Genomic DNA, 72089 nt, shown 5'->3' with positions numbered 1-72089 from the left:
TTAGCAAACAATGCTTATTATAAGCAGTGTTTGGCAAGTTACTTTAAAAAGTAATTAGTTACAGTTATAAGATAATCCCTTATTAGTCCCACAGTGGGGAAATTTGTAGTTACTTCTCCCAAAAAGTAACAAAGTTACAAATTATAAATGTACCTAGTTAATGTGGAAAGTAACTCAAAATACACGTGCATGTTCATGCACAGAAGCATGGAGTGCATGAAAGCATGCAACATTGAAAGCCGTGGAGAGGTACATAATGGGCATAATGTCACGATTACACTCGTTCCTTTAATTTTCTTGGAGGGAAAAGTAATGGCTATACTTCCATTGATTATTTGGGCTTGCCATTCCTGTGTGTCCGACTCTGCCTGCTTTTGAATTTAACAAAACCCGCCCAACTCTTCCTCTGATTGGCTTTCCGTGACATTTTACTCTACCTCAGCCAATCGTTATCATTAATGCGATTGTCTCGTGCCCACTAACCAAGGAAGTGTAGAGAGAGAGAGGTAGAGAGAGAGACTAGTTGGTCTGATGAAATAACTTCTTAAATTAAAGTAACACGCCACATTTTTTGGAAGTAACGGTAACAGTGTTATAACGATGGGAAGAGTAATCAATTAGATTACTCATTACTGAAAAAAGTAACTCTGTTAGTAACGCTGTTATTCCCATCACTGATTATAAGCCTTGTTGTGGGACAGAGCATATTGTGGGAAAGGGTCTTCATTGTTTTTTTAGTCACTTAAGAAGATGTTTATCTTTTCTTCGAAACCTCTAATAAAGAGCATATGGGCTTGACATCAGGGCTGCATGAAATTGGAAAAAAATAATATTGCAATATTTTGTCTTATATGGCGAAAAGAAAAATATTTTTTTATGTGATGATTAGGGTGATTTTGTAGCGAAGTGCATAGATCTGTTTGGAACCCCTCTCGTGCAAAGGCATCCAAAATAGTGTTTAGCTTTGGCTTTGCATGGCATTCAAATGTGGCTGTTCACTCGTTATACTGAGCTTTATGGTGGCCAATTATAGGGGAAAATTAATTTGTCATGTTGCCTTTTATTGTGGCAACAATTAAAAGGCACTCAAGAAATTAACTATTTTAGGTCAAACTAAGGATGGATACAATTGAAGGATGTCTGGTATATATTATTTGGGTTTTATTTTCCCTTGTTTCTAAAATGATTTTAATGTTTTTGAATGATTTGAATGATGAAAAAAAAAATCCTTGAAAACCTTACCAAAAAGGACCATTTGGGTTCCATCAGGAAAGGGTGGAACAGTCGCGTTTCCATTAGCTTCATGTTTAACTGTGGAATAGAATGATAGGATATTAAGCGCCATAATCAATCTCTCACACACACACACACACACACACACACACACACACACACACACACACACACACACACACACACACACACACACACACACTTTATACCTGCCTTTTTCCCGGCATGGATCGCACGTTTGCACTGACCGAGGTAATATATAATATATAATATACCGGCTTGATTTCGCACCCCAATTTACCCTCTTGAAATATACACATATTGGGGGGTTTCATTTGAATGTAAATGCAATTAGGTGGTTCCAGGGGCGGGACTTGGTAGAGGTGTTGCTGCGTTGTCTCTACAACAGAGACAACACAGAGATATCACCATGAGGAGTTCTAACTGGAGAGACGGTGAAATCCACGAGCTGCTGACCGTCATGGGAGAGAAGGTGATGCAGTTGCATTTAACAAAGAAAGATGGTGGGATCTACTAGAAAGACGCAGAGGAACTGTCCTTACAAGGCTTTTGTCGGGATAAAAATCAAGTGGTCAGCAAAATAAAGAATATGTTGGCGCTTTTGCACTTGTAAATAGTTAATCGTGTTTCGAGACTACACTCAGATGTATTCTTCTCATTCTTGCATGCGAGTGGATTGAATAAATATAAAATAAAACATTCAGAGTATGCAAATTATTCTAAAGAGGTCTCTGTGCGTAGCCCCGCCTGCCTTCGGTGTCATAGCGGTAGGACAGGGACACACAGGGTGTGCCAAGCTGCAACCGGTTTGGCCGGTTTGGCCGGTTTGGCCGGTTTGGCACCTCCGATAAATTATATCCGGGATGCACAGTTTGCATTAGTGGTTACATAATCCAATACATTTTTAAGACCTGTCACAATCGTATTTAAGACTTTAAGGACCTGCGGCAACCTGCTAGGACCAGTGGTCTAAACCCATCTAACCTAGGACCAGTGGTCTAAACCCTTCTAACCTAGGACCAGTGGTCTAAACCCTTCTAACCTAGGACCAGTGGTCTAAACCCATCCTAACCTAGGACCAGTGGTCTAAACCCTTCTAACCTAGGACCAGTGGTCTAAACCCATCCTAACCTAGGACCAGTGGTCTAAACCCTTCTAACCTAGGACCAGTGGTCTAAACCCTTCTAACCTAGGACCAGTGGTCTAAACCCTTCTAACCTAGGACCAGTGGTCTAAACCCTTCTAACCTAGGACCAGTGGTCTAAACCCATCCTAACCTGTGTAATTACGTAAGCAGCTTGCAGAGACAGATTCATCTTCAAAACTTTGCTTATATTTCTAACCCTATTAAAACAAGATTCTCAAGTAGTATTAGAGGAATATGACATTGTAGTCTAACTCAATAGCAAGTTTAACTTACTTCCATAAATAACGTAGCGTTTATACTGGCATACTAATATTGTTTGACATTTAAAGACAGCTTATTATGTCTGAAGTTCACTATATCCCTTCAATGAATATGGACAACTTTGAATGTTTATTTGATCCTTCCTTGGAGACTACACAAATATTGTATAATCGAATTATCAGTGGTCTACCATCACATCAATATGGAAATATTTTGCTGTGGAATTTAAGAAATAGCAGGTTGAACTATGCCTATACACCAAATAGTGCATCTATTCATGTTCAGTCTCACTTATACCTAAACTTAACCATCTCTAAGTTAATACATCAATTAACCATCTCTAACCTAGTACCTAAACTAACCATCTTTAACCTAACACCTAAACTAACCATCTCTAACTTAACACCTAAACTAACCATCTCTAACTTAACACCTAAACTAACCATCTCTAACCTAAAACCTAAACTAAACCTTTCAGTAACAGCATTCAGTGCACCATTGATCGTTTCGATTGGCTGTGAGCTGACCACTGAACGTTCCCATTGGCTGTGAGCTGACCGGCTACAGTTGGAGCAACGGTTTACGCGTGCGCAGTAATGAGGTTACGTTATGTATGTTATGTATGCGGGTCATAGCGCCTTTACTGCTGCGACGACTGAATCCAAAGGTCCCCGAATTTACTTTAGAGCGAATGAAAACATAGTATTATACGTATCGTTATTCAACGTAACCAGTATTTAAAAAAACGACAGTACAGCTGTAATAGTTACTTCTAAGTGCTAGAGGTAACAAGGAAGTCCTCTAAATATGTCAGAACCAGATCTTACCCGAAACTTTCATGCTCTCGCTCCGGCCGGGTAGGGCCGCCTCCGCCGTGGGCATCTGAGTCTTGGAGGACATGTCTCCCATGTGCAAGCGACGACGCCAAATCCAAGTTAATCGCAGCCAAGTAGTGCCAACCATCGATGGAGGAGGTCTTTCTGCGGACTGAAGACTACACGTTACGCCCCCCTCTACACGTCACGCCCCCTTATTAAACAGGTGGCTTACATCAAGCGATCTGATTGGTTCCCAACTGTTATATAATAATTGAGTAATAAATCACGACAGACTGTGGTATGTTGTCATTATACCACAGTTAAGGGGCGTTGTCCTTAACTGTGGTATAATGAGAACATTTCACTGACTGAAGTGATCTATTGCTTAATTATAAAACGGTTACAAGTATGGCGAAATGAAAGTTATAGACACACTAAATTTTGAAAAAAACAAGAAAGTCAAAAAAGCATATTTTTAAAGGTCCCATGACATTCCACCAGTCTATCAGCTTACCCAGTGGACTGTAGAAAATGTTGCTCATCTATCCGTCACAAGTCTAGCCCACCTGTGATGTCATAAGGGGCAGATTTCCAAAACGGCTTGTAACGGCTAATCACACCACACCTGGTGGCATGTCATGGGACCTTTAACGAATACAAAAAAGTAGTCCCTCCTGGCTGCCTGCAAAGTGCACGGTGGTTGCTATGCAACACACGGTAGCGTCCTTCAGAGAGAAGGCTAGAGACGGTAGCTTGGTTCGCCCGCAATTTAGCCTACTATCAAGTTCACTCACCGTGTGCCTATTGCTCTCGTTAGTGTCCTGGACCTCTCAATCGCCTTGCTCACTCCTGGAAAAACAACATTGCCACCCTCTCCATCAATCAACATATTTTTAGGCTTCAGTGAACTATTCTATTGCTTTTATAAATAGATAAACAACAGTTCAAGTTAGGCGTGGAGTGATATGGAACTCTGCAAACTGATTGGATGTCATAGCAGTTATGTATACGACCCTTATACAACAGTTAGGAACCAATCAGATTGCTTGATTTAACCCGCCACCCGTTTTATAAACTATGTTATTACACGGCTCTCCTCAATGCTGTCTCCTCAACGCTCCGTTCACTTGCATGGGCCTTCCTGACTTCCGGTGGTGAATTATTTTTCAATAATGACCGTTGCTAAGCATATAATAAACTTTCTCCTCCATGTCTCGTTTCATAATATCAGAGAATATCCCCGTCAGTTTGGCCGCGGTGCAATGAATGAATAAAGATCGTAGTTACTACTTTACAACCTTGTTGATGAGCAACGTTTAGAAAAACATGGACTTTTAATTCAGCCTTGGGTTAAATCGAAGCGTAGTGTGTACTGAATGCATGTTGATGATGATACACTCCTTATAGGGGATAACTACATTGGCACGACACCGGCTTCCTCCATCTTCTGCGCCAGCTTTTTAAATAAATCGCCGACCCGAAGTGAGTTGACAGCTGTCTGCTGAAAACCTATTTCTCCCACCGAAGCAGCCCCTCCACCGCCCGTCCGTATACGGCATTCCCCCAATTCCTTCTCCCCCATGGCCGAGATAACCCACACTACGAGTCCTTACTTGTTGTGGAAGTACCCGAGAGTCGGAGAACCGATGCGCTCTTTAAGATTCATAATATCAGAGAATATCCCCGTCAGTTCGGCCGCGGCGCAATGAATGAATAAAGATCGTAAAGACGTCGGAAGAAAAAAACGTTTATTTTGACAGATGTGCCCGAAGTTACTACTTTACAACCTTGTTGATGACCCACATTTAGGAAATCATGTACTTTTAATTCAGCCTTGGGTGAAATCGAAGCGTAGTGTCTGTGTGCTTCCACCTTTAATGAATGCATGCCATGCGCACTCCCGCGGCCAGGACACAATTCTTATAGGGGGTAACTACATTCACCGGCTTCCTCTATCTTCTGCGCCACTTTTCTAAATAAATTGCCGTTTCTCGTTTTCCGATGGCGACAACAACAAGTATACCGTCTCCTTCTACTTCCGGCTCACGGCCCCCGGAAAAGAGAACGCGAACTCCGAAATGATGCTGTCTACGTGCAGGTAGAGACCAGACTATGAACGACTTATCTAGGTGATCTTATCCGATCTAGCTTGTCCGTTCATGTGCCGATTTTTGTGCGAAGTAGATTGGATAAAGGTGTTTACATGCATTTTACAAGTCCTGTTGAGGTCTTATTCGTTTAGTTACCCGATTATGACTCTGCATGTATACGTACTGACACACACACACACACACACACACACACACACACACCAGACAGAGATCCACATGGCCACACAAACAGCGCTGCCGTTCATAGTGTTTTGTGAAGAATGGCAAAAACATTGGATTTTACCCCTTTTCTCTCCGATTTGGGGACTTAGTTCAGTAACAGTGATAAAATGGCATAGAATACTTTGTTTACGATCATATAAGACAAATTATCATGATTAAAAAAGTGGTTTTGGATTCTTTCTTTTTTTAGGTTTGGCTGGGCTCATATCAGGACAACGGCATCATGTGCGTCCTCCTTTCTCATTACTCCAGTCGAGCAGCGAGTTTCTGTTTACAGTGGTGTAGCCAGCTACAGGTGGAGTGTCAGGGATTTTTCTCAGGTAGTCCCCTAGAACTACCTTGAATGGTCGACTTTATCAAATTCTTTAGCGTAGTCGAGGTAGATGGTATCGAGGTAGATGGTGTCGACTTCTTCTCCGTTGTTGAGGCACTGAAAGATGTGGTCGATCAGTTGGGTGAGGCAGCTCCTCTGTTTCCTGAAGCCATGCTGACTCTCGTTGAGGAGTTAGTTGTCTTCTAGGTGGGACACCATGTGGTTTCTGATAACTCTCTCGAAGGTGTTGATAAGATGCAAGGTGATAGAAACCGGACGATAGTTGGCAGGGTCCGTCTTGTTACCCTTCTTGAAGAGAGGCATGATGTATTGACTCTTCAGGGACGATGGTATGGTCGGACTTTCCAGTGACTCTGTCCACATCAATTTGAGTGGGATTGCTAGCTGCTTCTTGCAGTTAACAAGGATCCTTGCAGGGATGTCTCCATCTGGAGTCGCACAGTAGGGGTCGAGCTCCTTGATAGCCTTTATGATGTCTTCCGTGAATTCAAAGTCTTTCAGCTCTACGTTGTCTTCTAGCCTGGGCATTTAGTTTCCTCTGTCTCTGCTTCAGGGTATACTTCTCCCTGGTTGACTTGCTGCGGCGTGTACCAGGGGATCTCACTTTTGGAGGTGCGTGGTGCAGTGACTTGAAGGACTGTAAGTCTGAACAGTTCGAGAAAGAGAATGCCTTCAGTGTCATCCTCACACAGCTGGTAAAGTTCATTCCAGTTGATGGCTGCCAACTCCTGATTCATGGCAGGAAAATCTGCTTCATGGCAATTTACAGCTCGGAAAGAAAAATTATCTGTTTCTTGATGGTTGTTGGTTGGGTTTCTTCTGCCAGGAGGTTGCAGCCCAGCACTATCTCCACTAGCTTGTGGTCTGATAGGGTGGTTGTGGTTATGTTGGTTTCGACCACATACTGGGGTTTGTTGGTGATGACAAGGTCCAGGATGTTGGGTGACCTTGTCACGATTTGCGTGAGAAAGTTAGTCCATGAATCTCATCAACATGTCTTCGTAATCGTCGTAGGCTGTAGAACCATGCTCTCAGTCGATTCTAGGGAAATTAAAATCGCCGGTGATGTGTTTGTCTATCTTCTGTTGCATTGCAGCAATCAGGTCTTTGAATCTGGCCACGCGAGAGTCCGGTGGGCGATAGACTGCAGCGATGAGCATGTGCTTTGATTCGATGTAGCACATTACGAGGTTGTTGAATTTATCCTCATAGTTGTGTGTATCAGTCACAACTATCCTGCTGTGGCAGTAGAGGAGGCATCCTCCACCAGTCCAGTCCAGTCCTATCAGACCTGTAGACGTGGTAGTTGTCAATGGAGACTTGGGCGTCTGTGATGTAGCTTTTCAACCAGGATTCGGTAATTGCTACAAAAGGAGGGGGGCATCCACTTCCGCTCATGATGTTGTGTTCAATGAAGGGTATCTTCCATCGGTTGGAGCTAGAGACTGCCAGCGAGACACTGTCCATTTAGTAGGAAGAGGCTTGATACAGCTGCTGCTGGTGGGGCATCATGTGGGACATCATACTCTGGGCCATCTGGTGGTGGGTCCATTGTTGCGTGTTGACGGGGTGAGCTGGTTGCTGCTAGGACAGCTGGTTGGTGGGCTGGTTGACAGGGTGAGCTTGTTGTTGCTGGTTGGTAGGCACCAGTTCTCTTAACATCTGGGGGATGCTGGCTCGTAGCTCTGCCATCTGGTCATCCATACGTGTATATATCCCGTCTTTCAGGCTCTCTATCATTCGCAATAAAAAAGACTCTTTTGCTGCGTTGAACTTGGTCTTTGGGGCTTGGCGGGTCTCAACTGTTGGATATGGGGTGTAGTTCGAAGTGATGCTGTTGAACCTTAACCTGCCCTAGGGTACATCAGGGTTTTTGTTCACAGTCACCGACTCTCTCCTGTAGCTGGACCTCCTTTCTCTTGGCAGGTGTGAGGGTTCTTCCCATTCTCTTCTAGAGAATCTGTGTTCTCTGCGTTCTTGCTGGGCAGGAGTCTCTCGTTGTACCTTTTCGGTGGAAGAAGGTACACTCCTCCTAAGTGCAGAGGTGATTCGATACCAAGTCTCTACAAAGACGGGCATGCCAGTACCAGCATTGCTGGCCTCTGTTGCAGCCCTCTCTAGAGTTGGGTCTGAAATTAAATTAAATTAAATTAAATTAAATTCAAACAACTTTATTGATCCCAAAGGGGCAATTCATTCGTAGCTTAAACCATCCACAGATAAGCACATAGACAACACTGTCATGCATATCAACAGCAGGAATAAGAATAAGATGTATGTCAGAAGAACATCAGATCAGCATCACGTGTAAGGGGCAGCAACAGGACAAGTGTTCAACACAGCAATAGCCTACATCGCAGCTCTAGTGACTGCTGTGTTTAGTAAGCTAATGGCTGAAGGAGTGAAGGACTTGGCATAGCGGTTAGTTTTCCTGGGAGGCGCATAGACACATACCTCTGTCCCGAGGGCATTAAACTAAAAGCATTCGCCAGCACATGATCAGGTTGGGCAATTCTTCTTCTTGCCTTCTGGGCCACCTGCTTCTCCCAGAGAGAGCCCAAGTCCCTCTGCCTCACTCCTATAATCTTGGAGCAGACTTGTCTTGTTCACAATTCCATTTAGGCTATTTTTGTCCTTCACAGACAGGCCATTGTATCAACAAACAAAGGAGTATGTCAAGAGGCTTTCGATGAATGATTGATAGAACCTGTATAGCAGGGTTCCTCAATTAGTTTTGCCAAAGGGCCAAATTTGGTCAAGCATGCCACGCCAAGGGCCGAGATATCGTTTTATTTTTAATTTATTTTATTTTATGTTTTATTTTTGAATTTAATTCGCCATTTTTATGTGCACATTTTGCTTTAATTATCATTACTATAATTATTAGTAGTAGTTGAAAATACCCTGTGTTAGGAGTCACACAATAATGCTCTCTTGAAACAAAATCTGTCCAAAACCTACCATTAATTTATTAAAATGCCCCTGGAACATCAGCAAACAAAAAGTCCAGCAAACAAACACGCACACAGTGCAGCAGCCCCAAACATAAAAACTTAAATAGCATCAGCACAGTGTGTCTTCAACAGGGCATTGGGCCTGGTGCCATCCATCCAGATCAGTGTGTGTTCACATCCACTCTCTTCCCCTCTCTATATGGCCGCTTTTCCACCGCCAGTACCAACTCGACTCGACTCGACTCGCCTCGACTCAACTCGGTTTGGTTGCGTTTCCATCTAAAAAAGTACCTCTTCAATGTGGGCGGGTCGTAGAAAAGAACCTCTCCACCATGGGCGGGTCGTCATTAGGTTTTAATCACGGGAGACGCGATTCCCGGGAAATCTGAATCTGATCAAGACTATTTCCTGATTCCCGGGAAAGGTTATGATGGGAAATAAAATAAAATAAAAAGCGCAATGACTGCACGTCTATTGTTGTCATACGGTAACGTTGATAGAGGCGAAACTCGAGCCCTAGGAAAGGAACGACACTGAAATGAAACAGCGAAACGCCGGTCCGTGGACTCCAGCCACGCCGGACACACACAACCACGCCCGACACACATAACGACGCGCAGCCTAACTCTAGCCCCGGGAAAGGAGTGACACACACGGCGAAACGCTGATCAGTGTCCCCCTCGGGAGCGGGTTCGTGGACTCCAACCACGCCGGACACAACTTAACTTGAGTGAATATTCCCATTTACAGCCGCTGGCCAATCAGTTACCAGCAGCCTGTTTACGTCACACAAAAGTACCTACTCCGCTGGCATGGAACCTCGACGGAGGTAGTACTAAAAAAAAGTACCCGGTACTAGGTACCAGGTACTTTTTTTGCCAATGGAAACGCAAATAAGGCGTGGCGAGTCGAGTCGAGTCGAGTCGAGTCGAGTAGGTACTGGCGGTGGAAAAGCGGCATATGTCTCTCCCTCCCTCTCTAAGAGACACAGGAAGATTTTAGTTAGTTAGCTTTAAAATGTGATACCACAATATGTGACATTAGTTTTAAACTTTTTAAATATGTGTAGCAAATAACATCAGTCTGTAAACAAAAAAAAAGTATTTTTTTTATTTTTTTTATTTTTTTACATGTGAATGCCACTGGGTCAGCGCGGGCCGGACATTTGGCTCCTGCGGGCCGAATCTGGCCCGCGGGCCGCTAATTGGGGTTCACTGCTGTATAGGATGGGGGTACAGACATGAAAGGAGTTGAGTTTCCTCAGTAAGTGGACTCTTTGTTGCCCACGTTTGACGATCGAGTCAGTGTTGGCGTCAAACTTAAGTTTTGAGTCGAACACAGTGCCCAGGTACTTATATGTGTCGACTATTTGTACCTCCTCATCATGGATAATGCTTGCCTTTGGTTTGCTACTACAGGTTCTAAAGTCAATGACTATCTCCTTTGTTTTTGTTACATTCAGGTCAAGGTAGTTATTATCACACCATTTCACAAAAAAGGTGACTAAAAAACGATCCTCCTGGGGGCTCCTGCAGCTGTCTGTATACATGATGAACAGCAGGGGGGAAAGGACACAGCCCTGCGGAGAGCCTGTACTTGAGATCACACTGGTGGATGTGTGTCCATTTACTGACACCTGCTGAACCCTGTCAGTAAGGAAATCTAAAAACAATCTAAGAAGCTGATCAGGTAACTTGAAATAAGCTGCAAGGTGTTCAATCAAAATGTGAGGCTGAATTTTGTTGAATGCTGAGGAAAAGTCAGCGAATAACAGTCTGGCGTGGGATTTGGATCTCTCGAGGTGTTTGTAGACACAATCTAAAACAAAAAGTTTTGCGTCCTCTACACCTTTGCCAGCTTGATAAGCAAACTGCAAGGGGTCTAGTTTGCCATCTATCATACTCAGGGTCGTGTCTTTAAGAATCCTTTAAAAAATCTTCATAACCAAGGATGTGAGCGAACAGGTCTCAACTCCTTGAGTTCCCTAGAGTTTTTCACTTTGGGGATAGGAATTATTGTAGAGGTTTTCCAGACTGTTGGTATCTGGCCTGAGTCAACACATCTTTGGAAGAGGTTAGAAAAAAACCCACTCAGCTCGTCTGCACAGTATCTTAGGGTGCGCCCACAGATTGTATCAGGGCCAGCAGCCTTTCTTATTTTGACCTTCCTAAGAAGAGTAGCCACACATTCCTGTGATATCACCATATCATTTTCAGATACAAGGGAGCCTCTCAGCCTGGAAATCAGTTCTTTCAAACCAAGAGAAGAAGCATTGAGCAGGTCTGAGTCCTCCACACCATTTACCCTGACGGCTTGTTTACACTCATTTCTATCTTGGTTAATGGAGGCCATAGTCTTGATCCCTTTCCAAGCTTGTCTAAGATCCCCGCCAGTGTACTGCCTTTCTATCTTTTCCTTGTACTTGATCTTAGCTTTTCTTATCTCATTGCGCACCTCTCTGGCAACAGCTTTTTTTTCAAGAGGACTACCACTGAAATGTGAGCGTTTCTTTTTATCAATGAAAGATTTAAGCTCTTTTGTAACCCAGGGCTTGTTATTAGGGTGGATAACAACCTTTGGGATGGGATACAAAGATCAACACAGAAGACAATATATTCAGAGACATAATTAATTTGTGTCATTGCAGGCATCATAAAAACATTCCCAACATGCTCCAAGCATGCTTGGAGGCAGCCAATACTGTCCTCAGTCCAACATTTGACTGTCCTCTCCTCACATTTGAGGCACTGAAAGGTGGGTTTATACATGGGCATAAGGTACACGCTGTTGTGATACGATGCTCCAAAGGGAGGCATAGGCAAGGATTTATAAGCACCACTGACTGAACCATAACACAGGTCAATCTTGGTACTATTTTGAGTCGTAGCGCAAGTCACATATTATTCATAAGTCCTTAAAGTCTTACTCAGTTCACAGTGATTAAAATCCCCAAGGATAAATTTGGGGGCATCAGGGCAAATTGTATCAAGTCTGTGTGTTACATCCGTAATCATCTGAGCCGCAGCGGATACATTTGCACGTAAAAAACAAACAACGTAAAAACAACTGTGGGAATTCACGGGGCAGGTAGTTGGGGCGGAGGCTAATTGACAGCAGCTCAATATCTGGAGTACAGATTTTCTCCCGCACAACTACTGTGTTACAGTACCTTTGGTTCACGTAGAAACACACACCACCTCCTCGTTGTTTCTTAGTAATCGTCGGTGATCAGTCCAGTCGAATTGGCAACCATATCCACTTAATGTCGGGTCCTCGTCCCGATCCGCGTCGCTGAGCCACGTTTCAGTAAGGGCAAGAAGACTTGGTTTCCTTTTCCTCGTGTTTGGAAGTGGCCCACACCTCCAATTCCTCCAACTTGTTGCGCATAGATTGCATGTTTGAGAGGAGAACGGATGGAAGTGCAGGAAGCTTTCGGCGGTCGCTTAGGCCCATACTCTTGATTCTTCTGTATATTCCTCCCCTTCTCCCTCTTTTCCAACGCTTTGAGGGATCCTTTTCATTCCCGGGTCTGCGTAGCTCCTTTGGAATGTTTGTTGAAAAAAAAACGTTTGTTGCGGGCTGTAAGGATAGGAGAAATTCCCGACTGAGGGTGATTCTCCTGAGGGTAATGCCGTGATGCTCTCCTACGCCATGGCAGTAGTAAAAGTGCAGAGTGCATAAAAGTGTGCATAAAAGTGCGAAATAATGCACAAGAGTCCCCATCGTGTGTGATCGTGATCTGTAGATATTGCCATACACGTTTCATTCATCAGTCATTCATCCAACGTAAAATGCACATTAAAAACGATAAAAACACTACTCGAGTCGCACGCTGTGGAGCGCCCCGGTGTTCCACACTGCAGAATCTGCGGCATCGAGGAGGGTGGTTTTTCTTGCATCTTTCACCGAGAGTCACCGTATCAGTGACTCTCCAGTAGGGCCGTGGGGACATTGCTGTCTTGTAGTCCTCATAGATGTTGTTCTTCTCTGTGTTGGGTTGCTTGTCTTTAGCTTTCCACACCTGGGACTGACTCGTTCTTTGTTGTCCTCTTCTTCCTTATCTCCTTCTTCCTCTTTTCCTAGGGCTTCGATCTTGACAGAGACAATGTTTAAAGGCTCATCTAATATGTTCCACCATTGATTAAACCTAATAAGATAGTTAATATAGTCATTTATTTGCTATTCCGCTGGCGGCAATGCGACAAGTGTTACCGCTCGGCACGCTTGCCGCTTGGCGCGCAGACTCACACACGCTCTGCACTCCTCCGCTTCAGACTCCGAGAGACTCTGCCGGACGAAGAGACGCGATGGACCGGAGATAGCAGACCGCCACCGGGACTTTACTTCAGCAGACCGAGGAACCCAAAGCTAAGAAGTGCTAGCTCGCTACCGCTAGCTAACGCGCTACCCCTTCAGCCGGTAACCCTTCCTTCTACGGGAAGGTACAGGTGTAAGCAGCTTGTTCCGAAGTTCCTCTTTGTTTGAACAAACTGTTTCTTTGTTAAGGTCACTTCAACTTCACTGGGGTTTGAATTCAATGGTAATATGCATCTTGCTCAAGGGTAACTATAGTTTGGTAGTCAAACCCAGCTCCCTGAGAGAGTTGTTGAACATGGTCAATTGTTGCGCACTGAACTGATTCAGCAGCCAGTTCCAGCGGACTTGAACCTTGTTCACCTAACGGAGCAGCTGCTGATCAGTAGCCAGGGGGCTGCTGATCAGTTACTGTTATAAATACTACTTTTCCTAACCCCAAATGACGAAAGAGTTGACTTGAACCCCATAGATTGACCCGCCTCTTTCCAGTCGCTGACCGCACTGCGGGTTCAATGGCTTTTTAATATCATAAAAATAATGAAAAAAAAAGGTTTTGCTGCCTCAGCAAATACAGATACAAATATAAATACTATATATCATAATTGTTCTCTCTTTTCACACCATCCTTTGTGGTGAATAAAACTAGCCAAATACCATCAATTAACCCAATCACATGTTATTGTTTAGCGGCCAAATCCCTTTGCCCTAACAAGCCTTAAACCATAATTTAACCCAATCAAGATATCTTCAACACAAGTTCAATTGATTATTTCAACGTTTGAAATAATAATTTTATCTGCAGACATATATTGGCCACATTGTCAAATAAATGATGAATTCAAGTATTGAATCATGGCTTTTATCTTAACATCATGACATCAATGTCGGGTGACTTCACATAAGCTGTACACAGAGCAGAGCTCTGACGCAACAGAAATGAGCCAAAGAGTGTATCATACAACATACAAAAGTATTCAACATACAAAAGTATGGAAATAGTTACATCATACAAATATCTGGGCACTAAATCGATGATCACCTTAAGTTTGATGTGAACACTGATTCTATTGTGAAGCGAGGGGGCAACAGAGAATTCATCTTCTCCGCAAACTAAATTTCTTTTCTGTCAGTCCCGTCATCCTCTGTCATTTTTATCAATCTTTTATTGAGTCTCCTGAGCTTTTCTTTTATCTGCTGGTTTCACAGCCTCACAGTAAAAGACAGAAACAGCCTGAACAGCCGTCGTTATGCTCTACCTGCTTGTAGAACTAACCGCCATTCCAAGTCGTTCATCCCCTCTACAAATCCCCTCTGACTACTAAATGCTCCGTAGTTGTGTATGTGTATTTGTTGTTTGTATGTTACTGTATGCAGGGACGTGCACAGGAGTTTTGAGGGGCAGGTGCTGAATTATTGACGGGGGGGGGCTTGGATCGCGGACGAGCGCTATTGTTGACGGGGGGAGAATCTTTTTTCCGTAGGATGGTAGGGGAAGGTACCGCCTTTTTCGCCGCTGATTGGTTAGAAGGGCTTGGCGGCAGGCTCTCCTCCGATTGGTTATTTGATTTAGTGGCTGTCGGCTAGTCCACCACCAACAGTAGTAAACAAACTCGATCCAACAGTGACAAGTGCGTTCCGTCAGAATTGATTTTCACATTTTCATAGCCTGTTTAGCTACACTCTAAAAAGTAATGTTTAGACTCAACAAAAAAAATCAACGCAACAGTTTCCATTAGTCTTTCTTAGTTGTGACAACTTAATTTGAAATTACATTGAACTAACAAACTATATTACTTTGGGCGAATTAGCTTTTCCTTTTCAGTCAGATTCTATTAAGTACTGCTTACTTAATAACAGTTAGCCTAAAGGCAAGTTTTTAAGTTGATAACTCATAAAAATTAAGTTACTCCAATTGGCTTTATCATATTATTATAAAGTACTTTTATTTGTTGTCTAGTTAATTACAATAATAATGCACACAACTTTTTAAGTAGCAACAATATAAAAAAATCTGTTGCTCCAATTAGATTTTCTTCAGGTTTTTTTTTCTTTTGGTAATGTATAGCTTTCAAGAAAGACAGTTCAACCACTGCTTTTGCAATTACCTTCTTTTTTTATTTTGAAATAAACTTGAGATTGCAAAAAACACTCAAATTTCAACTGCTCCTCAGTGACAAAAGCATTCCTTATGTGTTATGTATTCCTTAACCATCTTGAATACCATATCTATATATATTATGTATACATATATATATTATTGTGACCACCTCAAAATCGCTGCCTCCATAGATACATAACAGAAAAAGCCAAGAGACTGGCTGCAAGTGACTAAAAGAGTAAGTAGAGGCCTATAAACGTCACAACTAAATAATAAAATATAATATGGAAATATTTCAACACCTTTGTTTTGTTCACTGTTACGACAATATTGAACATATAGCATAACATTAACTAACATGACAGTGAAACATTGTCAATTTTCTTGTTGCTTCTTCAGTTGAATAAAAAACACTTTGCACAAGCATTGCAATAAGAAAAGTTTCCATGGATACATACTGTAACAGCAAAAGCCAAGTAGTAGCCATGGAACTTTGTGTTCCAAAGTGTTACAGCAAGAGACTGACTGCAAGTGACTAAAAGCTGCATAGTAACAACGAACAACAACAGTAACAAGTATAATCATCACAAGTAAGCCCACATCATTAATTTAAAAAACACACACACAAAAATATTCTCTTTGGGCTAAAATATGGACTTATTTCTTTAAACAAGACCTTTGTTTTGTCCACTGTCACAACAGGATTGAACAGCATAACTTTAACTAACCTGACAGAAACTTTTTTTGGTAGCTTCATCTGAAGAAAATGTGACAGTGATGGATCTGAGATTTTTAGAAAATAGTGTTTTTCAGACCTATGACTTTAGCACTGCATCTCAGCCCATCCAGGCCAAGGAACAACTTTTGAAAAACTTCAAAAGTGTATTTAAGTTTCTTGCAGTAGCTGATGTTGAGGGCATAAATTATGCCCATCAACAAGGCACAGGACCTTGGAATATCCTTCTCTATCAAACGCCCAGCGGTCAAAGGGGTGGCCTGCAGAATTTCTAATCCCTCGTTTCTCTGCCAACACAGAGATTCTGCTTCAGTCAGGCAATGAAAAGTTCAGTTGTTCTGGGATTCTTTTTGGTACCAATGATCTCATCTCACTGCTTCCAGACATTCTGGGAAATTTAGCTGAGACCATATTTGAGTACACAGCTTATCCATCAAGTGCCAATCTAAGTCAAGTAGCAGGGGCCTTGGTCAAAAAACATCCCTGCCTCAAGGAGCCCGGGTCCTTCAATGGATGTTATGGATGGATCCAACGGCTCAAATATAAAATGAACAACTTCAGGTCCAAACTTCGTGGGACTGGCTGCCCAGAAATTGTGGTTAACTCACTGAAGAGGAAAGCATCACATGAGCAGACTCCTGCGAAAAATGTTAAAAAGGCAAAAAAGGCTGAAGTAAATTACTTACCTCCTCACCCACAAGGTGAAACCAGTGAAAGTTTGGAGAAAGAGAGAGAGGAGCTATTGTCTGAAGTGATGAAAAAGGATAATGGTCAGGTGGTTGCTGGAAAAATGGCCAAGACATTCTCTCTTCGGAGGCAAGAAGTCATATATGAGGCACCTGCAATCAGGGACTTCATGCAGCGCTGGCCTGCATTGTTTGATGCAATACAGGTAAACAAAAAAAAGTTTGTTAAAAGTTCTGTTACATTCTGTTACATATTTACTCACTCACTCACTCACGTTCACAAAAATGTAATTCGGTCCTCATTAATACTATTGGATATGCTGTAGCTAATTATGTGCTTCATGTTATGCTCCACAGATAAATGATGAGTTCAAAAGAATAACCACAGTAAACCTGGAAGCGACTTTCATGGCCAAACTGGACCAGTGCACCCAGAAACTAATGGGTGTGGTTTCATCAAGAGGAGGAGCTTCAGGAGCAAGGATCAGGCAGATTAAGGACATGCTTCTTGAGGTATGGTAATTATTTCGAGTTTCTCTCTTTTTGAAATGCACTCTTGTAGATTATACTCATTTGAATACTATATCCTGACACCATCACCACCCTTTTTTCATATAGCACAACACAATTGAAATGCGGAGAGAAGTAGCCATCCGGTGCCTGGTTGTATACCTTGGAGAGAAAGAAGAGGATTTGTTCAAAGAGTTTTGGGTAAGTAATGTAATATTATGAAATAGAGATAAATCCTTATTGAGCATAGTCTAAACGCAGAGGCAGAAGATGGCTCCTGCGCTACACATTGCCAGTTCGATTTTTTTTTAAAGGGAAATTCTGGCATAATCTTAACCCAGGGTCAAACACACTGGGCTGGGACACTATTTGTATTATAGTACTAGTAATACTGAAGTATGGTGCTATCAGTGGCTTATTTGATCTCAGACTCACAGTCTAGGTTAAAATAAAGCTGGAATTTCCCTTTAAGTAAAATGTACTTCATACTACATCAGCATGGTAAATGACTGTTAAAGGGGAAATCCAGTGTAAAATGGTTCTGGGATATGTTAAGTATGATAACGAGTTCAAACGTTCAATGTAGAGCAAAAAAAACGCTATAGGAGGAACAAGTTGTTGAAACCAAAGAGAAAAATTTGTTTCCAAAGTCAGCATCTTTGAAATGTAGACAGAAATCCCAAGGAATCCCAAATGTAACTTGAACAATTGAATGAAGCTCTTCAACTGTTCCTGGGATTCCAGATGGTAATGTCAGTTTCTGAACATTATGGTCTGAAAGTATGAGTCTGAGATTGGCTGGTTGTGACATTTATGAACCTGCATCACACAAAATGTTTGTTAGTATAATAACAACATTCTTTAAACACTGCTTGGCCAAAACTAAAACTAAAAACCTAACTAAACCTAAAACTAAAACCTGTTCACACAAATGTACCACATAAACATTAACTGAGAGATCAACACTAATAACATAGTAACATACTACTTTTTTTTTCATTTGATACATCTTAATGTAAATTCAGACCTCATCATCAAAAGAAATTAGAGAACCCTGTAAATATGTCTGGCTTCTTTTGTTTCAGCTATGACTTCTGTTGTACCTTGACAAGTCAAGGATATACTAGCTATGGAACACATATGTATCGTTTCAGGGTTACAATGCTTTTTCCACCAAGCACATAAGGTGTTAATGGGAACATGTCAGACAGCTCTGTAGGCTCTAGCACTTTCACAGTGCTTGTTTTCTCAAGGATAAAGCTCCTGAGATGTTCAACCGACCAAGCTATCAAGCTTTTCACAATGAATAGAAGTGTGCCCTTCACAACAACTATTTGGATTAACTCTCCAAAATCTGTGAGACCACCTGTTGATCCATTAGCCAGAACCATTCCAACTGCATACTTTATGCCACTGTACACCACATTGTTGGCTATTTGGATATGCATCTCGGTTGGGAATTTATCTTGTAGTGCTTTCTGGATGTCTTCTCTTAGCACAGCAACATCTACGGTTGACAGTTGTGTGGCCTGCAACACAGGTCTCACAACACTGGGATCATGTTGGTTGTATGCAATCATCAGCTGATGCTTCATAGCCATTGATAGCAGAATGTTTCGAAAGCTATGATTGTGCCGGACAATACGCTTAAAAAGGCTATGTTTAGCCTCAAAACGCATAGTCCAGAGGAACACAAGTGGACCATAGGCCCTGATCAGCTGGGGGTAATGCTCCAGGTAGTGGTGTTTGGGGATAAGTTTTTCCTGGGGGAAAACCTGGAGAAGCCTATGTTTATGTTCAGAGATCTTACTGTCAAGGTAACATATGCTCTCTTCTGTGTGAACATGACTTACAACAAGTTCGACGATGTCTTTCAGCACCAGAAGTACTTCCCAAGCTGGTTCACCCTCAGGGATTTTTGATCCAATTGTGAGGGGTAGGAATCGCAACAATGACCAGTTCTCATGTGCGTTCCCTCCAACACTTTTCTTAGCTGCAAAATTTAGAGGGACCTGCTGTGGCGCATCTGTCTTATCTGACCATTTGTAGGGGAATGTTTTTATGCTTTTGTTGAGTTCTTCAAAAGTGATGTATTTACTCTTGATGAACACTTGAAGACACAAAGCCATTTCCCGAGGGACTATGCCCTCAAATAAATCGTGTAACACATCAGGTGGATAACCTGACAAAACACTGAAGTACTTCAGATTCTCTGTAAGTACACACTGCCTTTTTACTCCACAGACATGTGTCAGAGCAGGATTTTCCTGTACAGTTTGAACATGCATTTCATGTTGTTCTTTGGTTCTGACTTGAAATGCCCCTGTTCTCACTTCTTTCACCTGGAACTGTGAGCGTTCACCCAGACAGAATCTGCACACATGAGAACCGGAGAAGTTTTCAACAAACCCCCCAATACCATGGGCCCCAAGGTTATCTGCCACAACACTGAACACCGTTCCTTTGACATTTCTGCCTAATGCCGGGACATACAAACCCTCCTCTTCCAAGCTCACAAGATCCTTTAGCAATGGCTCCAGTACAGTACTATACCCAAATCTTTTCACATCGCCAGCCTTGCAGAGAATTGCTAGGAAGATGGAAGTCAGTGAAGATCTGAGCAGTGCAGGAACACTAGCCAACACCCAGTACACAGCAGTGACTTTGTGTTTTTTTCTCGACGTACCCAGGGGATTACAGATCTCAAAGTCATCTACATAGAGAATGATAGCAATGCTAGGATGTCCTGCAGAAAACAACTCATTTGTTTTATAATAATTGCCATCAGACATTGCCCTGTACTGAGAGTCACTGTTACTTTGAGCTTCACTATAATGGATGATAAAATCACGGATCTCTTTCTGGTTCAAAATCTGAAGCAATGATTTGAAAAGAGGAATGTACTGGAAGGTTCTGTTTTCCTCCTTACTGAGTACATACTCTACTGGTTTAACCACACCAAACTGTTCCTCAAAATATGCCCTTCTCTTGTATGCAGAAGAAAGTGGACCACTACGACTCAGAGTAGAGTTCAAGGGGTTTGCTTCACAAAGCTCTGTCACCATGTCTGACACAACAGCCTCATCAATATCACAATTGTGCTTCCCCAAACAGGATTGTAAAGTGTCTTTCATGATGGGACCTGATGCTGAATGGGAGATGAAGTGTAACTCTTCAATAACTTCATCAATACACCTGTTTGATACATGAAATATGCTCTCCAGTTTTAGAAACAACAATGCTAATCTTTTTTCAAGGATGTTTTGTAGCTCTTTGATATCATCATCACCATCATCAGTCTTAGAAATTTCAACATCTTGAACCTCCATATCACTGTGGCCATCTGCATTTGAAGAAGATGCATACTTCTTTAGCACGTCATCTTTAAAGTCTTGCAGTGTGTGAGGAGTGTGCTTTCTGCTTTTGTGGGAGGCAAATGTTCCATAAATATTGGTGCTAAAATTGCAGTTTTTAAACACACATACCACAGACTCTAATTTTTTCAAATGTCGACCAAGGTGCTCAAAGAGCTCTCTCTCTGTTGATATTGCACTAGTGCTACAACACTGGCAAGTGAAGGAGAGAGTTTCTGATCTGCTGAGCTTCATGAGAGTGCTGTCTTGACAGATGTGATCTAAGGCTACCCCATGTTTTAAATGAACAAAAACAGTCTTGGTGAATACATGGCAGACGTTCCCCACCGTGGCCATGACGTAACCTGTAGTGCCGTAGCAACCCAGTTTGTGTGGAGGTTTCAAATTTACACAGTTTGCACTCAAAACCCATCTTTGAAAACAATGAGAAATTTTACAAAATGTAAATCTGATTAGATTGTCCAAAGTCTTTTAAGATTACATCATTACAGTCACATGGCTATTACAAACACATGACTAAAATCGCTTTCTCCAGATTTTAAACAGGCAGACAAAATAAAATAAATTGTTTGCTTACCTCTTTGATTCCTCTCACAGGAACATCAAACCACACTTCGCCCTCAGTGGAAAAACACAGCTATATAACAAAAACAAAACAAAAAACGAATTGTGGTTGTGACAGTGGGGTACCATTAGACGGAAGGTTGAATTGTCTTTTTTTTATTATTATTATTTTTTCAAACAAAAATAGATTCGGGCTATTTCAATTTGATCCGGGGCTTTAGCCCCGAATAAAACAGCCTAGTGACGCCACTGCCCGTAATGCTGCCAGTCCGACATGTTCCCATTCCGACAGTCCTGTGCGCGTATGCAAATTGGCCATGTGCACCCAACAGAAGAAGGGCCCTATCTTGCGCCCGGCGCAATTGACTTTCTTGCTAGTTTGCACCCGGCGCAAAGCTGATCTTCCCCCGCAGCAACCAGGCACCACTACACTTGCATGTTAAATATTATGTCAAAGCTTATTCATACGTGTGAAACTGCATAGAAATAGCGTGTGGATTGTGGAAACATTTTTTTTCCATAGGGCTGCATGAATGAACATGAATGAAGTATAGTAGGCTATGCCATGCGTTCAAATAATAATAATAATAATAACAATAATACATTCGAGCAAAGTATATTCCAGGCTTCCAAAACAAAATCTAGTTTTAGGGTAAATGATTGGTTAAATGATTTGGGAAAGAACAGCTGATACAGCGCTAAGTTGTACTTTTAAATCAATGCATCTGCAAACACCGTACAGCAAACACATATGTTCTTGACCCAGACATCGTGTACAAGCCCATTACTTTTAGGATTGATGAGTATTTCATCGTGAGAAAACATAGTTTGACCGCGAGTGAGTATTTAATAGAATGAATGAATGCGGGTGATGCTTGGTGCGCGCGCCCATCTGTCTAAACACACGGAAATTAAACACGTAAGTGTATGAGAAGGAAATCGAGTCAGTCGACCTGCGATAAGCAGCTGATTCTGAACGAACACGTCTTCGAGATGGACGTGTTCTAACGCATTTTTAATCAATGAAATGTTAACACAACAGTATATATCTGACCATTGCAGTAGAGAAGTCGCCACTACGAAAGAATGCAATGTAGGCCTATCCAACTAGCGGGATCTAAACAAACTAAGCTCCAGCGAATCAGTGGCGACTGGTCATTAGGGGCAGGTGGGGCTCGGCCCCACCTACTCTCACAAGAAAAAAAAAAGAAAAAAAAAATTAAATTTAAATATAATAAATATATTATATAAAAAATAATATATATATATATATATAAAATAAAAAAATCTCCCCATAAAGTACTGTAAAATAATAAGTTCGGCGCTTTTAGTTCAGTTTTAGTCGACCCTAGCTTGCTTCTTCCGGCTGAGTTCATCCGGTGGGGCAAGAGGGGCTCTAGCCCCACCAGCCCAATGTAATGTGTATTGGGCTTGAAAATTTGAAATGCGCATGCTCAGAGTGTTTCTCTGTTGAAGTGGACGGAGATTATTTTACTTCCTGGTGGGGCTAGCCCCACCGGCACCGCCATGGACATATATGGTTCGTTCCACTACAGCGTAATGTGTGTGGCGCGCGTGATGAGTCATGACTCGAGTGACCTAGTCCTCACCTCACGTATTCAGAATTTTATTAAAAGGTTTTATTATATTGAGCTATTGACGTTTAATACGTAACAGTGCTTGTGTACATTTTTATTGGTTATTGAACTGTTAACCCGCGAACTTGGGTTCAATATGTGTACGAAAGACTCCCTTTGTTTACGTGACGTTGCCTAGCAACGCTGCGCATGTGCAGCCTTTATCCGCTTCGTTCTGAGTTGGAGAGTAGCACGTTTAAGTTCAAATAGTTAAAGTAGTTTGTTACTATACAAGTTAAGCGCCTGTAACATCAGTGTTAAATGCGTATGTGCCGGTTGGTGTGCGTACTTTATGAAAGTGTTTATCGGTTCGCAGACGTAATAAGCGACGTTGCGGTGGTCTACATGTAATGCGCACGTTCTATTGTTTACAATTAGCATGCTAAGCGGAGTTAGCTTTATTCACGTCTTATGTTGCCTTACTGTGTAATATGGATGAGATTAATGTTGCTTAGCGTAATGCCCCATCCACCGCTTGCTTTGCATGTCCCGCAAACCAACCAGTGGAAGTCAGGGGAGGGCGAAACAGTTTTGGAAAGCACCACGCTGCTGCGATGAGGTTGATTTGTTTATCGGCGTTACCATGGCGATCATGACGGTACTGAGCATAAAGTAAAAAGTAGATGAGACGATAGAGGGGTTAGAAAGGGGGTTAAAAGGATTTTTATTTCAGTTATCCTATTTTTGCACCGAAAATATTTGAAAACCATGAAAGTTTAAAAAGTAAAAAATAATGACCGCTACACAAGCAAAGTTTCACAGCGCCCCCTAGGTTCTATGAACGCCCCCGTTGAGAAACCCTGAGGTAGATCATCTGTTGGAGCACAGATTTGAGACCCTTAGTCTGGAGGAAAAATTAGAGGTAAAACGCCTTGGTCCCCACCATCCAAGGGATTTTGGCATTAGCCAAACCGCTGGCAAAAACATCCGTGCATTTAATGTGGAGTGAAAAAAAAAAAAAATATATATATATATATATATATATAAATATTAATTATTAAAAAAATAATAATAATAAAAAATATTAGCCTAGCCCCACCTGTTTTTTACATCTAGAAACGCCACTGCAGCGAATTACTACAATGCAGAAGTAGTGGAATAAAAATACAAATAAACACTCACTTTGGATGAAAACAAGGTTGTCGCGTTGGCAATCAATCGGAACCAGGGGTTCGCCTCTCTTTCCGCGGTTGGGGCGTCGCAGGCCTTTCGCGGGCCTTCGTCCCCAGGCCTACAGACGTCCGTAAGGGACTCGGTTGAAGTTAAGCGACACCCCGCCAGGCGCGGTCGTCGCCTTCTCCCCCCGTCTCCTCACTATGTCAGGCTACTGACAGTGGTATCGGCAATTAAAAAACGAATACGAGTATAAGTATTTTAATGAAGTATCCGCCAGCTAATTAGCATGTAGCTAGCGGCTGCATGCAATGAGCTAAATGTAAATAATCCTTTTCCCAACAGCTCTCTCTTGCTGGGCACACAGGCTGAATGAAAGTCACTGAAACAAATGTAAACCCAATACTTCAGTAGAACTATTAGAATTAAATTTTACTCACCATGAAATGTTTCTTTTATCAAGGTTGCCTCCGTCGTCTCTACTTAGAACTTGTCCAGGCACGTTGAGTGGGGGAGGGAACTTAAACTTGTAAAGTCAATGTTGAGAAAAATTAAGTTATCAAGCGAAGTTTTTTAAGTTAGAACAACTTGAATTTTGTTTTAAACCCACCAACAATGAAATTTGAGTATAAATTATATACAAAATTTGATGTAATTACCAACATTATTATTTGATCACAACTTAAAAAAATTATGTTTGCAACTTAGAAGGTTTATTTAAATTAACTAATTACAATTTTTAACTTGCGTCCATGTATTAAATCAAGTGGTGTTAAAAGGCCCTCTGAGTTACTTTTTAGAGTGATAGCTGTTTGGGGGACTTTTGTGATGAGAGAGAGAAGCAAGTGCTAGTGATGGTGGTGTACATAAGTAGATAAAACTAAAAACAGTTGCAATTCGATGAGCAGAGGTTAAACACCAGTGTTTAAAAACAGAAGCAGATACATATGTTAAACATTACTAGTAATTGTGTGTGTGTGTGTGTGTGTGTGTGTGTGATTGGTTATTAGATTTGGCGGTGGGCTAGTCTACTACCAACAGTAGTAAACAAACTCAATCCAACAGTGTTAAGTGCGTTCCGTCAGATTTGATTTTCACATTTTCATAGCCTGTTAAATTAGTCATATCTGTTTGGGGGAGATTATTTTTCACATTTTCATAGCCTGTTTAGATCGTGTTAAGATGAGTCCTAGCTGTTTGGTTGAATTTTGTGATGAGAGAGAAGCTAGTGATGGTGGTGGTTTTTGTTTTTTTAAATAAGTAGATAAAACTAAAAAGCAATTGCAATTTGATGAGCAGGGATTAAACACCAGTGTTTTAAAACAGAAGCAGATATTAACTGTAGGTTAAACATTATTGTGTGTGTGTGTGTGTGTGTGTGTGTGTGTGTGTGTGTGTGTGTGTGTGTGTGTGTGTGTGTGTGTGTGTGTGTGTGTGTGCAGCCATGACAGTTAAGTGGTGTCATATTTGTCCAAAGGAGGAGTTGGAGACCGTCATACCGGATCACCTTGAGGTTAGGATTAGGAGTAAGTCAACGATAGGGAGCAGCTCCAGTAGCTCCAGTAATAAATGGTTTTGCCACAGGTATCACAGGTATTCAATGGTTAAGGTTAGGCTTACAGTTAGGGTGCGTTGTTCGTTGTGTTGATAGGTTCTAATCTCTACCTTTATTAATGACCTGTACTTTTTTCTATTACAATGCAAATAAAGAGTCAATTTTAAGCTTGCCTTTTGAAATAATAATAATAATAATTATTAATAATAATTTACTAAGATTATATTAAATTTATTTAAACAGAAACTTCTGCTGCTCTTCTTCTGAGGGGCACTGCAATTTCCTTTGCAGATACACACCACTGGAGAGCGGTTTCACAGCCTCTTTCATCACTAGCACTTTGTGACATGAAGGCCATGCCACTAGTTTCTAGCTAAGACAGTATACACATTCATTTACTTATCCTTCCCTTCTGTTATTGTAGTGAGTGCACGCACTACAATCCAATTTCCCTTTAAGCTCATAACCTTACACAAATCCCCTGCAGGTAAATAGCAACAAATACAAACACACACAAATGGGACTGTTTATTTAATATTGGTTTATGGTTTATTGGGTCTTTTTGATACTTATCATGTTTCTTCACTCATTCCAGGTGGCAACCAGAGTGCGTGCTTAAGGCTGCTTTAAATAGAGGGAACCGCAGGTGGCTCAGATGTGCTGATGGTGGGAGATACCATCTGAGATTAGCTCATGGGTGACATATGTATGTATATGAGCGTGTATGTAAGTTTATGTGTTTATGTAGAATATATAGCTTGGACTTGGTAGATGTTGGGAGAGGTATTATGTTGTGCATTGAATAACAAATATTCAATAGTAATTTGGGTAAAACATGTGTTAATTGAATAACTGGGTAATGGTTTGGCTAAGGGGAGGGGCTATGCTTATAAAAGCCTGCCAACCACAGTGTAGGGGGGTCAGTTAGTTTTGAAGACAGTCAGAGTGGATGACTGTTTATTTTTTTTTATTTTACCTTTATTTTACCAGGCAAATTGCTTGAGATAAAAAAAATCTCTTTTACGAGCATGGCCTGGCCAAGAAAGCAGCAACAAGATAATATACACACAAAGAAGTGAGGACGAATATGAGAGAGAGAGAAAAGATGAATGACGTCCAGAGACTGTGTAGGGCTCTTGATCATGGAGAATCTTTTTTTTGAATAATCCTTTTGAATATTTATTTTACTTTCTTTTGGACATCCAGTTTTTTTTTTTTGTATCTTGTTACTCTTTTTTTTTTTTTTAATAAAAAGCACCTCAACTATTTTGCAACTTAAGCCATCTCGTAATCCTTTCTTTAAGTAAATGAACCCGACCCTTTGTAAAACACTTGCTTCTCTCTCTCATCACAAAAGTCCCCCAAACAGCTATGACTAGCTAAACAGGCTATGAAAATGTGAAAATCAATTCTGACGGAACGCATCACTGTTGGATCGAGTTTGTTTACTATTGTTGGTGGTAGACTAGCCGACAGCCACTAAATCAAATAACCAATCGGAGGAGAGCCTGCCGCCAAATCTAATAACCAATCGGAGGAGAGCACTTCTAACCAATCAGCGGCGAAAAAGGCGGTACCTTCCCCTACCATCCTACGGAAAAAAGATTCGCTGACGGGGGGGTTGGATCGCGGACGAGCGCTATTGCGGGCGCGATTGTTGAAGAACACTCTTTTGCACTTTTTAATACGAGGCAAAAAGGGCAGGGGCTCAAGCACCCCTGGGCCCTATGTGTGCACGTGCCTGACTGTATGCAGTGTTGGGGAGTAACGGAATACATGTACCGGCGTTATGTAGGCCTAGTCAGAATACTAATTATAAGTATCTGTAATCCGTTAAATTACAATTTAAATAGTTGGTATTTAGAATACAGTTACATTGTTTAAATCAATGGATTACATGTCGATACGTCTCTGTTTCACGAGTTAATTCACTCTTTTGCTTTCACACCAACAGCGTTTAATAGTGCGCACTAAACGAGTTTGGTCCCTTGGTTCGGTACGTTTGCGTTGGTGTGAATGCAACCACCTCACTTTGGTTCGCTCCATATCAGCCGGCCGAGACATCCCTGAAGAGGTGGTCTCGGTTTGTTTCCAAACGAACCCTGGTGCGGTTCGCTTGAGATGTGAAAGCAAACGCACCTCGGTCCGATCCAGTTCTAAAAAGCATACGCCTCTTTGGACGTATCAGGCACCTGCTCAGCCGCGCACATTATGGGAATTATTGTTGGATTAGCGGTAACAGCAAATTGTCGGACCGTCGGGTGAAAATGAGTCGTGGCTCAACATGGAGCAAAGAGGAGACGGAATGTCTATTATGTCTATCTATACATAAAACGTATGTGGGCACAATACAAATAAACATTGCATTTTGGTCTGGATCAAAGAGAGCGAATTAAGGACTTTCCTGGTGTGAATACGCCCAATACTTTCTCTCTCTCTCTCTCTCTCTCTCTCTCTCTCTCTCTCTCTCTCTCTCTCTCTCTCTCTCTCTCTCTCTCTCTCTCTCTCTCTCTCTCTCTCTCTCTCTCTCTCTCTCTCTCTCTCTCTCTCTCTCTCTCTCCTCCAACAACAACAACAAATACCAAAAAGTTGAGACATTCGATGAATGATGTTGAGACATTCGATGAAGTCACACGGTGAGGCATGTTTAAAGCATGGAGAGCGAATTAAGGACTTTCCTGGTGTGAATACGCCCAATTCTCTCTCTCTCTCTCTCTCTCTCTCTCTCTCTCTCTCTCTCTCTCTCTCTCTCTCTCTCAAAATTCGTCTGTTGGTCATATCTTTACCCTTATAGTTTAGTCTAATATAGTCTAATATCTTTGTTCCTCTACAGCAAATTATATAATCTAGTGCATTTTCAGGGAGACTTGGGCCTAACACATTCAGCCAGTTGGAACAGAAGAACATACCAGAATAGGCCTGTTCAGTAAGCAGGATTTGATGGCGCATTCCTACACTTATAAAATGCAATTCAATGTGGAAGTAATCCAAGTATTCAGAATACAATACTCAGATTGAGTGAGGTAACGGAATACGTTACATATTACATTTTTGGGCATGTATTCTGTTTTCTGTAACTGGATACATTTTAAAAGTATCCTTCCCAACACTGTTTGTACAACAAGCTGCTCAAACAAATTGCCCCTAGTGGGATTAATAAAATTGTATTGTATTGTGTTGTAAAGCTTTGCTATAATCAAACAGGCCTACCGGCTAATGTAGTGTTAATGATTCTTCAGTAAAGTAGACTTTTGACTGGAGCAAACGTTTACAAATTGTAAAATGAAGCAGTGCTACAGCATTCTACATAGAACTAGAACTATTCCTGCTGGTCCTGTGGATACTACATACTCATTAAATCCAGAGCAATGGCAATGCTCCCAGCTCTGCTTACTTTTGCTTATGCTGTTGTTACAAGGGCTTGGCACTAGAAGTGTCTGAGTCAACAAACTAACAAGTGTATAAAGTACCAACAAATAAAAGTCATTGCATATATATTCAAAGCCTTTATTGTACCCTAATGTCAAGTTATTTATGTTACCGTTTTGAAAGAGCTTATAGAGAGAATTAAGAGGGAAAGAGTACATCTTGCCATTCTTATATTTATTTTAACAGAGTTCAAAAGCACTTCCTCCTGTTTGAATAGATAATGTACAACCAAACAGTTCACAGCAAATCAGAAAATCAGATCTTCCAATTAAACTTATTCATAGAAACTATATTCAAGCAAAGCAGAAAAAACAAATTATGACTGTTTCCAAAAGCCAGCTTAATTGCAGAGTGTGTATGTTGTCACATTGCACAATACTGGTAGGCGTCAATTACAATCTGTTGAAACAAAATTGTATAACAAATACAAAAACACACACACACACACACACACACACACACACACACACACACACACACACACACACACACACACACACACACACACACACACACACACAATACATTATGCAGGAGGTAATTGAAGGTGTGTTTTGTGTTTTGGCTTATCTGATCTAAATAAACTTATTTTATCCACAACTCTACTGGGGCAGTTCCTCTGGTAACATTATATGTATACAGTGGTAGGCATAAGTTTAGGCACCCATGCTAAAGTTGACTAAAAAGAGGAATAAAAAATCATCTTTTGGAAATTGATCTTAATGGCTTAATTAAACAAATGAGGAAAAATCCAACCTTTAAGGACACCAATTTGCTTTGTGAATGAATAATGTATTGTAAATAAATATTATTTACGATACATTATTTAATGTAATTTAATCAGGATGAGGGAGAAGGAATTTGACCGGTCCGCAGATCAATGTATATTGTATTTTGTATTGTATTGTATTGTATTTGTGTATTGTATTTTGGTCTGGACCAAAGAGAGCGAACTAAAGGACTTTCCTGGTGTGAATACGCCCTTAGGCTGACTGGGTTAGGACGGACTGTTAGGACTGACTGTTGAGACTGACTGTTGAGACTGACTGTTAGGACTGACTGTTGAGACTGACTGTTAGGACTGACTGTTGAGACTGACTGTTAGGACTGACTGACTGTTAGGACTGACTGACTGTTAGGACTGACTGTTAGGACTGACTGTTGAGACTGACTGTTGAGACTGACTGTTGAGACTGACTGTTAGGACTGACTGTTAGGACTGACTGACTGTTAGGACTGACTGACTGTTAGGACTGACTGTTAGGACTGACTGACTGTTAGGACTGACTGTTAGGACTGACTGACTGTTAGGACTGACTGTTAGGACTGACTGTATTGGTACTGACTGACTGTTAGGACTGACTGTTGAGACTGACTGTTAGGACTGACTGTTAGGACTGTTTAGGGACTAACCCTAACCTTGTTGTGAATGGCTGTGTTGGGACTGACCGTATGAGGACTGACTGTTGTATTGGATGTTTACGAGTAGTACTAAAACAGAAAACCAAATAGAAATAGAATGAATACCCTCACTTTTGCACCAGCGGCACATTGACAATCCGCCCAACAGAGTTTGTTGTGGTGTTGGTTCTCGTGCTGGTGTCAAAGGAGGGCATTCTCCTCATGATCGCAGCTGGACAGAAGGCCTCCATGTAGGCGTCCCTAAAGCCTGAGCAGCAGAAGCAGTAGAGCAGAGGGTCCAATAGACAGTCGATGTAGGACAGGACCATGAGGCCGTCGTAGACCTGCGCCACCTGGACCTCTACAGTCTGGTTGTTCAGCAGCCGTATGGCCAGCAGTACTGCCCTGGCCAAGGTGCAGGGCAGGAAGCAAACGGAGAAGACGATGACCACTGACGTGACCAGGAACACCGCCCTCCTCAGCTTGGTCTTGTCCCCCACCGTCTTCTTCCTCAGCCGCTGGACGATGTGCACCGTGCAGTAGACCAGGATGATGAAGGGGATGAGGATCTGGGCGAAGAAGACTACCTTCAAAGTAAAGGGAAAAGGTTTTACCTCAGAGACGACAAAGGAAGTTGATGTCTTATTCACAAATGGTTGGAGTGTATGAAAAAGGTCATCCTTCACTTTGCTGATATTCTTTGACATAAATATAAAATAATCAAATTGCGGCAATTGCGCTACTGACCGAAAAATTCCTGGTCTAAATGCACTAGCAGATAGCGCAGTTGGTGTTACTATTTAGTTCAACTGCAACATACGCTTACACACAAGTAGGCTATACACAGCACAAACATGCAAACGATTAGCCTGATTTAAATATTATGATGTCAACGATTATTCGTACGTGTGAAACTGCATAGAAATAGCGTGTGGATTGTTCCATAGGGCTGCATGAATGAACATGAATGAAGTCCTATAGTAGGCTATGTCATGCGTTAAAATATAAGTATATTCCAGCCTTCCAAAACAAAATCTCGTTTTAGGGTAAATGGTTGGTTAAATTATTTGGGAAAGAACAGCTGATACAGCGGTAAGTTGTACTTTTAAATCAATGCATCTGTTAACACCGTAGGTCTACAGCAAACACATATTTTCTTGACACAGACATCGTGTACAAGCCCATAACTTTTAGGATTGATGAGTATTTGATCGTGAAAAAAGATAGTTTTACCGCGAGTGATTTTAAAAGATTAAAAGAATGTTTTAAAAGAATGAATGAATGTGGTTGATGCTTGGCGCGCGTGTGTGTGCGCACCCATCTGTTTAAACACAACGCAAACTAAACACGTAACACATAATACAGTCCATGGCGATGTATATTAACGGGGGGACACATGCTTATTATGAACACAAGTCGATAACGATAATGTATACAATACTGGTAACAAACGAGGTTTGTTAATGTATTGCCGCATATCATTAAATAGATAGACCCACAGTTGCGGCCACAGGACCGCATATCACAGGCTATGTGTTAAGTTGTCTTTGCCGCAATTTACATGACGAATCAGTGTTTCTGAAGTTGGAGAAGAAAACACTATTCCATGTGTGAATTAGGCCTATTATTTGGCCATAAACTGAGCCATTTGAAGTTTGAAATTCATGTGGTCATGCATCTGTCTCAGCGGAGAATGCAAACGCGCTGTCAAAATATCAAGTAGTCAAGTCAAATGCGCTGGATCTTAAAGGGGATGGGAGGTGGAACTCTCATTGGTTTATTGCACGTTACGTCCAAAACACACCTACAGGTTTCAACCCAACCCATTGCGTCGGGCGCAGAGCTCATTTATCTCGCCGTCACAATAGCAACAGCCCCATAGAACCGCCCACAAAGCTACTTCGACTTCGCGCTTCACGTCTGCGTTTGAGACCGTCTAACTAGGGCCCAATGTTCTATAATTTCAATCAGTCATCGATCAAAGATTTGTTTGGTTCTTGTGGAACATTTGTAATCTTTTCTAGATTGGACTTCTTACTCAGTGAAGCCAGTAGCTTGATAATGATTAATTTATTTAAAGGGCGATGGTAGGTCGATCATCATTCACTTTTTTTGTCATTACACTACGTTTCAAAGTCTTTTTGTAGTCCTTCAACTCGATAATTTCTAAGCCCGAATGGATATGATTTGCAATACCTCTCGAAAAGTGTCTGTGACATTGTGGTAGACGGTGCCGTTGGCGCGCCCATGGCTGTTGCAGCACTCGAAGGTCTCCACCATGGTGGGGATGGTGAGCGGCAGGAGGAGAAGCCAAATGAGCAGCGAAATCAACGGTGACTTCCGGAGGAATTTGACGCAATTCCTCTTGCCCAGGTGCACCACGTTGAAGTAGCGGTCAATGGACAGCGTGGTGAGGAAGGCGATGCTCGCCCCGCGGTTGATGAAGAGCATGAAGAGCATGGCCTGGCAGTGGGTCTTGTCTTTGCTGCGCCGGAGGCCGTGCTGGTAGTTGTAGGCCTTGACTGGTAGGCACACCATGAGCAGGAAGTCAGCCACCACGATGTTGAAGAGGAACACGCTGTTGGTCTTCCAGAACTTGAACCTTGATAAGGGTTGTACAGAAGTGTATTAGCAGTGCTTCTCAGCCTTGCCCAGTGGCGATCCCCCAAAAACGTGCATTGGAACTCACGAATAAACAACAACTTTCAAGTATATTGGTAATATCAGATAACGATGCTATGTTCAGTTGGAATAAGAGTGTGTTGATTGGTTCTTAAGTGTGATTGGCCTCCTCTTGTTGCCAGTGGCCCTGGATCGAGATCTGAGACAGCAGCACACAGGCCTTATTTGGACCTTTGTTTTCTGGTGATTTTGTGAGAAATAGCATTACACCTCAAACAATCCTAATTTAAAATGATACTACAGTTCACTAGATTAGTGTAAATGTGTCTGTTACCTGAAAAGGAAGATGTATAGGACTGAGACGTTGAGAGGCAGACCAAACACAAACTCTCCAACCATAACCCAGGACAGGACCTGGTACGTGAGAGTGTTGGTGGTGTTGCAGTGGTCCGAAGGTAGGCTGACATTAGAGTTGGTCATGTCAAAATAAGGCTTCAATCAATAAAGTCCTGAAGAAAAAATGACGGTCTGTCCCCCAACCAACAACAGAGCACAGGCTTCCCACTGGCAGGGTCAACACATCCCACAGAAACATCCAGAAACCTCCTCAAATCATCAGTTATATAACGTCCTGCTGATGGACTGCTCTCTCCTAGTATTCTCTCGCTCTGTGTTTCTCTTAGTGGTGTGGCTGCTGGTTCAGAGAGGAAGAGATTACAGATTGTCTAGAGGTGTGGTTTAAAAGAGGAAGGCTGATCTGTGTATGAAGCGGCTAAACATGAAGAATGTGTGTCTCAGGTTTCCATCTACAGAAGAGAAATAAACATCAGCACTCAAGATGCCACATGCCCGAAGATGACGTGGAGAACAATTAGGGGACTAAATTATTAGGAAAACAGACATGACGACAGCGTAGGTTAGGATCAAAACAGTGGGGTTCAAACAAATAACAGCGTAGTGGACTGACGCTATTCTGAATACTATTGAACATTAATAACATCAAGCTAAACAACATCACCATGGAAAAAGGAACAGTGTCTACAAGAAACCACTGTGCTTTTGCATGCAAACCATCCACATGGGCTTTCACAACATTGACCTTCAGTTTCACATAACTGCAGAGCACACCACAGAGACTGGCTTGATGTGTAACTAGAGGATCATAATGGTTGAAATATAAACTATTTAGCTAGGACAAACATGTGCACTGGCTGAGACCCTGGCTCACACATAATGCAGAATTTTCCAGAACAATAGATTGGGCGGTTGGGTGCTACTTAATAGTATATGTTAATATGTTTGTGTCACAACCCAAGATCCCCTCAATCTAACTTTTTTGAGTGAATCATTGACATCTGTAGAGCGGTAGGTTTGGTTGTTAACTGAAGTAAAAGAATATGTGCAGGGATATTCACACACAAGAAAGATATCATCACAATGTGTTGGGTTTTGCATACTCAAATCTGTGGATCGAAACAAGAAATTGTGTAACCACATTTAATTTGCCGTCTTCAATGGTACTGTTATCACATTTATGTCTTGGCTGTTGCACACATTTTGGCTTGTTAAGCTTAGAGGCACTTAGTACAACTTAACTTGACAACAGTAACTACAAGCACACATGTAACACTGTATCTAACTCTGCATAAATGCGTTGGAGTAGGGCATTTTATACCTGGTAAACATGTGGTTAATTATAATATATCATTGTGTTCTTTGTGTAGGGTTAAGGGATTTTATAGGACACAGGATGTGACCTTGCTCCCTAGCGGTTAGGCTTGGTGGGTTGTAAACAAGTCACTGGAATAAAGGCATGTTTCAAGTTTCAAGTTTCAAGTTTAGTTTTTATTCATACATTGCCAAAATGGTTAACATATACAATTTTAGATCAGCTAGACATCCACAACGATCCTTTGGCATGTATGAATTGGTCCCCCAAAGTAAGCTATTGAAAGCTTTTGAGAAGGGGCCCACAGTTCATAAAGAGAAAAAATGAATAGTGCAGTGCACAATGTGGTACTGTACATACAGATACACAAACATTAGACATTACAATGCAATCAAACATACAATGCATACAATCAATCATACATTCATCCCAGTACATCCATCATGTAGCCAGGGTACGTTATATATAGGTAGATAGATTTGCTTTTAGATTTATTTTAAAAACGGAGAGAGAACACAGCATCTTCAGACCATCATCAAGTCTGTTCCAGATCTGTGGCCCCCCGCAGACCACACTCATACCAGTACACTTTAGACGCCATTGTTGACCTGTTATGAGGTGTTTGTTCCTGGTTTGGTGTTGATGCTGGGGGCGGCTGATAGGGAACAGACCGGTGAGTCTGGCGTTCAGACCATTAACGACTTCAAACATTATGCAAGCATTATGGAAGAGATTGATTTCAGTAAGTCTTAGAAGACCATAGCAATGGAATAACGAGTGAGTGGGAGCATTTACAGCAGACCAAGACACAGCACGTATAACTTTATTTTGTAGACTCAAGTTTTAGGAGATAGCTGGGGAATGTATTAGACCATATGACATTACAGTAACTCAGATGAGGTTCGAAAAGGGTTTTGTATATATAATATACAAAATACTAAGAAAAAACTCCACTTTTACTCATTTAACCATTTAAAGTTGGTAAGAACTCAGATATGATTGTGTAGCACTGAAAAGGTGCAAGGACTATTATTTTGAAAAGTTAACGGGATAAACAGGAAGAGCAGCGGGAAGAGGAGAAGGAGAGGAGGCCCTCGGGTGTAGGGCCAGAGCCCAGCGTTCATTTAGTGGTGAGCAGCCACAAGAAGTGTTGTATACCTGGAGCTGATGAATAAACTTTAAGAGTTTAATACACGACGAAACTCCGTGTCAGGTGGTGTTGGATGCCTCTACAGTAGATGAATCTACTTTTACAATTGTGTACTTCCTAGTCAACCAATTCTCTGATTTTTCATAAATAGTTATTCTCATGGCCCCATTAATAAAGGGTTTATTAGATTTACCCTATAATTGTTTTGATGTAAATTGACAAATGAGATCAACACTAACCTGGTACACTGCAAAAAAAGAAAAGTTGAGTGAACTCAAAATTTCAAGGCAACAAACTTCGATAAAATTTTAAGTTAGGAAATTAAACTAAATATTTTAAGTTTTGCTTCTGAGTTTGCTCAACTCCGAATTCTGAGTTTTGACAACGCAACTGTAAGTTGTCCCAACTTATAATTTTACATTGTAATAACTTTCAATCCTTACTTCTGCTAACTCTCCTGTAAGTTGTACTAACTTACAAATTTACATTGTAATAACTTTTAATCCTTACTTCTGTCAACTCTCCCATAAGTTGTACTAACTTGGAAATGTACATTGTAATAACTTTCAATCCTTACTTCTGCTAACTCTCCTGTAAGTACTAACTTACACATTTACATTGTAATAACTTTCAATCCTTACTTCTGCTAACTCTCCTGTAAGTTGTACTAACTTACACATTTACATTGTAATAACTTTTAATCCTTACTTCTGCCAACTCTCCCATACATTATACCAATTTATACATTTACATTGTATTAACTTTTAATCGTTACTTCTGCTAACTCTCCTGTAAATTAATGTGCTTATAATTATACAGATGCAACATGTACATTCAAAACATTTGTTTTATTTAAAACTGCACCTGCATGCATCAAATCCCTTCCAACAGGTCCAAGTATGTGCAAACTAATGAGACCCATTTGTCCCTGTCCTGGCAGTGAACTGGCACTACATTGCATACTTGTAAACTTTGAGATATAAAATATCAAACATGCGTATTCCAAGACCATACAGAACCAGTATGAATAAAAGTTCAAATATAAGTCATATATCCAAGACCATACAGAACCAGTATGAATAAAAGTTCAAATATAAGTCATATATCCAAGACCATACAGAACCAGTATGAATAAAAGATCAAATATTAGTATGAATCTAACAAATGTGTTAACAAGGTTACTGAGTGCCATGACTTCAGTTTTCAAAATCTCAAAAATGAGTCATGTATACAAGGCCATACATGACCAGTATGATACAACTATGACTCTCAAATCTGTTTAAGGTTACCGAGCGCTAGAACTTCAGATCTCAAAATAATCAGCAAATTCTTTCTTGTGACACTGCTCAGTACCATGACAATTTTCAAACACTGAATCTTAACATATAATATGTATAAAGAAAACCTAATAAAGTGCAAACCAAGTAAAACTGTAAGACAGTGGGAGTTCGAGGTACATAAGATTTGACGGTGAGTAACAGGAAGACTAAATTAGCATGGTGTTCAGAGGTCAACAATGCCAGATCTGGCATTATCAGTTAACTTGTGGATTCACTGAAGGAGTTTGTTTTTGAGGGATCTGACCCTTGCAGAGAGGTCTGTACCAAGTTCCATGAACACCTTCTGAACGGTTTCAAATGTGTACCTGAGATCTTTGGGGTACTTAAGGTTTAGAGCATAGATCAGTCCAAAGAGGTAAGCAAAAGCAGTTGGCAGGTCAGGGAGATCTTGGAGGACAATCTCTTCTTCCACAACAACAGCAACACCCACGACATGTTGAGAAGCTGCATTGCCATCATCCTCCAACACAGTGAGGATACCCAAAGTGAGGCCCTTCGTTTGCTCCACTTCCGGGTCAGTGTCCTTATGTTGACAGACATAGGAAAAGAACAACACATAAGGTGCAAGACATTTGTCATTAAAATCCTATGAATCAGAATAAGCAATTAGCCTAACATAATTCCAAATCATTGAATAAATATATTTTTCCAAATAGAGTTAATTATAGTTTTGACATTAACTATTTCCATCCCATACCCCACAATCAAAAATTGAAAGCCCCATACACAAATTAACTGACATTAATTAGGTTACATAAACTCAGCCAGGACAGTACAACTATTGAAGACACCCATGACATTGGGAAAGGGAACAATGAGGATAGAGAAGTAGTGGTTTAAGTCAACATTAAATACAGTATAATAACTATTTATAACCACTCACAAGACAGTTCCTGAAGAGCTTCTCCTGACTGTCACGGAGATACAAGGGAAGGGCCTTCAATGCTGCAGTTTGTCGATTTGCAGTGATGTCAGATGTCTGAAACAAAGAGTTGCATGAAACATTACAAGTAGCTGAAACTGAAATACTGTATAAAGTAGAGTAAACATGCAAGCAGCTGTAAACATACAGAACCACTGTATCTCAGTAATTTGCTCTATAATTGTGTCAGTCACTTAGATACCCTTGCATTTGCAGCTCTGGAAAAAAATGAAGAGACCACTCCCGAAATAGGTATGTGTTTGAGTAAAATTATTATTACTTTTTGTTTTATTCCATCAACGACTGACAACATTTCTCCCAAAATTGAAATAAAAAATATTGTAATTTAGAGCTTTTATTGACTAAAAATGAGTAAACTAGTCTAAATAACAAATGAAGTCTTTTCAGACCTTGAATAATAATAATAATAATAATAATAATGATGCAAAGAAAACATGTTCATATTTATTCTTAAACACCACAGCAAGAATATTTTAATTCAGGCAGAGTTTATAAATCTGTTTTTGTGGAATAATGTCAATGTTTAATCCCAGCAGTGTTTTTTATAATCTTCCTAATCAGATGTGGTTCAGGGGATGACCTCATCAGTGTCTCATCAAGTACAATGAGTTGTGCTTAAAGAAAAGAATGACTGTCATTCATGTAGAGATGCTTTTAAGAAACATTTGTGAAAGTGGTCTCTTGTTTTTTTTCCAGAGCTGTATTTTGAGGGTTTGTCACTATAAGGGTCACTTAACATTGCACCAACTGCAACCAATATGAATACAGCTTCAAAGAAAAGGCAAAATTCCTTTTATAGAGAATGTGAAGCTAACGTTATGTCGCCGCCATCTTTGGAGGATCGTGGGTGTAAACACTCGCTTGTCTCCCTAAAAAAAGTCCACACAGTAGATCATATGTTTTTACACAGCAGAACTGTCCCACCATGATTACTTTTAAGCAACTTGGGACTTTTTTTTTTTTTAGGGAGACAAGCGAGTGTTTACACCCGCGATCCTCCAAAGATGGCGCTGGCGTGACGTAACTTCACATTCTCTATATCCATAATGTTATGAATTCACCTCTTGATCTAAGCCGTTGAGGATCTGATCCATCTCAGATGAAAAAGCTGTCCTCCTCGCCCGATAGAGTCTCAGGAGCCTCCAAGTGTGCTGATGAAGGGCTGCTCTGAAGTTGTCCAATAGGTTCTTGTTTGTGATGCGATAAAACTCTTCCATTATCTGTTGAAAAGTGTGAAAAGGAAATTCAAATCCTCAATGATGACAAAAATCCTCAAAGTCAATACAATCTCAACACAATCTTCATGTTAAAATATGCATTGTAATCAACACACACAACTCTTCTACTCACTTTAAAAAAAAAAGACTAAATCATAAACACAACATAATATATTCTTGGTTCACCTGCTTACCTCTGCCTCACAAAACAGACCAGGCCACCGTTCCAGAACCTCTGACACCATAGGCTGCAGCTCCACCATCTCCTTGCGCCTCAAGGAGAAAGTCAGCTCCATTTTTTGTCTGATCAGTGCATCATTCTTATTCTTCTTCTTTAACTCCTCAACCAGGGCTAGTCTTTCATCATCCAGTGAGTCATCATTGTGGTTTTCTGGATGGTCAGGGACATGGTTGATCTCACCTCGCTTTGCTCTCTTCAGAGAAGGACTCGCACCATCATCTTCACAGCTCCTTTTTTTCTGGTTAATGCTAACCTCAATACAGCCCGCCTGACGCAGCTTGGACCTGTAATTGCCAAGCTTATATTTTATGCTCATTTTCCATCCATCACACCCTGTTTCACTACCTGGCTCACGAAGGCAGGGGTGTCTACTGATGAGAGCAGAAGCAACTGACTCAATCTGGTCTTGATCAGGATATGCTTTTACATCAAAAACTGCCTGAGCAATCTTGTCCAAAATCTCTATCTTCATGTCTCTTGTTAGGTTGATACCCTTCTTGGTCTGTTCATATGCCTCATTGCCTTTGCGCAACTTCAGCACCACATCATAGGAGAAGGACGGGATGGGAAAAGGTGAAGGCCACTCCGAGACACTTCGCAGATGGTTCTTAATAAAAGTTGAGGGACTCTGGACTGACTCTCTGCTGGATAAACTGGCTGTGTCCAGGGAAGACAATGAATCAACAGAGTCTGACTCTTGCTGAACATGTGCAGACTCCTCCCAAAGGATGTGCAAGATAGCACGCTGTGGTGGCAACTCATGTATGTCAATTAAATTACAAATAGCATTGCTGAAGTCTGGATCTTCATACTGTAGTGTGAAGCTGCCTTGAAGTTGAAGATTCTCTTGAAGAATGTTTTGCAACTGCTCAACCGATTCAGGTACTTCAGAAAGTGCCACTTTACGGGACATCCTTGGGGAGATTTTCACCAGCAGCAGTAATCCATCCTGTGTCACAACAAACAGGGACAAAACACAGAGGGGTAAGGTTGCATTGACTTTCAAGACAATTACTTGAAAAGTTAAATTCATAAACAATGTAGCAATGTCTTGCACTGCAAATCATCATTATAATAAATTAGATATGTGCTTCAAAATCAGATACTGACAAAAGAAAAAGATGTCTCCTTAGGCAGAGCAAGCTGGTGCAGCCCAAAAACACACAACCTACAAAAGAATCCAACAAAAACTGCACTGACAACCAAACCTAAACACATAGATAAAGGGTGATTGCAAACAGGAAACAGGTGAATGAAACAAGACACAGGTGAAACAAATCAGGAAATCAACTCAGGAGGGAAAACGAGAAAACACAGGAAGTAAAACTAACAGAAACACATACAGAAAATCTTTCAAAATAAAATGACAGACAGCATCTTGTTTGAATGAGAGAAAGAGAGAAAATGTGTGTAAGAGCAACACAGTTTTGTCTATAATGTGTTATCAGAGTTCACTCACCATTCTGTGTCACTTCAGTGGAGCAGGCACACTTTTGGAGTCACCAGCACCTTCCCTCCCACTGTGTATGCAACCAATGGATGATAGTCATTGAGAGCCTGAGGTTCAAAAATGTCAATGTCTGCATAGATGCTCTCCACAAGCTCAAAAGACCTAAAATGTTCAAGGTACCATGATGTGAGCTTTTTGCCAACAAAGGCTACTTTTTCAGAGTCAACTACTATAGTCACGATTTTGTAGAATTCTGGCAGTCCACTGCAATGTCCAGATGAAAGAATCATACCCTCCACATATCGGGTCCCATGAAAATAAATGTCTTTAGAAAGGGACACAGATTCAAGATGTGGATACTTTCTCTTAATCACTGTGCGCAGGGCAGCGTCCAAAGAAGTTGTTTTGATGTCAGTTACTTTCTCCACATGTAACATTGGCTTGAAAAGGCTCTGACTATCAAACTGACATGCCATCATCTGTTGGTGTTTTAATGACAGAGTGAGGAGTACATTTTTAAAGTTTTGAACATAATGCATAGTCTTCTTAAAGAAACTATGTTTTGATTCAAACCTCATCGTCCATAATTCCACCAATGGCCCAAAGCAGCGTAGAAGGTAAGGATAATGGTCAGCAAAGTGGTGCTTTGGGCGCAAGCTAAAGTCAGGAAAAGTGTCTGTGAGCAGCCTTCTGTGATCAGACAACTTGATCTCCAAGTAGTGCAATATTTCCTCTGAAAAAACAGGTGAGACCACAATCTCAACAATTTCTTTGAGGTCCATCAGAATTTCCCATGCAGGTTCTTGTTCGGGTATGCTCTTTCCAATGAGAAGAGGGAGGAATCGTAACAGGGACCAATTTTCGTGTCCATTGCCTCCTATGCTGCCTTTTGCAACATTTGATTTAGAAACTGCCTTTGGTTTATTCACCCTGTCTGAATATTTGTAAGGAAATGAAGTGATTAGGCTATTCAGTCTGTCCAAAGTAATATAGCCTTTTGAAATAAACTTTTTCAGACACAAAGACAGTTCAACAGGAAAAACACCCTCAAAAAAATCATGCAATATATCTGGCGGAAAACCAGTGACAGGGTGAAAATATGACAGATGCTTACTTAATACACATTCACTTTTAACACCATTTACATGTGGAACATGTTCATTATTAAGTTGTAGCAGAAATGTATTGTGCTGCTCTCTGGAGCGTAACTGAAAATCAGAAATTGCAGTAGTTGCTATTTCACCTCGATTTGTTACACAAAATCTACAGAAATTCTTCACATTGAAACTTTCCTGAAAGCCGGCAAGCGCGTGAGCTCCTAAATTGTCCGCACAGACGCAAAATACTGAACCTTTTACATAGTTATTAAGAGTTTGCACAAAGACTCCTGTTTGTTCCAGTGACTTTAAATCCTTAATTAAAGGACTGAGAAACTTTTCAAAACCAAACTGCTTAACATCACAAGTCTTTCCAAGAAGAGCTAAATGAATTGAGTGTAAAGTTGAACGAAACTTTGAGGGCAGATTAAGAATAACCCAATAAAGAGCAGTAATCTTATGAATTTTCTTTGATGTGCCTAATGGGTTGCACAATTCAAAATCGTCTATATAGAGAGCTAATGAAATTGACAGCTCCTCTTCTCCAAAATGTTCATTTTGTTTGAAGTAAGAACCATCTTGGAAAGTCTTGTAAAACCCTGGAGTAGACTCTTCACTGAAATTAAGTTTTTCTAGAAACTCTGCTCTGTTCAATAAAAGCTCAACGACCTGATTCACAGAAACATAAACAAAGGCTTTTTTTGAAGTCCTATCGTACAATAACTCAGTTGGGTCAATGATAGAGAAATGCTCCCTGAAATATTTGTTTCTCCTATAATCAGTTGATAATGTACCTTTTTCTGATGTAGAAACAAGTACAGGGTTTTTGTCAAACACACTGTTACTTATCTCTTGAATAATTTCTTCCTCAACTTCAATATTATGTTTTGCAAAAACCTCTTTTAGAATTTCTGTTGTATGACACTTGGAAAGGGACAAAATATCATTAAATTCTTCTATAATTGCCTGTATTGCATGTTTCGACACATGTAGCAGACATTGCATACGAAGAAAAAGGGAAGCTAATTTGTGCTGAAGTATTTCAGAGTCTACATTCTGTACACGATCGGGTTCACCTTCTTCTGTGGAATCCAATCTAGGACAACTTGTCAAAGAAAGCCCAACTTCAGGATCTGCATTACATGGCTGGGTTGTGTCATTAGACTGAAAATCACTAACTGCTCTGACTGGTGTCAGAAAATCTCTCAGATTATGGTTTTTATGATTCCGTGATGTATGTCCAGTAAAACTATTAAGGCGGTTGGTTTTAAAGCTGCACCCCACAAATGGGCAACACACTGTCTCTCTGCGTCTAAGGTGATGATGCAAATGAATTAATATTTTCTTTTTACAGCAAATATCCTTGTATTCACATAACCAGCACTGAAATGATGAGTTCTCTTGCCTGGGGACAGTCCTGTGATTTCTTGAAAGATGCGATTTCAAAGAACTAATGGTTCTGAAATTGCAAAAGCAGTCCTGGTGGATGCAAGGCCAGGATGCACTTCTGTGATGCAGTCGGTAGTGTTTCACCAAAACAGCTTCAACGGCGTGGGTGAATTTGCAGAGCTTGCACTGCATTAATTTCAATCTGAAAAACAAAGATACAACAACATAGAATTTGCTGCGTATTAGTAAAGCAGTCAGTAGAAATTAACATTTTACCAATTCAATTCATTTTATTCATTTACTGATAATGTAAACAACAGACTGGACTAGGGATGACAAGACTGACAATATAATATTCTGTCCCATTGAATAACAATTAAAATATATTAAGGACACTACTTGGATAGCGACCGGGAAAAACACGGAGGACACGCTAAAAAATAACTGTGGCCCATTTCACACACGCACACACTGCGAGACTGTAACCCCAAAACTTTTTTTAGAAAATTAACCTAGCAACCAGCTAAAACACGGAGGACAGGGTGAAAATAACTGTAGCCTAACGTTAGTACATGCACCCACTGTAGGACTGTAACCCAAACACTTAAAAAAAATAATAAAACCTCCGGTGACGTTAGCGACCAGCTATGGAGGACGAGCTAAAATAACTGTAGCCTACTTCACCACATCCATGTACTTCTCACACGCGCACACTGGTTCTCCGAGTTCCTCACTGTCTCAACACACAGCCATATACTGAGACCAGCAGACGGTAAACTACCCGCATGGCAAACCAAGCCGCAGCCTGTAGCCGGCTCAATCTCCGGTTCCACTCAGGCCCCGCTCTCTCTGTCCCTACTGTCAAACTACCCTGCTGCACAGTGCTCACCTGTGTTACACTGCCATTAAATGTTAGCTCATTTTGCGACCACATTCTGAATTGGCATTAACCCTGATGGTTACTAGCTGTAACATATCGAACATGAATTGACATAATACCAACCAGTCAGAAGATAAACCGGTATTTGCCCAGGCAAGTTACAGCGCCGCTAGCATCAGTTAGCCGCTAACGTTAGCTATCGCTAATGACTGAAAAACTGTTTTGCGTAAGAGCCTAAATGCTGAAAATGTGTAGGTCGCCTTCTCCATCAAACAACGTATACCGCGGCACAACACAACTGGGAATAAAATCAAATCCCCTTATCATTTTAACTTAATTGAATGAAAGGTTGCTTACCTGTGTGGAGCAGCTCCAGGCAGCACGGCCACGAGTGAGTCTTCAGTGTGCCAACTCGGAAAGTTGGCTTTCCCGCATTTCACAACAAATAATTAAGAGTTGGCAGAACTGTTGTCCCTTATATTGAACTCCAACTTAAAGATATAAGTATGACCAACCAACCAAATCGTTTTGAAGCACACAACTGGCTTGCTTTGTTGTGCTAACTAATATTATTGCCTAAACTGTCAATAATTTATATCTTCAAGTTTAACCAACTTAAATGACTGTTTTAGGCCAAAAAATGCAAGTTGGCTTTTTTGCAGTGTACCAACCTCCACAGGAAGAGTTCTCATAGTGTCTTGGTATGTTCCACTTGGTACGTTCTTCGTTCTTGCAGATGTTTTCTACTCAGTAAGTAAGCTGAAACTGTACAGTAAAAGGAAGGCTTGTTTGATTACTAAGTATTGCCATGTTTTTATCATATACCTTGAAATAGAATATTCCATTGTCCATGCAATAAAAATTAACTTGTACCATTTCCATGTTGGAACTCCTATTTTGCCATATGTTCAATAAATCAAACTATATATATAATACTATACCAATATTATTATATTATACCAATATTGTCAAATCAAGGCCAAACAATCATTAAAAAAAAACGGGTTGCAGGACAGCCTTCTGGACCATTATGATTATTATACTATAATGTTGGCTATACCGTGTACTGTTTGTCTACCTGTCTGCTTAGAAATTCCTCTGTACACCTGTCCATCAAGGCCCTAAATGACAAGACAGAGACACATGCACATTACCGCTATGATCCGGTATGTTTGATCTGTATCTGTGAAGGGTTCATTCATCTTGTTCTTTAATCTATTTTGCGGATTTGCAAATTAACGATCTGAAGATCTGAGTCTGAAGAAAGATCCGAACCTCCCATCACTAATTTGCAACAGAAATCAAACGTATGTTGAATCAATATACAATATGTATTAGGATTATATATATATATATATATATATATATATATATATATATATATATATATATATATATAATCCTATCCTTTATTTTAAAAAAATAAACACACCAAAAATAAACACACCAAACATTTAGTCAGTTCAAGGTAGACATTAAATGAACGTCATATTATAACATGACCTATTCGACCCACGATTTGCAAAATTGTGGCTTGACCAAAAGGGGGCGTGCCTCAGTGAAATGCCGCAAGAAAGCTGGGAGAAACTTTGCTACGAACCAAGGCATCTCAAACACACCATTATGGTAGGCTTAATAATGTAGGCCTATGCAATTATAGTGCCTTTCAATACCCAACCAGGTGTGCACACTGCACAATGTTATGAGTGCAACAAAGGATAGGATGGTTTCTAGGAGCAAGTTGTAATATTGCAGGAAATAACAGGACAAATGTTATGATTGCAACATATGTAGAAATATAAATATAGGAAAAGATGTGCTATAATATGTAGGCCTCTTGTAGTCCACTTGTGATTTAAAGTTATTTTTTCAGAAACTAGCATGGGTTCTTTAGTTGATTTTTAAATTGTGTGTCAATTAGTTTTGTTGGTTTGGAGGTGCCTGTGTCCAGTACAGGGTTTCATTCTTCAGTGGCTCGTACAGTAAAAGCACCACAACCCGCTCCCCCAAGTCGGGCTGGGCCTGTCTGTCTGCAACAGATCTGTCTGTCTGTCTGCAACATGTGACTCGGGCGGTGAGTCCCACTCCTCCAGCCCCCCCAACCCCCTCCAACCCCACCTACCCCCCCCCCCCCCCCCCCTTGTACTTACTTGCAGAATTGTTTTTATTTATTTATTGTAAATTCACAGCATAATAATAATATAATATAAATGTTAAATTACAAAACAATGCATGGAGATCTGGTAAATTGTCAATTTGGTTTATCAGATCAGAACTTCTTTCATCTCTGACTCATTGTTTCAACATGTTCCATCCTATTTCTTGTAAAACATCATTACCCTGTAGAGTGAGTAAGGTTGGGTATTTCCAGTGAAGTCAACAGTTAATGTGGTGGACTATTTAAAACCTACACATAAGATAGAATATTTAATCAGTCCTAGATGTCCTGATACCATGACGTCATCATGTCCAGCAGCAACAGCAGCTAGTGTAATCACTTACTCATCGCATTCACTGTGACAGAAAGAATACTGACTAACTTAATCACATTTACTGTTATAGGAACCATGGGCTGTTTAGAAATGAGCTCTTTAGAGTTTTGTATCTACTTAGAACATATAGAAACATACTTATACTTTTCTATAAAATTATCAATATATTATTCATTAAAAAAATCAACAGTTGCTTTGAAGTCATTGCTATTATCTGGCAATCATAGGGTAACTGGTTCAATCCCCAGTAATTTTGCCGTTGTGAATGTCCCACTAACCCACTATGTTAATATTCAGTCCACAAAGCATCAACAAGAAAGTCAGGTAAACTATTACCATCCAAGACAAATGAACATATAGTGTGCTATTTTCTGTTGTAGAAGAACCTATTCTATAATAATTTAAACAATGCGATCATTCCTTTCATGTTCATATTATGCTATAATGTACAAACAAGATGCAAGATCCAATGTAAGGCGAATGTCAGATCACAGCATTGACGCGTTTGGGATTGGACGAGTGTGCCGCAGAATTTAGGCTGTCCTCCGGCACCTGGCCGCCCTTCAGCAGGCAGGGGAAATAACTGCTGAGGTACAGGCCCTTAAACTTAGTGCTGCAGAAGCAGTAGACCAACGGGTCCAGCAGGCAGTCGAAGTAGGACAGGACCATGAAGCCGTCAAAGGCCTCTGCGGCGACGTTCTCCGTGCCCTCTGGCCATTCCTGCACCCTGGCGATGAGCAGCACCATCCTGGCCAGGGCGCAGGGCAGGAAGCAGATGGAGAACACCACCATGACGGAGGAGACCAGGAACACCGCCCTCCTCAGCTTGGTCTTGTCCCCCACCGTCTTCTTCCGCAGCCGGTTGACGATGCACACGGTGCAGTAGAGCAGGATGACGAAGGGGATGAGGATCTGGGTGAAGAAGACCGTCTCACGGAGGCTGTCCACCACGTCCTGCCAAAGAGGAAGCGCCTCATGTTACTAACATGCTCAACACTGTTAGTAACATACACACATACACTTTTTATTTTAAATTATTTACATTAATTAATAATTACATTGTGTCTGAACGCATCTTAATTCCATATTTTTTTCAGTACGTTACAATATAATTCCAGAAGGAAAACGTTTTTTTTTTTTGTAAGGCTGAGCTCAGCTGAATAACGCACTACACGGACCAGCGGGGCCACTATACTAGAAGTACTGCTAGTCCTCCGCTGAAGCTGCCACCAGCAATATGCTGGAGCTGGCCCCCGGTGATGTCATCAGCGAAGTTTGAAACGTTGGCGGGTAGTGAGAGTTGATAGTGAGTGAACTAGTATGTATGGCCACCACCTCCACACCACCTAGCGATCCTGTTTCTGATCTCCTTCGTTTGCCTTTTTCAAGGCGATCGTTTGGAGAGAAGACTTTCTCTTACTCAGCTCTCAAGCGCATTAAAACGTACTCGCGGAATGCAACCGGACAGACCAGACTCTCTGCACTGGCATCAATTGCCAGCTTGTCTGCTCATTAAACTAAAACAGGACACCCGACTACATGAGGAGGTCATTGGACGCTTCCTCCGAAAGGATCAGAGGATGGATTTCCTCCGATCCGAAGTGATGGGTGAGTGTTACTTTGTACTGTGTAGGAGGAGCGATAATGTTGTTGTGGTACTTTAGTTTATAAAGCATTTTTTGTAATGGTTGGAAACACAAATATATTGCTGGAATTTGGGCAGTAGGCTAAACGGTAATGCTGTGTTTCAGTGTTGATGTCGCTTAATAAGTCAGAGCTGCCAACTCTCACGGTTTCACCGTGTGACACACGCTTTTGCCTGTCTACACACGCGCACACATTCAAATTCTCACGGCAAAAAAAAAAAACTCCCCGACGGTAGAGTGAGACAGCGGGAGAAACCACGAGCCCCCCCCCCGTCAACAACTCCGCCAGCCTGTAATCCCGTAATCCCCCCCCCGCCCATTACACCCGCGGACCCTGCTATAAGGTAGCCTATGCATTACAAGATTCTACAGAATCTCACTCCGGCCAAAACCCAAAAGTTGGCAGCCCTGAATAAGTATATTAAATGAACCCGTTCTCAACTACTCATGGGCTGGAGGCGGTGCACTTGTAATATTGTTGCTATAATTAATTGAATCCGTTGAAGTTGCGAAAGCATCCGGTGAACATTATTAACACAATAACTGTGAAAACGTTTTCTTGTGTCATGTGTGTGATGTGCAATCTGGTTGCGGATTGACATAATGAAACATCTGATGGTGATGCTGCATTAGTCTAGCTGCGGTAATGCACAGTGGTGTGCGTGTGCACTGTTGTTGTTGAAGATCAACTGTCTTGTTGTTGATGTTATGCAGTAGCGCAGAGTGTGATGCACATATTTGGCTGTGTTGGCTGTATCGGCACCTAATGAAAAATCTGTGGGCTGTCTGAGCGTTTGGGGGTCGGGCGTCGGTGGAGTTTGTTACTGAAGGCCCTGACTTAAACCCCTACTGCATATACTCACATACACATATACACATATACACATATACACACATACACATATACACATACACCTACATGCATATACACACATACACATATATCACATACACATATACACATATATGCATATACACACATACACATACGCACATACACATATGCACATATACACACATACACATATACACATACACCTACATGCATATACACACATACACATATATCACATACACATATACACATATATGCATATACACACATACACACATACACATATATGCATATACACACATATACATATACACATACACATATATGCGTATACACACATACACATATACACATATACCCCCCCCCCCCCCCCCCCCCACACACACACACACACACACACACACAGTATGTGCTTTGGGTTTCTTGAAAGTCACTAAATAAAAACTTATATTGTGCTGTACACTTTAAGTGAATTGCTACTATATGTTTAAAGAACAACTGCTTTCTAGGTGTTCAGAAATGTGGTGCCTAGGATCCATATACTCTTATCCTAACATGATATACATGGTCATTGAATCACACTTTGTGTCCCACTACACCGAGCATGTAGGAAAACGGTGCAAACTGTACTTTGACGAAGGCAATCTTCTTGTTTTTGTCCTCGCCGTCCACAGTCTTGTGGCTGTTGCAGCATTCAAAGGTGTTGAGCATGGTGGGGATGGTGAGGGGCAGCAGCAGCAGCCAGATGATGATGGAGATGTGAGGTGACTTCTTGAGGGCCTTGAGGAGGTTCTTCCTACCGGGCCAGACCACGTTGAAGTAGCGGTCGATGGAGATGACCGTGAGGAAGGCGATGCTGGCGCCGCGGTTCAGGAACATCATGAAGAGCATGGCCTTGCAGGTGGCGTCCTGGACACTTCTCCTCTCCCCGCTCAGGAAGTTGTGTGCCTTGAAGGGCAGGCAGAAGAGCAGCAGGATGTCGGCCAGGACCATGTTAAACAGGAAGATGTTGTTGCTGTTTGTCTTCCAAAACTTCAGCTTGAAGATGAACAGATGGAGAACGGAGGCATTCAGAGGCAGAGCCAATATGAAGATGATGATCATAACAGCTGCATAGACTCTATAGAGAGCCTCGTTGGTGACCAGACAGTCCTTGTCTAGCGTTGAAGTAGTGACAGCCATCGTCATGTTCTGCACATGGTCAGATACTGGATGCATTATTGACTATTCACTGAATAGCTACTATTCTAGACTCTACTAGGAAGAGCTACTATTCTGAATAGCTACTATTCTAGACTTCTAGACAAATAAAATGCCACAATGCCTTCAAGATGTCAGCAAAGTAACTTCACCAAAAGGCAATGAACCGTCACTCCACAAGCTGCAACAAGACTTGTTATCTTGAACTGAAGAAATTCCTCCAAAACAAGTTCCTCCAAAGCAAACTCCAAACATCCAAGTTTTTGTTTGTCCTCGGTTATTCTTGAGTTTGAACTGCAAAAACACTCCAGTTCCTTAGTGGTCTTGTTTTTTCTTAGTTATTTTTATTTTACAAATATTGAAAGAATGTCCAGGGTACAGAGTCAGTACACGAAGCACTCCACAGAGTAGAGCACGTAGACATCCAACTGCTCTGTGGGTTTTACTGTTCCAACTTGTTTTCTAAGCTCCTCCCTACAGCAGAGGGAGGTGAGTCACCAACTGCCTGTCCACACTTCTTTGCCCTCATACTGAAACTAAATATATGGTCTACTCTAAATTGATATAAATCCCATAACTTCAATTCATATAAGATTCAAACCATTTTAGATGATCTGAGGATAATCAGGCCTAGTCGGGAAAACTGAAGAAATGCTAGATCTATTGACTAAACTAAATACAATACATCACCAACTGACCCCACCCCATTGTTTTCCTTCTGTATTTATTCTAAAAAACATTTTCCCAGAAGGTACAGCCAGAGACAGAGCTCAGAAATTGTGTGTAGGGATGGGTAGGATTCAAACAACATGGATTCTGAACTTAATGTAGGCAGAAAACACATAGCACTGTCCTGGCAAAATGCCAGGCCAGTGCTTTAAAAACAATCTCAAAGTATGTTAAACATGAGTGAGGGAGTTTAGGATTTGATCTCCAAAGAGGATATTGAGGTACATCACCGGGAATTGGTTGAAGATGTATGCACTGGAGCATTAGTTATCTTATACGTGTATTAAAATATTTAATTATAAATGTAAGGCCCAGTGTTTGACTAAAGCCATTGCAGTCATTCTAGTCATTCTAAAATGTTAATGGCCAGTCCAGACTTGTCCCAATCTCCTGAGTCCCTCCTACAGCTGGGGAATACTACAGCTTGGGAAAAACAGAAGGTTCTTGTTTTTCTGCGTAAAAATGACATTTTAGGTCTGTAGACACAATCTTCTCTTGAAAGCAACATGTTTTTTTTAGGATAGGAAGAACTTCACTATTATTTAGGGGGATGAAACCTTAAAAACAATCTCATATTGTGGATGGTGTTAGCTTAATAATGTTCAGCAAATCCCTCTTTTCTTTAGGGGATGAAAATCTAAAGAAACAGCACATGGAGAACATTTGTGACAATAAAGAATTTATTCTTGTGCAACTGATTTATGTAGTAGTCTACCTATAGACTAGATATTTTGGAGAGGTTTTGGTTGATACTTTAGAAGGTTAGAACTAAGTAATGGTTTTCTGTAATTCCTGTTAAAACTGTTTTAAAACTGCATCAGACTACCTCGTCCTTTGTATCTTTTATTTTTCATATTTAGCATCCCTGCGATTGAATGCAAACCCTTGATTCAACACAGAACATATTTAAACATATTTAAACCTATTAGTATTTGATTTGAGCTTGTTATTAAGGATATGAAATACAATCATTCAGAAATCTCTTAATTCGTGGCTTGGACCAAATGACTGTTACAGAAACAGTAATTTTCTATTAGATAAGATAGTAGGCCTTTATTGATTTCATATTTTTGTTTTTTGGTATTCACAGAGTATCTGCGAATACTATATCATTACTATTATTATTATTATTATTATTATATATGCCCTTTAGGGCTCAGTGTTGGGGGTGGGCCTTTGTGAATCATTTTAATCTGTAACTGTCAGGGCCATATTATGTACAATAACATGACTTCCTTCTGACTTATATTACCTTACCTTGAATTCTGACTTCTAGAATATCCGCCTTGAGTAATATGACATTTCTCATTGCAGAAACCTTTATTTCCTTCCTATTTTGACCATGACAAACCTCCCCTCCCTTCCCTGCCTCGCCTTAACACAGAGAGTATCCGTCCAGACGTCCAACCGTCCAGGTCTGGTCTGACACACGGACAGCACGCAACAGAGTGGACAATCACTCTTTTTGTTTGTTAAGAAATACTAATTGTATGCAAACATGTATTTTGACACAATTTCTAAATGTTTTCGAACAAAAAGCTACAGAAAGTTGTCCAAGAAATAAACGCATAAATACATATTGTAATTCTTACAGGTGGATAAATAATGGAAAGTTATCTTGTTGTTTACATTTCTCCATGGCATAATGTAGGCCTTTCTGGCACTTCTGTCTCCTAGACTATTAAGAGCCTCTTGGGGAATATCTATCACACTGACTGCACTGACTGCTCTGCTATGCGCTGCAGCAGCAGCAGCAGCTATGGCTGGCTAAGGTTCTTCTTTAGACAGCCGTTCTGCTGTAGAAACAGAGCAGATGAAACCAGAGCCCCTGACCCCCATTCCAGAAGGAGGCCTTCAGCCCAGGAGCGATGCTTCAGGCAGGGGGCTTCATGGAGCCAAAGAACCAGGGAGCCAAGCTTAGCATTTCCTTGCTGTTTTCTACAAAGCATGTAAGCAGTGTTCTTAAATAGGAACTGACTGACTGGTTTGACCAGCAGTGCGAGAGCAGGGCAGCATTGAAGAGCTAGTGAATGCACTGCTCCAAGGAAGCACACAGGGTATTATCCCTTTTGTTGACTTGCTTCATTCTACATGGAATGTATATTTTAATATATATCATGACATTATAACTACATTACATGCATTAGATACAAATTATAAAATAGCAGCCATTGCACTTGCACACAATGATTTGATTTCTGAATGTAGGAATATGATTGTGAATGTAAAGCTTCAGATTCTGTTTTATGAATGACTCAAAACCTGGGCCTCGTGTTCTCATGGTAACAGGACAGCGCTGCGGCAAGGGGAGTGAAGGGCCAGCGCAGGGTCAGCGCAGCAGAGGACGTGAGAACCAGTCACCGTTAACTGGTCACAGATGTGGCCCGGCTCTCCAGCGGTCCCAGACCACAAACGAGTACAGCAGAGATCCAAGAGGAAGTTTGTGTTATAAACCAACAGCATCCTTACAAGTGGGCTCAGGTCGTCCCTTTGTAATAGTTTAGCTGTTTGTGTGTGTATGCACCAAAGGCATGCTATAGTATAGTATTGAGTGTATATATATAGTATTATTTTAAGTACTATAGTGTAGCTATAGTACTGAATCCGCTGTTTAAGACAAGCCTGAGCCTCTCTGTAAGCCACGCCCCCAATGAGCTGGTTTAGCTGGTATAACTGTTCCGCTAATAGTGGAATCTCCCATTGATTGAGTAAATCAAAAGACCAGGCTGTGTCATGGTATGACATGGTATGACATGGTAGTAATGTTGCAATCGTTGTTTGTGGGAATTAAATGAATGTGCACTTTGTTTGTGCAACTTTTAAGCATTGAAGCATTGAATAAAACAATCAAATCTGCCAGCCAACCCATTGCAGAAGTATAATTGAATTAGTTTAAACATTGGCAGGATTAATGCTAGTATTAAAGCGACATATAGGCCTAATTTTAAAAGGAATATCTTTTATTAAAAATAACTACATATTATTATAAAAGGACATAAAAAAGGACTACCCATTATTATACATAATAATAACTGTTTGGTAGTCTTATCATTATAACTGATCAGCAAAATGCTGCTCTACAGAATGTAGAGCATCATTTTCAATCACCGTTTAAAGATTGGATTAATTATCTAATCAACATATATCTGTTCTGTACTTCAACACTTGTCTAATGGCTCTAAAGTAGTAACCTATCCCAATGGTAGGCCTACAGGAAGAGGTGTCAGCTGACCGCAACAGTCAACGTGTTCTGGAACCGTCAAGCACACGGCTGTGGGAAAGCGGTGAGTCAGAAATGAGGAGGGACAAAAATTGTAGTAACAAAGTAATCTATCTATCTATCTATCTATCTATCTATCTATCTATCTATCTATCACTCCATCTATCTATTATCTATTTATACCTATCCATCTCTATCTAGGTATCACTCTATCTATCTATCTATTACTCAATCTATCTATGTATCAATTGATGTATCTTATCTATCACTCAATCTATCACTTATTCTATCTATCACTCTATCTCTTTCTAACTATCTGTCACTATCTATTTCTTTCTATCACTCTATCTATCTGTCTAACTACGGGCTAACAAAATAACTAACTAACTAATGTGTGCTCTTTTGATTGGCCAGGTGTATTATCATGCAGGATTTTATGAAAGGATTCTGCTCTATGGCAGCCCCTTTATAATGTGGTACTTTCTCAACATTAGGCCATATGCTAAATAAACAATTAACGAAGACATTGAATATCCAAAAGTTATTAAGACTGTCATCAATTTAATTCAACTTTCATACAAGTATAGCCGTCACTCATAGGTTAATACGGGAACCTGTTAATATTTGAATGCCATTTTTGAGTAAGTATATGTGAGATTAAGACATTGAGTGTGTGTGTGCTCACGTAAATTGTCCCTCTGCAAGTTTTGAGCAAAAGGTAATGTGATAATTATCCTACAATCAAATTGGTTTACTTTATATAACAGGGATACAACCTAAATACATGGAATGAAACGTGATACTGTATTCATAACAATTGAATTAAAGCTACATGTGTGACGCACATTGAATTACACCAATCTCAGGAACTCTAACAACTGTCTTTTTATTGAACAGAATAATGTAAAAATAACAAAAAAATTAAAAAAAAACAATGTCTCAAATGTCTACTCACAAGAGCACTTTCAGACACAAACACTTTCAGGTTTCTCTTGTCAAACATCTCCACACAGAACATTTCGTAATCATGCTTTGATTTAAAGAAGAAGCACAACGGTTCAATCTCAGCCACTGGGGTGACTGGAGGGGCCACTGGGGTGACTGGAGGGGCCACTGGGGTGACTGGAGGGGCCACTGGGGTGACTGGAGGGGCCACTGGGGTGACTGGAGGGGCCACTGGGGTGACTGGAGGGGCCACTGGGGTGACTGGAGGGGCCACTGGGGTGACTGGAGGGGCCACTTGTCTCTCTGGAGGGGCCACTGGGGTGACTGGAGGGGCCACTGGGGTGACTGGAGGGGCCACATGTCTCTCTGGAGGGGCCACATGTCTCTCTGGAGGGGCCACATGTCTCTCTGGAGGGGCCACATGTCTCTCTGGAGGGGCCACATGTCTCTCTGGAGGGGCCACTGGGGTGACTGGAGGGGCCACATGTCTCTCTGGAGGGGCCACTGGGGTGACTGGAGGGGCCACATGTCTCTCTGGAGGGGCCACTGGGGTGACTGGAGGGGCCACATGTCTCTCTGGAGGGGCCACTGGGGTGACTGGAGGGGCCACATGTCTCTCTGGAGGGGCCTGTGGGGTGTCGTGAGATTCCAGGTGCTTTAAGAGCTGTTTTCGGTTTATAATTGTAATTGCACAATTATAACAATGAAAGTGGCTAGTCTTCCTGCAACCTAAACCGCACTTTATGATCCTGAACTTTGAAAGTAGAAATATACAATATACAATACAATTAATAAAAACTGCTTTCATTACGGACATATTTTAAATTGTGTATTTAAAATGGTATCAAATATATATAATAATAATTTAAAAATTAAGAAAATGTACCTCTGTATTTAACCGAGGCATGGCATTTAATATGATGGTCGATCTCATATTTTGACCCTTTATATCTGCAGAAGGGGCAGTGATGAAGCCCGCTGCTGTCCAGCTGTATTTCAGGGCTCTCGCCATCCACAATTACACTGACGTGTCTCTAAAAGTCAAAGAAAACCAGTGAAAGGGTGAGGGGGGCTATAAGACACTAGGATATATTTGATCTATATTCGCTAAACATATTTATTCCACCGAATGGTTGACATTGGTTGACATTCCTGAGATTCTAAGCTTTCAAACAGTGTATGACATGACTCAACCTTATGATGCCGAAAATTGATCTAGCATGTTGGGGGGAAGGGGTGGTGTAACTAAAACTTGCCCGCCGGCGGGATTTGACGATTAAGTAGTTAACAAGACACAATACACAATGGCAGGAATATTACTAAATATATTAAGCATTTTGACAGTCTCACTAACTTGCGTGTTTCATGTGTCGAACAGCATCTTTCTTCTTTTATTCATTTATATAGAAATAGTAGTTTCTGAGTTGACCCCGTTCGCCTGAACTCAATGTGGACTGAGTGCCCGCCCCTCAATGTGGACTGAGTGCCCGCCCCTCAATGTGGGCTGAGTGCCCGCCCCTCAATGTGGACTGAGTGCCCGCCCCTCAATGTGGACTGAGTGCCCGCCCCTCAATGTGGGCTGAGTGCACGCCCCTCAATGTGGGCTGAGTGCCCGCCCCTCAATGTGGACTGAGTGCACGCCCCTCAATGTGGGCTGAGTGCCCGCCCCTCAATGTGGACTGAGTGCCCGCCCCTCAATGTGGGCTGAGTGCCCGCCCATCAATGTGGGCTCCGTCTGCGGGCTGCAGTCAGGGGCTTCTCAACGCCAGCGACCGGAGTTCAAATCCACCGGTCCATCATTATGCCTTTTACCCCCATAGATGTGGTGCCAGCACGGCCTTGAGAACATGGGTTCAAGTTCGAAATAAGCACAAAAATATAATTCCATAAACTTTCGTGAATAAATATTCCATATGACAAATGATTTTTTAAGCTTCACACAAATGTGCAACACTTGGGAGATGAACCCTGCACGCAGAAATTCAAGACTGACGCGCTACCCCCACTCTACCACTGGAGACACGGAGACACTGCGCAACAGTACGCACTGTCTACATAAGGTCCAACGAGGACGATCAAATAGCGAATACCTCTGATGAGAACCTGTATCTCTCATAAAGAATAATTATTAGGCAATGCCAAGGGATCGGATCTGTCCCGAAAGACCCTCTGTCTCCGGAGAGACCCCTGTACGATGTGGGCTCCGAGGTCCACGGGAAAACCCACAAATGGTGACGACATTGTAAAAAGAGGGTCTAGGAAGCTGCGCACACCGATCTAACCTGATAGACTAAGCTGAAAACCTGCTCCCGACCAGGTTTGGTTGACAGCATAAGTGGTGATACAGCGACGCTAAAAGAGAGCGACTTTCGTGTCCCAGCTAACCCAGGCTTTGAGCGCAACATACCTCGCTAACCCGCTAATCGAGGTTTGTATACCCCACAGGTGTATTATCATGCAGATTCCCAGACAACACACACCATGGTTTGGAGGTCTTCCACTTTCCTAACAAGCAGATTGGTAAGGATTTCTGTTAGTAAGCACAGACACACACAAGCACACGCACCCACACAAACTCACACACGCATGCACACGCACGGCACGCACACACACACACGCACGCACGCACAAATGAATTTGTGTTACTGTGAGAATCTTAAGAACATGAAGAAGGCATCTCTACCTGTCCCAGTGAAGCGTCATCCAGACGCAAAGAGAGAGGTTGTGTTCCCAGAACATCCAGCACCTGCACACTGATGGCAGAAAGGAGACCATTTCGCACAATAATTCTAGTTTCAAACTAAGTGTTACTTTATTATTCTTGAATATAAATAGATTGGCCACTTATCTAGTTTAAGTGAATATGATGAATATTAAGTGAAATGATAATGAATATTTGCAAAACAATGCTAATGTGCAAACCTCCAAACTACTGAACACTTAAAAAATTAAATAAAAAAATAATTTTAAACAAATTGCAAATGTTTTGGCAAATGTGACTGCAAATTAGTTAGTACATTGTCTTTGCATAATTACAGATTGAATGTCTTGCAGCTCAAAAATTATTGTTATTATGTTCTCAGTTGAATAGTTATTTTCTCCAAAACATGCATGAATATTTTCATTGGGATGTCCATTCAATTGGGAATGCCTAAGAAGAATACCACCCACTGAGTGGAGTCTGCAGAGTAGCATTTCAGCTTTACTGTGTTACAGTGTTACGCTATACATTTGTTTCCAGAGGAACTTAATTTTTAAGGCATTTACTTATTTGCTTACTTTTACTTATTTGAGACATTGACTTTCTTTAAAGCATGAGTTCAATGTTTTGGGTGAGTTATGACCTTTTGCAGGTTAGCTATGGTGTTGTGCTATACCATATAAGCTAGTTTGACGAAAGCACTAAGAGATCTGATAATGTTAACACTGTTTAAAGAAATGAGCCAAAGCAAGTGAGAAAAACGGTATAATGGCATCATAATAAATGTACTACACTATGGGTGGGTTGCACCAACGTGGTTTAACTTAATCCTAGTTTAGCCATAAACTAGGATTAGTAAATCTAGGTTTAAATTGTTTTTTTTAATTAAGCCAAGGTGCATTGCACATCTCAATTTTAACCCTGGATTAGCTAAACCAGTTTAAACAAAGATTAAAGTAAGATTAATTCATTTTCACTGTCCGCCATCTTGGATTTTGACCAGATGTAAAAAAAAAAAAAAAACAGAGAGGGTATACCTATTAAATGTCCCCAAACAGCAGATCTTTAACCATAGTGCTAGAACTTTTGATACTTTTAAAATATGTCTTGTGGCTGAAGTTACATAGTTACATAGTTACTAACCGTAGGTTTATAACAGTAAGAACTAGCTAGCACCTAACAACCAACTAGCAAACTAATTTAAGTAGCAGCTAGAACCTAACCATGAATTCAACTTCAAGACAGAGGGGGTCCAATGTTTCAACGTTTGAAAAAACCTCCATCCAGCGAATACATCCAGCCATGTTGTCAGTAACACAATACTCAATACCTCCTCCAGGGGTGGTTTACATAAAACTGCTAATCCAAGTTTATCCTGGGTTTAAAATTACTGGTGCAACAGACTTGCATTTAATCTAGGTTTAAGTGGGAAATTAAACTGGGATTACCTGGGGTTTAAATTTAACCTGAGTTTCATTTAAACTGAATTTAAACCAGGTTTAAAGTTTGGTGCAACACGGTTAACAGTTAAACCTTGATTTAATCCAGTTTAAGAGTTAATCCATGTTGGTGCAAACCAGCCTATGTGTTCCATTTTTTTCATGTCAGGGGAGAAGACTGTGGAGTCAGCCAGCGGCCTGTGGGAGATCCACCGGGCCCAGTACAAGAGGAGGGAGTTCCCCCACAGAACGGTCAAGACGGTCTACTCAGCCACCAGGTGACCCGTTACGCATCACAAGGCATGATGATGGACAGGCGAGAATTGAACCCCGGTCGCTGGCGTTCGGGTCTAATAATCCACTACGCCACCGCCACTACCTCACAGCGGTCGAAAACATATGCGATACATTTCTTATATAGGGTGTATTTAAAGTGAATTCCCTAAATTATAGAACAAGGCAGGTTGGACGTTGCTCATGCATTTTGAAATCATCATCACTCTATTGGGATTAATGGCGAACAATTCATCATTTGGGATCGTTATTTTATAGACTATATGCAGAATCCTTTCACTTATACAAATTTACATGATTGGCTATTTTTTGCCAGCACGCCTCCCTAGCCCGTATGTGCAACTGTGTTGCCCCTAGCTGTTATCAGATTTTTGAACTCCTCATATGAGTTAATTATGACTATCTGTTCCTCTTGAGTGAAATAGACTGCTCTTGCTCTATCCATTTTGTAAAGGTGAGTAAAATGACGAGATAAATGCCCCTTTCATATGAACGCACGTCGAACCTAAAGCGGAAAACCTGGCTTGACTAATCGAATCCTAAGTGAGTGTCGTAGTACCATTTAACTCTGACCGCGAGTTGCGTCTCTGTCGATCCAGGTTTTCCCAAGAAAGCCTGGGTATGTTCAGTGAGGTTCGTAGTACAGGGCACTGCTCCCGTTTAACTCTGTAGCTGTTTAGTAGCTTTAGTGAGACAGACACCATGTCCCTCTTCATCCCTCTTTTTTGCAGTATATGAAAGCTGAATGTTCATCTCTCCTTCAATATTTAACTAGATACTAGATGGAAAAAGTGTGTAGTTCAAAATGTGACGCAGCTTTTACTTCTCTGCCACCTACAGAGTTTGTTATGTACGATCATTCAAAAGCCCCATGTTATTTCCAATAGACATTTGACCGAGGGAACTGGAGCCTTGGAGGCGAGACTTATTCTTCAGTGGTCTATACATTTGTCGCGTGATGACAGCCAATCAGCGTTCACTCCCTGGGTGACGTAACGTAACAGCCAATCAGCGTTCAACCGGCCGGGCCAACCATTCCCTGCACTCCGCAGTGAACCATAGCTTGGAGGAGAAAGTGATTGTTGCCGTTTGTGACTCCCAGAGCTCTATATATAATATTATATATTATATAATGTAATATAATATATAAATATCTATATAATATATAATATCATGGCACAAAGCGGTGTATTATATTATTAACCCATAAACGACTCCGACATCTTTCCGACATTCCGACGTCACTCCCTCTTCCACAACAGGTACAGACACGCAATGGTGGTTATCTCAGCCATGGTTGATGAGACTGAATTAGCAAGAAGCACCGTTGGCGGGAAAAAGATGTTGCGTGACAAAATTCGCCTGACAACTGCACAGCGACAGATTATGATTTGTCGTTTGTCGTCAAAACTTGTGTCTTTTGGTGTGAATGCACAGTAACATTATTTTCGAAGCCGATTTTAGAAGTCTTCTTTTAATTTTAGCCTAAGTTACTTGTTACTTGTCAAAATACTGTAGCGACCCTGGGACTCTTTAAGAGTTTGTGTGTTATGTGTTTGCAATGTATTTCGTTGTATGTTGTGCCAGTTGTTCCATGTGCATCTATACCTGTCAATCAGTGTGGAGGGCGAATCGCCCGGTCAGCTGGGGGAGGGGCTTGGGAGAACAGGAGGGTGGGGGCAGGCGCGTTGAAGGTTCTGCGGTGTGTGTGTGTTTCGCTGAATCAGTTGTTGTATTTTGGTGTTGGTTACAGCGTTACACTAACCAGGCTTGTAATAATAAATATCCGTACAGTACTTATGACTGGACCTTCCTATGTCACCGTCAGGTCATTACAATACTGTGATCTGATTAACTGCTTGAAATCATGTAAACACGGAGCAAATGCAGATCGTGTATACAGTTGTATACAGTTCGGTTGGATTCTTTTAATCTGCTTATATTTAATCAGATAAAAAAAAAAGTTCATGTAAACCCGGCTATTGTTTCCAAACCATACAATAAACCAGCGCTCAACATTGTCACCCTGCGTCCTTGTAAGGGCTAGGTGGAGTGTGGCATGTGCATTGCTGTTATGCGCCTCCCCTTTTTGCTTATTCCTCCTGCTTCCTTCTCTTCTCTGTCTCTCAGGTGTTCCTGATTCGGGGTGGCGCTCCTACTGCCGCTTCTTAAAGGTCGTATCAGCGATGTTGGGTGACGTCTCTTCTGTTGGTATTTGAAGCGAGATCCCAAACAAACAGAGCCAGCTTCCGTGTTTCGTGCATCCAGTAAAAACTATCCTGAACGCAGCGCAAAACCCCACGACACCCACCCCCTTGTCGGTGATTGGTTGGAATACTATTTATTTTGGTTTGGAGTGGTTGGTGGTACCATTTGTTTTTGTGTACGATCTCAGAGCACAGGCTGCCTACAGACACAGGTTTTTTTATCGGGCGGGCAGCTGAATGTGAATGTGAACATTTATGTTTCGGCCTAGAATGGCTGATAGAACCTTCCAGGCGTGGCCTGTGTTCCCACACATCCCTCACTATATTACATCACTATATTAGCAGCTCCTGGCCGCTGGCCTGTCGGTCGTTAGTGCAGCTCCCTCAGTTAGCGGACACAAGGCGTTCTTGTTTATGGGCATTTATTAGCTGAATCTTATCATCCTCGATGCCATCAAACATGCCGTGAGAACTAAATAAAGCATAGAAATCATACATGAGTTACATAAATAAGAATATGCTCACAGAGAATAGCACATGATAATTACACATTAAAAGAACTATGCATACCTCATTGGCCGCGTTAACTCCAGGGAGTGAAACAGACAACACAGAGGCAACTTCTCTCCTGTGCGTCTCTCGATGAACTAACGAATGTAATGACGTTACCACTCATCTCAATGAGCGGGGCTCAGCATGCGCTGCATTCTGGTACTACATCAATAAACGTCTACACCTCAATACATACAGAACAATAGTTCCGCTATACATTACATAAACAGGTCAGCTTGTAAACATATTTCAAAGTAAAAGAAATGCAGATAAATATATAATGATATATTTAAATGTGGTGTCATTCTTATTAAAACTATTATTTTATGAAACTTAAAATGATTCTAATAAACCAAAATTATGCAACTGTTTCTGCTGGCAGCTACAGTTAGCCTAAGTGGTTCGTTAAGTTAATCGTACGAGCATCGTACAGTTTTCACACCGTTTCCCGAAAGCATTGTTGCTTAGCGAACGTCGTGAAAACACTCGCTAACACTAGCTAACGAGGGCTCCAGGGGCACTCGTAGAGCACTAAGAGCATCGTTACTATAGCCTCAGTGGAGTCACCAGCTGGACACTCCGTGTATTGGATGTGTTTTATTAAAACACGTCATCCAATACCACTGAATGTCCAGCTGGCGCTATTTCGCAATACCCCCAAAACAGTGGTTACCGCCGATATATTACTCGTAGACTACTGTTTAGATTTAAACAGCAAAGACAGAGACATGTTAGAAGTCAACAAAAATATAATTAGTTGAATTTGAATTTAAAATTCAAAAAATACATGTGCAGCCGAAATGTACCGATCAAAAACCACGTCACAAGGCAACCCTATCACAAGGCATATAATAAAATCAAATGATTCCATTGCTTGTGTGGGAGGTCGCTTGCGAGCTGCACTTGCTGTCTTCCTCTGATTTTAATTCAACCATCGTGGTTAAAATGTCCTCATATTGATCAATGACAGAAGTATGTCTTCTGTCATTGATCAATATGAGGACATTGAATCATGTACATGAATCATGCTGAGAATTTCTGCAGGCGTTTTTTGTTGCAATTGTTTGCCATAAAGCACTAGGCACTTCAGTGAGGCTGTGATGAAGTTCACTATTAATTGGACCGTGTCTAGACAGTTACGAACATCCCTGACCTTAGTGGAGTGCAAAAACACCAAGTTGAGAGCGTGGTTTCTGCAGTGAACGTAGACTGCTGCGGGAAACTGTGCTGCGATGCGTGCCTTTCCCGCTTACATTGCCCGCACCATCATACCCCTGCCCAACATGGGCAGGATCTAGACCAGCAACAGCAATAGCCGTGTCAATGCCTCTGCATTTGAATGATAATGAGTTAATGGAACGTTGCATTTTTAATGTTTACACCAAAGATTCTAGACTAGAGAGTGTGCGCCAATGAATGAAACCTTATGCGGAATCAGAGAAAGTCTGCCCTCTTTGCAGTGCAAAGCATGTTTCAGAAATCAGCACATTTAGATAAATGCTATAGTTGTCACACAGACATATATATATATTTTTCTAATATAGAATTATTTCAGGGGGGAAAATGCCGTGAAAAAATGTACGCATGGTGCGTTCAGGATTAGGAATGATATAGCATATGTCGGCCTAGGACTAATCAATTGTGTTTTAATATTTGTAGCATTCATATAGTCTATTTTTTTCGTAGGCTACTATTTTTTTTACAAAGGTTCGAAACCTTCGTGAGAATGATCGAGCGTGGATCCATCTTTATCGGGAAACTAGGCCCTGAGCTGTTTGGTTCCACTAATGGAGGGCTGTTAGTATAGGCTTTTTCCGTGTTTCTGTTATTAGTTAGAGGGTCTGGGAATCGTAGGTTAGGAGGAGGAAGTCCTGGCTTTGACGGCCCAGCGCGGCTGGACCAGGCTTCCTCCACCCTTTTGTTTTGTCTTCCAGTTGTTGGAGTTTGGGATAAGTTTAAGAAAGTGGTATTATTATTTAAACTTTAATTCTGGTTCTGTGTTTCTTTCCTGTCATGTTACTGCCGCTGAACCACGAGTCATGTTATAAAGGCTGGCCGTATCAATTGCTAATGAATTAACAACAATTGTGTCTTTCTCTCTCACACGCACACGCGCACACACACACACACACATTAAAAAAGTAGATGATAATATTTGTATAATGGTGACAATGCTGATCTTCATCTGCTTATCTGGGGTCAGGGTGCGGGGGCAGCAGCTCAAGCAGGGGGCCCCAGACTTCCCTTTCCCAGGCCACATTGACCAGCTCTGACGGGGGGATCCCGAGGCGTTCCCAGGCCAGTGTTGAGATATAATCTCTCCACCTAGTCCTGGGTCTTCCCCGAGGCCTCCTCTCCGCTGGACGTGCCAGAACACCTCCCTAGGGGGGCGCCTCAGTGCCTTCTTACCAGATGCCCGAACCACCTCAGCTGACTCCTTTCTAAGCAGAGGAGCAGCGGCTCTAATCCGAGTTCCTCATGGATGGCTGAGCTTCTCACCCTATCCCTAAGGGAGACGCCAGCCACCCTCCTAAGAAAACCCATTTCGGCCTCTTGTATCCACAATTTCGTCCTTTCGGTCATCACCCATCTCTCATGACCATAGGTGAGGGTAGGAACGAAGACTGACTGGTAGATTGAGAGCTTTGCCTTGCTGCTCAGCTCTCTCTTCGTCACAACGGTGAGGTAAAGCAAATGCAATACCGCCCTGACTGCTAACATTTTCCGGCCAATCTCATGCTCCATCGTCCCCTCCCTCGCGAACAAGACCCTGAGGTACTTGACTCACTCTTCACTCAGGATAAGGACTCATTCCCGGGGTAGGCAATCCACTGTTTTCCGGCTGAGAGTCATGGCCTCAGATTTAGAGGTGATGATCATCATCCCAGCTGCTTCACACTCGCTGCGAGCCCCCAGGGAAACCGGTCATTCTTCTCCAAATCAACACAACACATATAGATAGGTATAATACTCCCAGGACCCCTCCAGGATCCTTGCGAGAGTGAAGAGCTGGTCCGTGGTTCCATGTTCGGGTGGAAACCGCATTGTTCCTCTTCAATCTGAGGTTCGACAATCGGCCAAACCCTCCTCTTCAGCACCTTAGAGTAGACTTTACCAGGGAGGCTGAGAAGTGTGATACCCCGGTAATTGGCACACACTCTCTGGTCCCCCTTTTTGAACAGGGGAACCACCACCCCGGTTTGCCACTCCTTTGGCACTGTACCAGACTCCCACGCAATGTTGAATAGGCGTGTCAACCATGACAGCCCCTCAACACCCAGAGCTTTCAGCATTTCTGACTGGATCTCATCAATCCCCGGGGTTTTGCCTCTGTGGAGTTGTTTGCAAGTTGCAAGTTGTTTGGCAAATGCACTGTGACGCTACGGGAAGGAAATCGAGTCAGTCGACCTGCGATAAGCAGCTGAATCTGAACGAACTCGTCTTCGAGATGGACGTGTTCTAACACATTTTTAGTCAATGAAATGTTAACACAACATTATATATTTGACCATTTAATTTTTGAAATTTTAGGGGAAGCTGAGCTTCCCTTGCAGTCTTAGAGAAATCGCCACTGCCCCACACCCACCCGGCGCCTCACACCCCTGGCAACTCCAGAGAAGAATAGAGTCCTACCCCTATCCAGGAGTACGGTACCAGAGCTGAGACTGTGCGTAGAGGTAAGCCCCACCAGATCTAATTGGTAGCCCTCCACCTCCCTCACAAGCTCCGGTTCCTTCCCCCACAGAGAGGTGACGTTCCACGTCCCTAGAGCCAGCTTCTGCCGCCCGGGTCTGGTCCATCAAGACCCTTGACCTTCACTGCCCCCCATGTGGCAGCGCACCCGAACCCAGTGGGTGTTCCTGCAGGTGGTGGGCCCACAGGACGGAGGTGGGGGGGGGGGGGGGTGGTGGTGGAGCGCCAGGCGGTACCGGGTGAGGCCCTGAGGGTGGCTGTGCTGAAGGAGAAAGTCAGGAGGAAATCTGGGAGATGTCATCCCCAGGGGCGGTCTAGTTATAGCCTGGCATCACCAGACGAAATGCAAATTGCAATCAGTCTGGAACCTCAGCTCAACAAACACTCTCTGCCGATAAGGACTGCTCTGCACTCCTTATCTGCAGGGCAAAGGAAACAAGCTCACAAGATATTTCTGGTTCCCAAGATTAAGCTTGAGTAGAGTGTAACTCTATAGTTAAATAGTAGTTTAACTCTAGTGCTAATGTGTTAATATAACTTAGCTCTTATGTTACATAGAAAACACTCTTATGTAGTCTAGCTCTATAGTTTGGTATAGTTATGCTAAAGCTCTAGTAGAGTCTAAGTCTATAGGTATACAGCTAGCTCTTAGAAATGCTAACACTAAAGTTATGAAGCTAGATCTAATACAGTCTAGCTCTGTATTTATAGCTAGTATGATAAAGCCTCTAGTTATGTAAACGTCAAAACAACAATCAGATTTTTCTGATTTCAAGCCGTGTTTGGTTTTCCGCAATAGCAGAGTCCATAGCAACCACCATAGCAACCATAATTACGTAGTATAATAAAAATGCTCTGGTGAGACCTGAAAGAATTTGTTATAACTAACAAACTAAATGTCATATATGTTCATATATGAAAATATAATACACATTTCTCACTAGAAATGTTATCCCATTTTATTACCATTTTAACACTTGCTCGAATGTAGGAGGAGGGGCTTCCCCCCGAGGGGCTCCTCTTGTCAACGTCAAAGTTTCTTTCCACCAATTCCTTCTCCACCATGGCCGAGATAACCACCACTATGAGTCTTTACTCGTTTGGAAGTGCCAGAGACGTCGGAGAACCCGACGCAGTTGTTTAAGATTCATCCATCATCCAGAGGTGCACACAGCTTTTGGCCGTGCTATTATATATTATATCGATATTATGTTATATTATATAGATTTTATAGATCTCGGGGGGATGGCAAACGGCAACAATCACTTTCTCCTCCATGTTGCCGTTCAACATGGACTTCAGGGAGTGAATGCTGATTGGCTGTCACGACCAAGCATCAAGCAAAATTTGTGGAGAATATCAAATATTTAAACTTGAGCAAAATCCGTGTGAACCAAGTTGTTTGTGCGAGTAAAATTTGTGTGAACCAGGGTCTTTGCCCTGTCATCAATTCAAGCCGCAGGTTTTTCTCAACTGCTCTGTGGGTTTTACTGTTCCAACTTCCAACGTTTTCTAAGCTCCTCCCTACAGCAGAGGGAGGTGAGTCACCAACTGCCTGTCCACACTTCTTTGCCCTCATACTGAAACTAAGTATATGGTTTACTCTAAATTGATATAAATCCCATAACTTCAATTCATATAAGATTCAAACCATCTTAGATGATCTGAGGATAATCAGGCCTAGTCGGGAAAACTGAAGAAATGCTAGATCTATTGACTAAACAAATACATTACCAACTGACCCCACCCCATTGTTTTCCTTCTGGATTTATTCTAAAAAACATTTTCCCAGAAGGTACAGCCAGAGACAGCTCAGAAATTGTGTGGAGCGATGGGTTGGATTCAAACAGTCTCAACTTAGTGTAGGCAGAAAACACATAGCAAAACCCCCTACCCTGGCAAAACGCCAGGCCAGTGCTTTACAAACAATCTCAAAGTATGCTCCTATATATCTGAGTTTAGGATTTGATCTCCACAGAGGATGGAAGATGTATGCACTGGAGCATTAGTTATCTTATACGTCAGGAGGATGTAGCATCCTGAGGGAGAGACTTTTTAAATAATAAAACATACATGCAAGGCCCAGTGTTTTGACTAAAGCCCTTGAATGCCTAGAATCATTCTAAAATGTTAATGGCCAGTCCGGACTTGTCCCAATCTCCTGAGTCCCTCCTACTAATACTACAGCTTGGAACAGAAGGTTCTTCTTTTTTCTGCCTAAAAATGACATTTTAGTTCTGTAGACACATCCTCTCAATTGATTCTGTTGAAATCAACATGTTTTTTTTAGGAACTTATTCAGGGTGAGGTAACCGTAAAAAACATGTTATCTTCTTTTTTGGGGATGAAAATCTAAATATGGAATTGTCTAGCTATAGACATCTGTTGACAATGTTTTGGTTGATACTTTAGAAGTTTAGAAGTAAGTAATGGTTTTCTGTAATTCCTGTTAAAACTGTTTTAAAACTGCATCAGACTACCTCGTCCTTTGTATCTTTTATTTTTCAAAATGAGGGCACAAAGTTTAAAATGCGAAAAGCTAATATTTAGCATCTCTGCATGTATGCAGTCCCTTGATTCAACACAGAACATATTTAAACATATTGGCATTTGGGCTTATTATTAAGGATATGAAATACAATCATTCAGAAATCATTCAATCATTCAAGTAATTTAATATTAGTATAACTTTTTCAAATTATTATTAGATAAGATAGTAGGCCTACTTTATTGATTCTATTATTATTATTATTATTATTAATATATATGCCATTTAGGGCTCAGTGTTGGGGTGGGCCTTTGTAAATCATTTTAATCTGTAACTTTCACGGCCATATAAATACAATATGTATAATGACATGACTTGTATATTATATTACCTTTCTTCTGACTCCTTCTAAAATATGCGGATATTTTAGAATATGAGTAATACCGCCTATATTACTCAATACCGCCTTGAGTAATATGACATTTCTCATTGCAGAAACCTTTATTTCCTTCCTATTTTGACCATGACAAACCTCCCCTCCCTTCCCTGCCTCGCCTTAACACAGAGAGTATCCGTCCAGACGTCCAACCGTCCAGGTCTGGTCTGACACACGGACAGCACGCAACAGAGTGGACAATCACTCTTTTTGTTTGTTAAGAAATACTAATTGTATGCAAACATGTATTTTGACACAATTTCTGAATTTATTAAAAAGTTGTCAACAATAAAAAGCTACAAAACATTGTCAAATAAACACAAATACATATTGTAATTCTAATAAGTGGATAAATAATGGAATGTTATCTATTGGTTTGAATGTCTCCATGGCATAATGTAGGTTTTCCTAGCAGTTCTGTCTCAAAGGGCTCTCCAAGAGTTTTCCCAAGCTCCAAGTTCTTTGGGAATATATTTCACACTGACAGCATCATTTTCCCTGCACTGCTAGGTGTGGTAGCAACAGCAGCTCGTCATGATCTGACCTTTTATTTTTTTTCTCCTGTTCACCAAATGTCCTTAGTCTCCTCATGTATACATGTTCACTTCCTTTGTAGTTGATTTCTGTGTTTAACTGAGAAAACAGGGAGTGGAAGGCTGGAACCCTATAACGTTCAGCTAACTGTTGTAAATAATAATAATAAAGAAAGAATTGTCTTTATACGCGTGCAGCTGTGAACTCATGTATTGTAATTTATTGTATGATGTGTACTTTTAGGGTTATGATAAGACCTATCTTTTAGCGTTCTCAATGAAAAGTAGTGCCAACATTTAAATATTTTTTAACCATTCAGCGAACAAAAGGCAACAGACTGATTTTGGGGTGCCACTCAATGACATGCAATTGCAGACCGAAGCGTCATCAACACACCCACTCAAGTGGTGTGAGAAATACAGACTTTCTACTCCTCATTCACATATAAGGTCATTTTACATTTCCTACAGAGAAAATAGTACTTCAGGGGTAGTCTTTTTTTCAGGAGATTTTAAGGATACCTATGTCAGGATATGTCGTTCACACATACGGCCCATCAGGAGCATAGCAGGACTTACGTGTATGTGTGAAAGCAGCCAAGACAATACCATCCTCTTTTCACACTTCTCAAGTCAAGAAGAAATCAAGGTGTCGTGTTGACACCTTGCAAGTCAGAAGAAAACAGCCAGGCATTACCCTGCAAGGACTCAAGTGCGAGCAGCAGTATGGATATTAAGGATAGCTCAGGAGTCCCAACCCCCACCATCTAGAGCTGTCAAAAGACGACTATTCCAGTAGTGCTCCCAGCCCGGTGGATGTAGAAGCCCTGGAGTTCTTCTCGGCGGGCCTGGCTGAGACCACAGGCCTGACCCCAGATCTGACCTCAATCCAACAAGAGATCTTCTAGACTCGTCATCGTCTTCCTCTATATCCTCACCTTCCAGAGTCAATGGTTAAGAAAAACTTAACCAAAACGTAGAACTACTGCAAAGATATCTAGCAATGGTCATCTTCAGGACATGTAGCTGATGTCTTTGGATGCCACTATCAATGTAACTGTAAAAATGTTTCCCGAATCCAATGATTTAGACAACATTGAAATGCATTATGGGCCTGTATTGAAATGCATTATGGGTCTATGGGTCATATAGACATAGTAGAGAAACTAAAATGACATCTCACTAGGCTGAAAGTTATTTGATATGCAACAAGGTAACCTTTTGTCTAATACACTTGAAAATACATATTAGAAAGACTTTCAGATCCAGAATGGCACAATGGATTAAATAAAAGTCAATTCATGTGGCTGCCACAGTTAGAATAACTGACTTGTGTGACTGTCAGATAAGAATAAACTTTTTTTCTTATCAAAAAAGTATCATCTCAAACATCATTGCACCCATACACGCGAGTGCAAGGATGTGGTTCTTTAACTGCACTATACGAAGAAAGATTAAACTCACCTATCTGGGGAAATGTTGACATGATTTTAGTGAGTGTGTCTGTGTGTTGCATTCTATGCAGATACTGCTCTAGGTTTTTCCTTTTACTTTTCTGTCTTGAAACCCATTATTACTACAACGTGACGCTAATATAAATGCTAATAATTATAAGTGGGCACCAGAATGACGTTACACAACAATACATCTAAAATGCTTGATCAATGACACGTAAGAAGTGTTTTGGTAGAGCACAATCTACTGCGGGGAAACAGACTGGGAGACGAGCTAGAAGGATTCAGGGTTGACCCAGAGCATCCAGTCCACCGGTCACCAGAGAGGAAGAGGCAGTGAGTATTGTAATAAACCACCTTGCAAGGGGGCTCAGGTCGTCCCTTCGTAATAGTTTAGCTGATTGTGTGTGTATGCACCAAAGGCATGTTATAGTATAGTATTTAGTATATATAGTATTATATTAAGTACTATAGTGTAGCTATGGTACCGAATCCGCTGTTTAAGACAAGCCTGAGCCTCTCTGTAAGCCACGCCCCCAATGAGCTGGTATAACTGTTCCTCTAATAGTGGAATCTCCCATCGATTGAGTAAATCAAAAGACCAGGCTGTGTCATGGTATGACACGGTAGTAATGTTGCAATCGTTGTTTGTGGGAATTAAATGAATGTGCACTTTGTTTGTGCAACTTGTAAGCATTGAAGCATT

General features: G+C 41.3%; 2 protein-coding genes and 1 pseudogene across 3 annotated transcripts; all 3 read right to left on the bottom strand.

The window, feature by feature from the left end:
- Positions 1 to 30649: 30649 nt before the first annotated feature.
- On the bottom strand, positions 30650 to 34223 carry LOC311364340 (12-(S)-hydroxy-5,8,10,14-eicosatetraenoic acid receptor-like; annotated as a pseudogene). Its single transcript has 4 exons — positions 34215 to 34223; positions 33478 to 33707; positions 32718 to 33123; positions 30650 to 31108 (listed from the first exon to the last, which is right to left on the bottom strand). The product of its transcript is annotated as a 12-(S)-hydroxy-5,8,10,14-eicosatetraenoic acid receptor-like (transcript).
- Positions 34224 to 37456: 3233 nt separating this feature from the next.
- On the bottom strand, positions 37457 to 40934 carry LOC311363890 (uncharacterized protein). The gene is made up of 4 exons (XM_084483880.1): positions 39657 to 40934; positions 39307 to 39465; positions 38186 to 38281; positions 37457 to 37825 (listed from the first exon to the last, which is right to left on the bottom strand). The coding sequence occupies exons 1-4, from the start codon at positions 40734 to 40736 to the stop codon at positions 37514 to 37516; spliced, it is 1647 nt and encodes a 548-aa protein (XP_084340006.1). The 5' UTR covers positions 40737 to 40934; the 3' UTR covers positions 37457 to 37513.
- Positions 40935 to 47092: 6158 nt separating this feature from the next.
- On the bottom strand, positions 47093 to 50710 carry LOC311363891 (12-(S)-hydroxy-5,8,10,14-eicosatetraenoic acid receptor-like; the record flags this gene model as incomplete). Its single annotated transcript, XM_084483881.1, has 2 exons — positions 47093 to 47965; positions 50123 to 50710. The coding sequence occupies 2 exons, from the start codon at positions 50708 to 50710 to the stop codon at positions 47495 to 47497; spliced, it is 1059 nt and encodes a 352-aa protein (XP_084340007.1). The 3' UTR covers positions 47093 to 47494.
- Positions 50711 to 72089: the final 21379 nt, after the last annotated feature.

This window comes from Micromesistius poutassou (assembly GCF_964030765.1).
Source record: "Micromesistius poutassou genome assembly, chromosome: 19".
NCBI lineage: Eukaryota > Metazoa > Chordata > Actinopteri > Gadiformes > Gadidae > Micromesistius > Micromesistius poutassou.
The sequence above is the reverse complement of the archived record's forward strand: the minus strand, read 5'-3'. Positions and strand labels throughout refer to the sequence as shown.

Bases quoted from the DNA above. Each gene is read 5' to 3' on its own strand.
- LOC311363890 (XM_084483880.1), bottom strand. From the start codon at position 40,736: ATGAATTTAACTTTTCAAGTAATTGTCTTGAAAGTCAATGCAACCTTA. The intron at 38,282-39,306 runs GTGAATTCATAA...TCTTTGTTTCAG, and splicing joins TCAACGGCTTAGATCAAGAG to ACATCTGACATCACTGCAAA. The intron at 37,826-38,185 runs GTGAGTGGTTAT...TGTCAACATAAG, and splicing joins AGCTCTTCAGGAACTGTCTT to GACACTGACCCGGAAGTGGA.